This window comes from Meles meles, chromosome 4 (genome assembly GCF_922984935.1).
Source record: "Meles meles chromosome 4, mMelMel3.1 paternal haplotype, whole genome shotgun sequence".
NCBI lineage: Eukaryota > Metazoa > Chordata > Mammalia > Carnivora > Mustelidae > Meles > Meles meles.
Window position 1 is genome coordinate 21,204,846 of NC_060069.1, and position 72,089 is coordinate 21,276,934.

The window sequence follows — 72,089 nt, forward strand, 5'->3', positions numbered from 1 at the left end:
AGCAGGAGAAGGCGTCTGTGTGTCTCAGCCGTGAAGCAGCTACCTTTGGCTCAGGTCACGATCCCAGTGTCCTGGGATCAAGGCCCACACTGGGCTCCCAGCTCAGTGCAGTGTCTGCATCTCCCTCTCCCTCTCCTGCTCTCCCTGCTTGTGTTTCCTCTGTGTGTGTGTGTGTCTTTCTCTCTGCCAAATAAATAAATTAATTAATTAAGAAGAAGAAGAAGAAGAAGAAGAAGAAAAAGAAGGAGAAAGGAAAAGAAAAGAGGAGGAGAGGTCCAGGCATTAAATCCTTCCATGAAAGATTTCCTTGGGTTGGCTGTGCCCATCCACTGAAGGTTACTTCAAAGTCAGCTTTCTCTAGGTATTTAATTCTCCTCCATATCCTTCTGTCTTAGGGTGATAATGACTTGACTACTACTGATCCCAGTTACTGCATTATCCCCTGGTGTCACTCTACTCTTACACTTTGTCATAGACTCTTATAAATCCTCCACAACATATCTCATTCTATGTCTATTTCTGAGTGTGCCATTTGTCTTCTGTGGGGATGACTGATCTATGACCTATCTATGGGGTATGCATGATCTATGGGGTATGGATACTATTCCCCTTTTACCCCCCAAAACTTCATTTTTTGGCTATCTGTCATGATAAGGACATTCGGTGTGTGTGTATTTGTATATGTATATGTATGTATGTATATATATGTATATATATACACACACACACACATACCGTGGTGGGTGTTCTAGGGAAGAAGAGTAGGATCAACATTCTAGGTACCTAAGTCTGGGAATGGCTGGAGGAGTCTGAAACTTTAACAACCTACGTAGAATGTTAGAGAACAAGAGATGTCAGTATAGCTGGAGAAGAATGAGAATTCAAGACATTCTCCCAAAAAGCAGACATCAACCCACCCTAACTGTTTCTATCGCTAACCTGCAAACTGTTTATTCCGGGCTGTAAATTCCTGAGATCTAGGGTAGGTGGAGGGGGCAAAGCTCACTTGAGTAGGGTATGAAGAAGAGTTTACTGACTGAGTTGATTCAGTCAGAGTTCAGTTTTGTGAGTTAGGCTTGACACAGGGCATAACCTATCTGTTTTCTACTAGGTTCCATAAAATCAATTCAGTATTGAAAGATTTTATGAGCCAGACCAATTTTTATTTGCACTATGTTTCCATGGGCTTTTAGAAAGTAAGGAAGTGGGTACATGGTGCATTTTAACTTATTTTCTAAATAGACAAGAAAATCTTGGCTTATGGAGTTCCTATTTTGTAAATAACACTAGGGAATATATCGTATAATTTCCAGCAAGAGCCTGCTTCCTTGTGACAGAAATTGTTCAGAGAGCATTAGTCCTGGCTGAAATGAATAGCTAGCATTTGTTAAGCATCCTATTATTTAGGATTTTTTTTCCCTTCAAGTAATAGAGTAGTCAATTAAAGTAGCTAAACAATGGGACATTTAATTTTCTGATATACTAAATTGTCTACAGAGAGGTGGTTCCAGAGTTGTTAATACAGCAACTGAAATGAGTCAGATTCCTTGAGTTGGCGTCTCTGTAATTCTCCTAGCTTTCCCCTCATGGTAATGAGATGGAGGTCACAACTCATAAAACGATGTCCACAGAAAGAAAAGGGGATAGTCTTTTTCTTCCCGAGTCTGTTTTCATAAAAAACAAAAAGCCCAGGAAACTGCCAGCAGAATCCCCTTAAGTTGTGTGAAGTGGGACTACGTGTTAGGCCTACCCCTAAACCTGTCATGATCAAAAGAGTTTCCTTGTCTGAGTGTGAGGGATGGGTTTGCCTTCTCAACACATACCGCTGCCCCATAGTAGAGTAACAGCTAACATTTATTAATAAGAGGGATGGTTTGGGAGTAGGTAATCAGTCTTCTGCCACCAACTCCTTCTAAAGGCCAGGCATGCTGATAAACATTTTGCATAGTCGCTCTATTCCTGTCCACCATCAATAAGGTTTCTGTTATTAGCCTCCTATGAGGAAACTGAGGCACCAAGAGACTACATAACTCATCCAGGATCATGCGGTGCTTAGTGGAGAATCATTCATTCTACAGATATTTGTTACACCTGCTGTGTGCAAGAAGAATGTGAAGAGAAAGGACACTCCCTGTTCTCAGGTTGCTCCTGGCCGAGTGGGGGAGTTTAGACTAGCAAAGTAATCACGGTACTGCCAGTGGTGAGGGCAGCTCGTGCAGTTGTGTATCAAGTCCACCAATAGCACAGGAGAGAGGGTCAGCCCTCCCTGAATGGGTCTGCGGGGTTTTCCCAGGAAGCCAAGTGCTAGCAGGGTGGATTGACGGAAGCCCACACAGAGAGATGGATTAGGGCAGAGAGGTCGCTTCAGGCCAAGGAACAGCATTGGAAAGGTATTGCTCACCATGGGGAAGAATGTTCCTTTTCTATTTGTCAAGCTTTCCAGTGTTAATTGGAAATTGTGGCTCTCAGGGAATTAGAGGAGATAGAAGATGCAATGATCCTAAACCAATTTAGAAATGTACTCCTGCTCCTTCAGTGAAATGACTGCTTATAAATTGCATTAAAGGTAACCTTTCTCATATTCAGATCTTAAAAGAAATTCAAAGAAAAGGAAATTTTCTTTCCTAGATAGACTCTTTAGACAGCTCCAATCTGTTTTCAGAGAACAAAATAATTAGTTGTAAACTCCAAATGGCACAAAATTTTATCATTCCTCCTGGAGTCGATTTCCCCAAAGAGAAAATTTCTGATTTTTTTTCCAATTGATTTGAGAGGGATTAGGTGGAATTGTGGTTAGGGAGTATGAATAAAGGTAAAGGAGAGTAATTTAAGAAGAAGTAAGAATTTAAGAAGAATCAAGAAAACATGTTTAACTAGGATAGCTTCAAGAGCATTAAATAAACCTTTTCCAGTAGGGCTTAAAAGTTAATTATCTTTCTTTCTTATGAAGTAATACACCACAGTGATGAAAGACTAATAAAATATTTACTAAAACAGTGAAGATCACTACAAGGAGTTAATAGCATTTCCCCCCATTAAGCTTTATGTTCTGTAGAACATTCTGTGTAATAGCCTTTGTATTTTCCATACTAGGGTTAATGACTTCTAAATGACTGCCATATCACTCTGCCCCTCTTGCCAGTCCTTCTTATCATTTTCTTGTCCCAACCCATCCTGTGGATGGGCCAAGGCATCAAGTATATATTGGTTGGTAGTACACACTTGGAGAGTTTGATCTTCAAAAACAAAAAACTGAAAGAGTTTGCCTCTTAGCAGTGCATTTCAAAGAAAGGAGCAAGAGGTGTGTGGGGTGTGTGTGTGTGTGTGTGTGTGGAAAACAGATCAGGAAGTAGATCTCTGGCTGGCATTTCATGTTATAATAAACAAAATGCAATCCAGCTGGTAATTCATTGATACATAAGCTTCTTGTTTATTTTAAATGGTTGTTCTTTGTTTTTCGGGATAACAGATTTGGAGCTGGCTAGTAAGAATCGACCTTCCCCCCATCTTTCTTGACTCTATCCTTACTGGAGGCCTAAAGCCATCACCAAATGAGTGCTCAGCTGATTTCCTGTAACAAATCTGCGCCAGCACTGTCATAGATCTAGGTGAAATGGACATGCTTTAAATCCAACTGGAAAATGACTGGTCATGAAGGAGAGCTTGGAGATGGCATAGGAAGCTATAGTCTTAGTACATCCCAACTTCATAACAATGCAAATTATTTAAGGAAACATCCATTATTTAATACAAATATAGCTGGGGATCCTGAGAAAATAAATTCACTTTTCTTCATTGGAAATGACAATGACGTATAATCTTTTTTTAAAAATAATTTTTTAATCAGAGAGCTTTTCACTTGGAAATATGGGAACTATGAGATGTAGGCATATTTATACTAGTTTATCCTATTATGTGGATTGAATAAGGGTGATAGATCCTACTGCAAAACTTAATAACCATGACCTTCAGTAATGAATATTCCAATCTTTTCTCAATAAAGGGCTGATGATTTTAGAATGAACAGTCCCATCTCAGGGTTCTTGGGCAGATTTGGCCTTGGACCAATATATTCAAAGAGTTGGCATGGAAATGGTGTGGCACCCTGTTACTTATACTATATACCCCTGCAGAATTTAAGTCACTCTTAATTAACTAGAGTTTGGCGTTAATGATGTGGTGATAATGGACATTCCTCAGAAAGACTGCTTGTTCTATAATTCCAATCTGGATCCCTCTGTTTACCTCTGCTACACATCATAAGCAGTCAAGTAGTTTGAAGACAAGACAGCATCTTCACTTGCATTTAGATACCACAAGAGACCAGATAGCTAAAAACAAAACAAAACAAGCAAACAAAAAACAAAACAAAAAACCCACAAAAAGACACAGAATCACTGTCTTATGGAGCTGGGATCCCATGGTGCAAAAAGACCTAAGGTAAGAAACATGTAGAGAGCAAAATAGTACATCATAATTTTCCAAATGTAGATTCAGAGAAAGGAGAAATTCTTGTAGGCTGAAGCTGTTTCTTGAAGAGGGTGTTGGATTACACTTTTCAAGGTGATGGGAAATGGGAGTAGAAAGTAGAAACTTGGTGAGGGAAAAGGAAGGTAGTGTTGAGAAATGTGGTGAAAAGTCAGGTCTGCTGGATACTGAGCAAAGCCTCTAAATCCCAGGAGCAAAATCTCTGAACCCTCACAACACCTCAGAGCATCCCATTCCAGAGGCTGAATCACTCCGCTGGTATTCCATGTCTCTGAAGTTGTGGCTGTGCCCTCTCATCCTTCTGTTACAGAAGATAAACATCCCTGATCCTCTCAGAGGGCAACTCTTCCACTGTGTCTTGGGTTCCATTTCTGTCACATTCTTAGAGTCACTTTTTGAGCTCTACCTTCCTGTCCCCTTCATAACCAGTGTTTCCAGCTGTAATGAATTCTTGCTATCGGTATTCAAATCTCTCCCATCTCCAACTGGTATCAATGACAAAGACATCAGTTGACTATGGCGCTCCACCCCCTTTTTGTGCTTTTCACAGAAAAAATTATTGAGTCAGTATTGCCATTGTTCTCTTTTCGTCCCACCTCAGCCTCCTTACCTGACATCAGTTGAGTTCTTTTCTTCCCAGTCCTCTGAAGCTGCTTTTGTGAAGGTCATGATTACTTCTGTATTGCCAAATGTAGTGGGGACTTGCTATTTGGTTCTTTCTTGACCTCTCAGTGAATTTGGACATGGTTGGCTCTGCCTTTGTGACACACTTTGTTCTCTTGATTTCTGTGATACCATGCACTTGGTTATTTTTCTACTCCTCTGGCTTCCATATTGACTTTCCTTTTCCATCTCCATTTTCTTTACTTTTGGAATGTCTCACAGCAGTTATAGGTTCTGTATTCCTCTTGATCTCTATTCCCAGGTGGCATCCTCATCAACTCTTATTGCTTTAAATGTGTATATTCTTTACATCTAGCATAACTTTCCTCAAATTCCAGATTCATTTATGAACTACCTGTTGCCTACCTTTACTGACTAATATGCCCTTAAAATTCAACATGACTACGTCAGGACTTGTGATAGAGTTTCTCTTCTCTCAGCCCTCTGGTCCTGTGTCTCAGTATAGAGTATCAAGATCTCTTATGTTCTACAACCCATAGCCTAGGAGTCATTCCTCATTGTTTACTTTCTCTCACATCCATAAGCAATTCCACAAAGTTCCTTTTGCCTCTACCTCCAAAGCATATCTGAAAGCCATACACTCCCTTCTGCCTTTCCACAGCTACCACCCAATTTCAGTCTATCATTAGCTCTTTTTTCACCTGCTGCAGTGGCCTTCTGACTGGGTTTCATCAGACTGTTCTTTCTCCACAACAATTCTCTGTGCAACAGTGATCTTTTAAAATATAAAATAGATGATGCCAGTATCTCTTTTAAAATGCTCTGGGTGAGTTGCCAATTGTACTCAGAATAAAAGCTCCTGACCATGTCCTGAATGTCCCAGACCACTCTCCAACTCCCATGATTCTCCTTTTGCTTACCATGCTATAGCCACAGAAGCCTTCTTTCCGCATCTTTAACACTCCAAGCTATGCCTTCGAACTGGGCTGCTGAATATTCCAGACACATGGCTGGCTCCTTCTTATCATGTAGACATCAGCTCATAAGTTACCACCTTGCTGAGACCTTCCCAGATGACTGATTTTTAATTAGCTCTCCACTTTTTTCCATTTCCCAATTACCTAGTTACTGTCTCTCAAACCACTTAAAAATTTTCTTCAGACAATAAGACAAGAAAGAGGAAGAAGATTGACAATGGAATAAACAGAAAAGAGGAGATTAATGTACCACTTGATTTGGTTCAGTTAATTTGCATTATTTGTCAATAAATAGAGTGAGAATTTTGAGGCACAATCAGATTGGTGACCTCTGAGCTTGGAAGTTACCTTTTGGGGAAAAAAATAGTGTGCTCGGGAGTTCCATTCTCTGGTTTCACCAATAAAATTCATCTGAAGTTGTTTTTTAAATCTGCCTCCCTAGTTGGAAACAAAACATGGAGATATCATGGTGCCTTTTCAAATGGTCAGAAAATATCCACAACAATTTACTGGATTCTCCATAATTAAGGAGTGAGCCCGGTGAAGCATTGGGAATTCCCAACTGTTGCATTTTAGGGAAGATGGAAAAATAACGGTTGCAACATCACAAAAATGTTCTTCCACTTGCTTTCATAAGTGGATTCACAGTTCTTAATGGTTTTAGTGGTCCATTTGGTGAGCTCATAAAGCCTCACTAGCATGAAATGTCTGTGGTAGCATCTCTAGATACAGTCTTGCTTAGTAGTCGAGTAAGTTCTTACCTGGTTTGTGAACTTTTGGAGCTGAATACTATTTAAATTTGTGCCTTCTATAAATCTGGCGTAACCTCTTTCTTGAGTCCCTAAAGTTGAGTGTTATTCTTGATTGTCAGAAACTTAAGTTTGGTTTACAAATTCCTGGACGTATGTGCATGTATCTGGCAGGCTTATATGGAGCGTGGTCTGGGTTGGTGCCACTAGCCACGTAGAAAATGTAACTTAACAGATGCTCTCTCTCCACTTTCTGAATCATTAGGGAGGACTTCTTTTTGTTTTTTTACTTGATGAGGCTTAGGGTGGAAGAGACATCAAGCAGTTTGCTCAAGTATGATACCGAGGGGCGCCTGGGTGGCTCAGTGGTAAGCCTCTGCTTTTGGCTCAGGTCATGATCCCAGGGTCCTGGGATGGAGCCCTGCATCATCGGTTCTCTGCTCAGCGAGGAGCCTACTTCCTCCTCTCTCTCTGCCTGCCTCTCTACCTACTTGTGATCTCTGCCTCTCAAATAAATAAATAAAATCTTAAAAAAAAAAGAGTCTTGGGGCACCTGAGTGGCTCAGTGGGTTAAGCCTCTGCCTTCAGCATGATCTCAGGGTCCTGGGATCGAGCCCCACATCGGGCTCTCTGCTCAGCGGGGAGCCTGCTTCCTCCTCTCTCTCTGCCTGCCTCTCTGCTTACTCATGATCTCTCTCTGTCAAATAAATAAATCTTAAAAAAAAAGAGTCTCTTATTAAAAAAAAAGTATACTGAAACCATGCTCTTGTTAAAAGACATATGGTCACCAAGATATTATTATAAAATATATCACATTCAGATTTATTTTCAATTACCAAGTTTTGAAATATAGGAGTAAATTAAAAAGGGAAAAAAGAAATGTAAAAATCTACCAATAAGTAAATGATTAAATGAATCATGGAATATCCATTCAGAAGTTTCTAGAGTCATTAAAGTCTGTTATGAGAATATAGAAACATGGAAAAAGTACTATAAGTATAAAAAGCAAAGGAGTTCAGCAAACTATTTATTATAGGAGCATATCTTTATGAGAACTATGCATAGAAAAAATAAACTGGGATAAAATATATTCATATGTGTGGTAAAGGCAATTACGTATTAATTAGGGTAGTGTAGGCAGTGGTAAGAAATAAACTGCAAAGTGTATAGTAGCTTCAACATCATAGTCCAGAGCAGATAACTGTTAGAGGAAAGCATCACTCTGTATACTGATCCAGGTTCCTTTTATCTCATGGATCTGTCACTACATAGGACCCTTATTCCTCTCTTGCAAATGCAGATGGGGAAGACAGTATGAAGAAGGCAACCTGCATCTGAACATTCTTGTTCATGCCTGCTGCATGTCATTTGTGAGAACTAGTTAGATGGCCCCACTTAGAATGCAAGAGAGTCTGGGAAATGTAGTCCTTCACTGGGTAGCCACTTCCATGATGCCAAGGCAAAGCACAGATTTGTGCTAGGAGGTTAGCAATTTCTGTTAAACTTAGTAAGAACAATGGAACTAAATCAGAACCTAGGTCTCTGACTCTGAAGTTTTTGCTTTTACCTACCATGCTGTTTGGAGGCTAAAAATCTAGTAGTTTCCCTGAAGAGTACAAATGATTAATGGGTTTCAGCAAAGCAACTCTGAGCCATTAACTCTAATAACTTAGGAGGTTGTGTTGTCGGTTAGAAACTCCGTGTTGGTGTCAATATCTTCTGAAGTTCCCACTCCCCCCAGCTCCTAAGCAGTCTCCTGTTCCAGTGAAGCCCAGAAATCCTGCCTGGAGCCCCTCCATAGGTAGACTTAGGGAAGAAATTGCTGCCTTGCCAGTGAAATCAGCCCTGCTTCGAGGGTTCCAGGTCTCATGTGAAGGAGAAAGAAGCCATCTTTGAGGGTTGGAATTGATTGAGATGATGACTGAATCTGAGCTCTAAGACCTTGCCCAGTCTCATTAGTTGCACCTTCCACTTTTTCTGAGGGCCACCATGCAGATGTTCCTTCACTCCAGTGAGAGAGACCCACAAGTGTATTTGGTACATGATTCCCAAGCATAAGGGGGTTTCTTCTTCTTAGACTGAATATTGGGATGGGGGTTTCTTCTTCTTAGACTGAATATTGGGATTAAGGCTTTTGACTGGTTTATCATCCAAAGCATCCTCTAGAATGTTGCTATGGAAGTCATGAGTTTTAAAAGAACAATCTGACAATCAGGGAAGAGGTGATTCCAGCAGATATCATCCATGTCTTCTAGAGAATAATGCAGCTATTGCTGCTGATGGTCTATTGCTACTTTGTCATGGTTTATATGCTGAAGATTTTTGTACACATTATTTTATCTGCACTTTGGAAGAAATCCACAAAGCAGATGTTATGTTCATCATCATACTCATTATCGTCTTATAGATTTAAAGACTGTAATTTGAAGAGAAGACATAATTTGCTCAAGGTCACGCACTTAATAAGTAGAGTCTAAATTCAAAGCCCATGTTCTTTTGCTAGATCACTTGTCATTTTAATTTGTCCAGAATCCATTCCTACTTGTCTTAATATTCCAGTTCCTTTGAGAGTTTATCTGTCTTTCATTTTCTTGGAGTGAAGCTGCTCATTTCCCAGTATGAACATGAAGGGAGCCAATCTTTCCATTCCTTCTTGTTCTCTGCATTACTCAATGGTAGAATGTGACCCAAGCATGGGCAGCTAGATATTGAATCATGGGTAAGGGAAAGAAGAATGAGGGGGAGCCATCTGAGACTATAAAGTCTGTTATGGCACTCTTATGGCTTTCTAAATCATGGCCCTCTATTACCTCCTAGATTTATGCTAGTTTCTAAGCCTGTTCTCTCAGACTTTAATAAGTCCCATGATCTCTCAGGTATCTGTGCAATATACCTTCTCTTGGTTAAGTGACCCAGAGTTGGGTTCTGTTGCTTTTAATTAAGAGCACTATATTACATATTTGGATGCTATTTGTTACAAGTAGCAGGAATTCCATCCTTAAACTGGCTTAGACAACAAGGCAGTGTATTAATTCCCATAAAAAGGGCAGAGAAGGTGTCAGGGATTTCTCAGTCCTGGTAGAATGGGCCCATCCACTATCACCCAAACACTGATTATAAAATTCTTCTCCTTGGCTTTCTTACTTTCTTGTCCTAAAACTCTTGGGAATGATGAGTCATAGTTGGACTCAGTGTTGATAATTAGAAGTCATAATGTGGAACGTATATCAACTTAATGAGAAGCTGACTTATATTGCTTTTTCTAGTAACAATATGCCTAGTAAAACCTGAATTACACATTCTTACAGTTTTACTTCACAGGGGGAAATAGCATTAGGGTTTAGATTTGGGGATGTCTGAAAGAAGTTTTATATTACTGGTTTTGTAAAGCATTGAATTATGAAAATTTACTACAAAGGACATATATTCAAAATGCAGCAAAAGAAAAGAAATAGTACTATGGATTCAGTAACATACAACACTAGCTTCTTAATTAACCAAATATGTGTAAATGACCCTCATTTCCCAGATTCTCCCAGCAAGAGGTACATGGTGAGTGCCTGATCTTCCTCTCCCTCAAGTAACTAAATATGGCCGATTGCATTCCCTCCTGGAGAGGGAGCCTTTTAGGAGGGAGAGGAGTTTCTTTTCTATTCCTTTCTTCTTTCACCTCTTTTTCTTTTTAGTAAGGGCTTCTGGGAAAGAAATACCTTTCTAAATCATATACATGAATGTAACTACATTTTTCTTTCTTCTTTTTCTTTTTTTAAAGAGAGATATAAACCATTCTTTACTTTCCAGACTAAGAGCTAGAAACATAAATACAAAGGTAAGAAATATGATGTTCCCATTTGAAAGTCTGGTTCGTTACAGATAGAAGTTATAGAGGAAGACGAGAGGGAAAGTAACACCAAGAGGAAATGACTAAATAGAGAAACGTACAAGAGAGGACTTTCTTCTGATCATTTTTTTCCCCACAGAAACACAAACACACACTGACAATGCCAAGGAAGGCAGGTTGCAGAGTAGATGTACCCATTCCAAGGGGCACAACCACAGCAACCCCTAGGGATAGACAAGAGACGTTCTTTGGAGTAACCTTACTGTCTTGGTAATTTTCATGTTGTCTATATTTACTTGGAAAATTCTGCTTGCATATGCTTGCATATGCTTGGGAGCAGAGATACCAAATATCATGCTATCCCCTTTGTAGATATTTAGGTGAAATCTGGAGGAAATCATTCTAAAAATAATGCTTTTTCTTCATCAGCTTCTTTTTTGGGGGGGGGTACCAAATTACTTTATTTGAGGGAATGGTACAAATGAAAGAAGTTAAGTAGATGATTTGATACAACTTATAGAAAGGGTAAAGGTAACCCCAACATGCATGCACGGCCTCAGGGACCAGGTGGCTCTGGGAAGACAGCCTAAGTCTTTTCACTATCACTGTTTCCCAAGGTGTGCCTGTCAAAGAGATACTCTGCCATGCCAGATTTGGGGGTCCCCATCTTACACAGGGGTTGGTTATGTGGTCACCCAATTCTTTGATGATTTCACCTGCTCATTCAGATAATGAGTCTCAATAAAGTCACACAAATGGGGGTCATTTTTATCAGTGTCCAGTTTGTGCCATTCCAGTAGTGACTGATTTGATGAAGTTCTTGAACCTAGGTGAGGTTCGGTAGGGTGAGGTCTGGAGCCGATGACCAAGAAAGAATTCTTGAGACATCTTTGGTGCAAAATGGTGATTTATTAAAGCACGGGGACAGGACCCATGGGCAGAAAGGGCTGCTGCCCCGTTATCCTGAGGAGTGGCTGATTATATACACAGGAGTTGGGTAGGTGAGAACAAAGGGGGTGATGTTAGTCTGTAAGGAAGTTTGGAAACAAGGTCTCCAGGACCTTGAGGGGCTAGCTATTGTTGGGAGAAACGTTATTTATTACTAGTAAAAATCTTCTTGTGAGACCCTTTAGATGGATATCAGTGGGCCATATGCTTGGGAATGATTCTGGACACTATCTTGTAGATCTAGAGATAAAGTTTCACATTTCTCCTATCAAGTGTCCTTGTTAGTGAGATTTGGGTTTAGAAGAAATTTAACTTTATTTAGGGCTTGAGGAACTGAGTTATTTGCCTCTGGAAATGGTGCTATTGATAAGGTAACTTCTTTGTTTGTAGATCTCTAGGACATTTGTAAACCAAGGGAGACTCCTGTCTTGCAGGATTGTGATCTCTGCAAGTTAACATTTGTTTCTTGTTTATGGCAGTCAGGGATGGCTTGGGAATGTCACACATATTACCGAGGGGAGCAGGTGGAGAGGGGGTGCAAGGTGTCAGCTTTTGCTTTGTCCTCAGCCAGCCTCCTTCTCCCTCATCAGATTCATACTCTTTTCCAAGTGTAATGCACACTCCATTGCATTCAGCCCATTCTCCCAATCATCACCGTCTGGTTTCTTTTTTTTTTTTTTTCCATTTTATTTATTTTTTCAGCGTAACAGTATTCATTCTTTTTGCACAACACCCAGTGCTCCATGCAAAATGTGCCCTCCCCATTACCCACCACCTGTTCCCCCAACCTCCCACCCTTGACCCTTCAAAACCCTCAGGTTGCCCCAACCTCCCACCCCTGACCCTTCAAAACCCTCAGGTTGTTTTTCAGAGTCCATAGTCTCTTATGGTTCGCCTCCCCTCCCCAATGTCCATAGCCCGCTCCCCCTCTCCCAATCCCACCTCCCCCCAGGAACCCCCAGTTTGTTTTGTGAGATTAAGAGTCATTTATGGTTGGTCTCCCTCCCAATCCCATCTTGTTTCATTTACTCTTCTCCTATCCCCCTACCCCCCCATGTTGCTTCTCCATGTCCTCATATCAGGGAGATCATATGATAGTTGTCTTTCTCCGATTGACTTATTTCACTAAGCATGATACGCTCTAGTTCCATCCACGTCGTCGCAAATGGCAAGATTTCATTTCTTTTGATGGCTGCATAGTATTCCATTGTGTATATATACCACATCTTCTTGATCCATTCATCTGTTGATGGACATCTAGGTTCTTTCCATAGTCTGGCTATTGTAGACATTGCTGCTATAAACATTCGGGTACACGTGCCCCTTCGGATCACTATGTTTGTATCTTTAGGGTAAATACCCAGTAGTGCAATTGCTGGGTCATAGGGTAGTTCTATTTTCAACATTTTGAGGAACTTCCATGTTGTTTTCCAGAGTGGTTGCACCAGCTTGCATTCCCACCAACAGTGGAGGAGGGTTCCCCTTTCTCCACATCCTCTCCAGCATCTGTCATTTCCTGACTTGTTCATTTTAGCCATTCTGACTGGTGTGAGGTGATATCTCATTGTGGTTTTGATTTGTATTTCCCTGATGCCGAGTGACGTGGAGCACTTTTTCATGTGTCTGTTGGCCATCTGGATGTCTTCTTTGCAGAAATGTCTGTTCATGTCCTCTGCCCATTTCCTGATTGGATTGTTTGTTCTTTGGGTGTTGAGTTTGCTAAGTTCCTTATAGATTTTGGATACTAGCCCTTTATCTGATATGTTGTTTGCAAATATCTTCTCCCATTCTGCCAGTTGTCTTTTGGTTTTGTGAACTGTTTCCTTTGCTGTGCAAAAGCTTTTGATCTTGATGAAATCCCAATAGTTCATTTTTGCCCTTGCTTCCCTTGCCTTTGCCGTTGTTCCTAGGAAGATGTTGCTACGGCTGAGGTTGAAGAGGTTGCTGCCTGCATTCTCCTCAAGGATTTTGATGGATTCCTTTCTCACATTGAGGTCCTTCACCCATTTGAAGTCTATTTTCGTGTGTGGTGTAAGGAAGTGGTCCAATTTCATTTTTCTGCATGTGGCTGTCCAATTTTCCCAGCACCATTTATTGAAGAGGCTGTTTTTTTTTTTCCATTGGACATTCTTTCCTGCTTTGTCGAAGATTAGTTGGCCATAGAGTTGAGGGTCGATTTCTGGGCTCTCTATTCTGTTCCACTGATCTATGTGTCTGTTTTTGTGCCAGTACCATGCTGTCTTGATGATGACAGCTTTGTAATAGAGCTTGAAGTCTGGAATTGTGATGCCACCCACTTTGGCTTTGTTCTTCAATATTCCTTTGGCTATTCGAGGTCTTTTCTGGTTCCATATAAATTTTAGGATTATTTGTTCCATTTCTTTGAAAAAAATGGATGGTATTTTGATAGGGATTGCATTAAATGTGTAGATTGCTTTAGGTAGCATAGACATTTTCACAATATTTATTCTTCCAATCCAGGAGCATGGAACATTTTTCCATTTTTTTGTGTCTTCCTCAATTTCTTTCATGAGTACTTTATAATTTTCTGTGTATAGATTCTTAGTCTCTTTGGTTAGGTTTATTCCTAGGTATCTTATAGTTTGGGTACAATTGTGAATGGGATTGACTCCTTAATTTCTCTTTCTTCAGTCTTGTTGTTGGTGTACAGAAATGCAACTGATTTCTGTGCATTGATTTTATATCCTGACACTTTACTGAATTCCTGTACAAGTTCTAGCAGTTTTGGAGTGGAGTCTTTTGGGTTTTCCACATATAGTATCATATCATCTGCGAAGAGTGATAGTTTGACTTCTTCTTTACCAATTTGGATGCCTTTAATTTCTTTTTGTTGTCTGATTGCTGAGCCTAGGACTTCTAATACTATGTTGAATAGCAGTGGTGATAATGGACATCCCTGCCGTGTTCCTGACCTTAACGGAAAAGCTTTCAGTTTTTCTCCATTGAGAATGATATTTGCGGTGGGTTTTTCATAGATGGCTTTGATAATATTGAGGTATGTGCCCTCTATCCCCACATTTTGAAGAGTTTTGATCAGGAAGGGATGCTGTACTTTGTCAAATGCTTTTTCAGCATCTATTGAGAGTATCATATGGTTCTTGTTCTTTCTTTTATTAATGTGTTCTATCACATTGATTGATTTGCGGATGTTGAACCAACCCTGCAGCCCTGGAATAAATCCCACTTGATCGTGGTGAATAATCCTTTTAATGTACTGTTGAATCCTATTGGCTAGTATTTTGGCGAGAATTTTTGCATCTGTGTTCATCAAGGATATTGGTCTGTAGTTCTCTTTTTTGGTGGGATCCTTGTCTGGTTTTGGGATCAAGGTGATGCTGGCCTCATAAAATGAGTTTGGAAGTTTTCCTTCCATTTCTATTTTTTGGAACAGTTTCAGGAGAATAGGAATGAGTTCTTCTTTAAATGTTTGGTAGAATTCTCCTGAGAAGCCGTCTGGCCCTGGGCTTTTGTTTGTTTGGAGATTTTTGATGACTGTTTCAATCTCCTTACTGGTTATGGGCCTGTTCAGGTTTTCTATTTCTTCCTGGTTCAGTTGTGGTAGTTTATATGTCTCTAGGAATGCATCCATTTCTTCCAGATTGTCCAATTTGTTGGCGTAGAGTTGCTCATAGTATGTTCTTATAATTGTCTGTATTTCTTTGGTGTTAGTTGTGATCTCTCCTCTTTCATTCATGATTTTATTTATTTGGGTCCTTTCTCTTTTCTTTTTGATGAGTCTGGCCAGGGGTTTATCAATCTTATTGATTCTTTCAAAGAACCAGCTCCTAGTTTCATTGATTTTTTCTATTGTTTTTTTGGTTTCTATTTCATTGATTTCTGCTCTGATCTTTATGATTTCTCTTCTCCTGCTGGGTTTAGGGTTTCTTTCTTGTTCTTTCTCCAGCTCCTTTACGCGTAGGGTTAGGTTGTGTACTTGGGACCTTTCTTATTTCTTGAGAAAGGCTTGTACCGCTATATATTTTCCTCTCAGGACTGCCTTTGCTGTGTCCCACAGATTTTGAACTGTTGTGTTTTCATTATCATTTGTTTCCATGAATTTTTTCAATTCTTCTTTAATTTCCTGGTTAACCCATTCATTCTTTAGAAGGATGCTGTTTAGTCTCCATGTATTTGGGTTCTTTCCAGCTTTCCTCTTGTGATTGAGTTCTAGCTTCAGAGCATAGTGGTCTGAAAATATACAGGGAATAATCCCAATCTTTTGATACCAGTTGAGACCTGATTTGTGACCCAGGATGTGATCTATTGTGGAGAAGGTTCCATGTGCATAGAGAAGAATGTGTATTCTGTTGCTTTGGGATGAAATGTTCTGAATATATCTGTGATGTCCATCTGGTCCAGTGTGTCATTTAAGGCCTTTATTTCCTTGTTGATCTTTGGCTTGGATGATCTGTCCATTTCAGTGAGGGGAGTGTTCAAGTCCCCTACTATTATTGTATTATTATTGATGTGTTTCTTTGATTTTGTTATTAATTGGTTGATATAGTTGGCTGTTCCCACGTTAGGGGCATAGATATTGAAAATTGTTAGATCTTCTTGTTGGACAGACCCTTTGAGTAGGATATAGTGTCCTTCCTCATCTCTTATTATAGTCTTTGGCTTAAAATCTAATTGATCTGATATAAGGATTGCCACCCCAGCTTTCTTCTGATGCCCATTAGCATGGTAAATTGTTTTCCACCCCCTCACTTTAAATCTGGAGGTGTCTTCGCGTCTAAAATGAGTTTCTTGTAGGCAACATACTGATGGGTTTTGTTTTTTTATCCATTCTGATACCCTGTGTCTTTTGATTGGGGCATTTAGCCCATTAACATTCAGGGTAACTATTGAGAGATATGAATTTAGTGCCATTATTAGCCTGTAAGGTGACTGTTACTGTATATTGTCTCTGTACCTTTCTGATCTGCTACTTTTAGGGTCTCTCTTTGCTTAGAGGACCCCTTTCAATATTTCCTGTAGAGCTGGTTTGGTGTTTGCAAATTCTTTCAGTTTTTGTTTGTCCTGGAAGCTTTTGATCTCTCCTTCTATTTTCAAAGATAGCCTAGCTGGATAGAGTATTCTTGGCTGCATGTTTTTCTCGTTGAGCGCTCTGAATATATCATGCCAGCTCTTTCTGGCCTGCCAGGTCTCTGTGGATAAGTCTGCCGCCAATCTAATATTTTTACCATTGTATGTTACAGACTTCTTTTCTCGGGCTGCTTTCAGGATTTTCTCTTTGTCACTAAGACTTGTCAATTTTACTATTAGGTGACGGGGTGTGGACCTAGTCTTGTTGACTTTGAGGGGGGTTCTCTGCATCTCCTGGATTTTAATGCTTGTTCCCTTTGCCATATTAGGGAAATTCTCTCCAATGATTCTCTCCAATAGACCTTCTGCTCCCCTCTCTGTTTCTTCTTCTTCTGGAATCCCAATTATTCTAATGTTGTTTCGTCTTATGGTGTCACTTATCTCTCGAATTCTCCCCTCATGGTCCAGTAGCTGTTTGTCCCTCTTTTGCTCGGCTTCTTTATTCTCTGTCATTTGGTCTTCGATATCACTAATTCTTTCTTCTGCCTCATTTATCCTAGCAGTGAGAGCCTCCATTTTTGATTGCACCTCATTAATAGCTTTTTTGATTTCAACTTGGTTAGATTTTAGTTCTTTAATTTCTCCAGAAAAGGGCTTTAATATCTCCAGAGAGGGTTTCTCTAATATCTTCCATGCCTTTTTCGAGCCCGGCTAGAATGTTCAGAATCGTCATTCTGAACTCTTGATCTGACATATTACCAATGTCTGTGTTGATTAGGTCCCTAGCCTTTGGTACTGTGTCTTGTTCTTTTGTTTGTGGTGATTTTTTCCGCCTTGTCATTTTGTCCAGATAAGAGGGTATGAAGGAGCAAATAAACTACTAAAAGGGTGGCAAAGACCCCGGAAAAATGCGCTGTAACCAAATCAGCAGAGACCCCAAATTGTGGGGGGGAGAAAGGGGATAAAAACAGGTTCTGAAAAAAAAAAAAAAGAAAAAGAAAAAGAAAAAAATTTAAAAAATAAAACAAATAAAAAAATATAAAAAGAAAGAAAAAATATATATATTTAGATGAACTAGTCAAAAAACGTTAAAAAAGAAAAGGGTAAAAGTTTTAAAAAATTTAGCAGAAGAAGAAAAAAAAAGAAAAAAAATTGAAAAAAGAAAAAAAAATTGAAAAAAGAAAAAAAAATTGAAGTAGCCGCAAGACTAAAGAATCATGGGGAGAAAGCCATCAGTTCTGTGCTTTGCTTTCTCCTCCTCTGGAATTGCTCTGCTGTCTTAGGAATTGAATCTGCTTTCTCCTTGATAGATGAACTTCGTCCTGGCTGGATAGTTTGTTGATCTTCTGGGGGAGGGGCCTGTTGTAGTGACTCTCAAGTGTCTTTGCCCGAGGCGGGATTGCACCGCCCTTCCCGGTGGCCGGACTAAGTAATCGGCTCGGGTTCGCTTTTGGGAGCTTCTGTTCCCTGAACGCTTTCCGTAGAGTTCCGGAGGACGGGAATGAAAATGGCGGCCTCCCAGTCTCCAGCCCGGAGGAGCCGAGAGCCCGGGGCCCCACTCCTCAGTGCGCCCCCAGAGGACAGCACCCAATCACTCCCGTATCCCCAGCCTCTAGCCGCGCTCCGAGCTCACCCAGCCCACGACCAGTTCAAGGTAACCCCGAGCTGAGAGTTCAGTCCTCGGCTCTGTCTCTGCAGCCGGCTTCTCCGTTCTAATACCTGCGAGCTCTCCGACACTCCGACACCCCCGATCCTTCTGTGACCCTGCGGGGCCTGGGGCCACGTTGGCCCCGCGTGGGCTTCACCCCGGTTTAGCCTCTGGAGCAATGTCCCTCAGTGGAACAGACTTTTAAAAGTCCTGATTTTGGGCTCCGTTGCTCCACCGCTTGCCGGGAGCCGGCCCCTCCCCCCGCGGTCTATCTTCCCGTCGTTTTAGATTCACTTCTCCGCCAGTCCTACCTTTCAGAAAGTGGTTGATTTTCTGTTTCTAGAGTTGCTGTTCTTCTTCTCTTTGCTCTCCCATTGGATTTGTAGGTGTTTGCAATGTTTAGATAAGCTATCGAGCTGATCTCCTGTTACCTGATGTAGTCTCAGGCTGCTACTTCTCCGCCATCTTCCTGGGTGGATCCACCGTCTGGTTTCTTGATCCTGAATGAAGATTTAGCCACCTCGTCATAGCTGCAGCTTCATCAGTTTCTCAGCATGTTCCCTCTCCTCATGATATTGGTTAAGAAAATATTTGCCAAGTTCTTCAGCCACATCACCGCGGTCAAAGTAGTAAGATATGGACAGGTAGAGGTAGGAGGCGTAGAGCTCCAGGTTGATCTGGTGGTTGATGGTGGCCTCCGAGTCCTGGTGGTAGTTCTGGTGCACTTGTGAGGGGGACGAGGTCCTCATGGTGGCGACTGAGGAGAGGGGTTCGTGGGCGGTGACTGCGCGGCGCTAGAGTGGCAACGGGGTGGGGGGGGCTTAGAGCAGTCTGAGGGCACTGTGAGGAGATGGCCAGGGTGAGGGGGGGTTAGGGGACGAGCACCGGTTCCGCCCAAGCACCGTTGAAGCAGGAATCTGCAGCGACTCTCAGCAGGGACTCTCTTCATCAGTTTCTTGATATGAGAATTCATCAATGAAGAAGTGAATAATGCCTGCAGTTGACACGTTGACAAGAGTATTTATAAACAATTGAGGCTAAAATGAGTCCCCAAATCCTACAAAACAAAATTAAAATTGTGCTCTTTGAAGACCAGAAGTTCTAGCTAAACCCACAAAGAAGTAAGTTCGAGGCATCTGACAGTGATCCAGGCCAAAGGGGCAGGGAAATAAACGACAACCGAATATTGAGACTAGATAATCGCTTACATCTGATTTGCAAGATAAAGCAATTTAACCTTCTTCAATGTGTTTCAAAAACACATCGGAATAGGAATAAGATCTGATAGAGATAGGAATACAATCTGGTAGAGATGTGGCTGAGTGCTGAAAGGTATTCAGTGTCCCAGGAAACTAATGCTACCTTAAAAAAAATGCAGCCTAAGAAACAAAAGTAGGTAATTTTTACAATAACAGAAAACTGCAGACTATTCCCATCTGGGTCTTCCCTTTTATTTTTCTATTATTTATGCCAACAAAGACAATTTTCAGATAAGTGACAGTGGATGAATGCTTTTACTTTTTTTTTTTTTTTGTAAAGCAAGGATAAAGTGTGCTATTTCTTAAGCAACAGAATCACTATTTTATAATAAATACACAGCTCTCTTTGCAACAGAAGATGTCCATCTGCTACCAGTGGGTTTGCCTTGCACAAAGCTGCTTTGAAAACAACATTGTATTGTTAATTTAGACCTGCTGTGGATGTGAATACTTATGATCGGTTCTCCTCTAATCTACAGAGTGGAAAAATATCTTAATTAATGGAAAATACTCAAAGGAGTGACCAGGGCACTGTCAGCCACAGCACTCACAAGACAAATTGTAATGGGAGATGTTTTAATGGAAACTTTGAGTTGGCCCTGACATTTTCTCCAATTATTAGCATTACTTTTCCCTCTGTTCAGCTGTGTTTTTACTTTTATTCCATATTAACCTCTCCTATCCACTTAACCTGATCAAAGTAAAAGAATGTAGAAATCCGCACGTATTGCATGGAGCACTGCGTGTTGTGCAAAAACAATGAATACTGTTACGCTGAAAAAAATAAATAAATTAATTAAAAAAAAAAGAATGTAGAAATCCTAACTTTACAATGACATACCCCAAATGAACAGAGTCATTTTAAGAATATACTGTCTAGAAGGCACACAAGATGATTGCTCATTATCAGTGAAATGAATAAGGTACAACCTCATTTTGGGTGTCGCTGTTGCCTGGAATGCATCAGAGAGTCAGAAAAGGAAAAGCATAAAGAATTTGATTTACAGGTACCCCCTGCCCCTGAAAGTTCACATACTGTCACTTCATTTTTATGAAAAACCTATGTTAGTACCTTTTTCCAAGAGGTATACACCTTGCTTTAAGCTATTTCTACTTATGAAATGTTTCATAGGAGCGCTCTACTTTCTTGCTTTCTTTTTTTGAGAGGGAGAGATTGAGAGAGCATGCATGCATGTGTGGGAAGAAGGGGAAGGAGCAGAGAGAGAGAGAGAGGGAGAGAGAATGTCAAGCAGAATCCCCCAAGACCCAAGGGCCCCACATGGAACTCTACCTCATGACCTGAGATCATGACCTGAGCTGAAATCAGGAGTTGGATCTCAACCCACTGACCTGCCCAGGCACCCCAGGAACACTCTATTCTCAAATAGCAGGGGAGGGGGGGTGACCTATATTTAGGAAGGACTATGCTATAGAGGCTCTCCTATACCAAGGTATATTGGGAGAGCAAGACAAGCCTTGCAAGGGGGCACTAGTCTGATATTATTCCAAAAAAGGTTTGAAAAGGATAATTCATCCAAATATCTTTCTGTTGGCCAGGAATTTCTTTGGCTGTTCATCCTTTCGGATTTTGATGCTTTTTTATCATTTCTTCAGATGTATCCTATTGCTTATCGCTGCAGACATTCTCTGTCAGATCATCTTCCTCCTAAGATATTTTCTGTATGCAATATGTGCTTTTTTGAAAGTACTTCTTTGTAACTTATTTCTCCCAGAATCCTATAATTTAAGATTATTATGACCATTTTACAGTTGAGAAGATGGAAGCTCAGAGTGGTTGAGAATTGTTTCTTGTCCAAAGCCTGATATTAGAGTCCAGAGTTTCTGGCTTGTGGTGCAGGCTCCTCTCCCTCCATAATTTATGATCAAAACTTCCATGCAGGAGACTTGGGAGAGGCTCACAGGCTAGGAGAGGGCAAGAAGCAAAAATAGAAGAGCAGGGAATAAAAGAATAAGGGGAACAGAGGTGGGAGACTGAGGAAGATAACACTTTTTTTCCTGTATGAACCCTCAGCCATCTCTTTGCACTCTGGGTGACTGTTGTCCATTCAGGAAAAACTCTTGATCTTTTTTTTTCTTTTGTTCATAGCTGTTGATAATTATAGGTTGAACTCTAAGCTCCTTATTCCCTGTTGTGTGACCTTGAGCCAGTCACATAATCTCTTTAAACTCAGGTTTCCTCATCAATAAATGAGAACAATGCTAAAAACTCCATCCCAGAGTCAATTCAATGAGATAAGGTGTATAAGGCAACTCGGTAGCAGCAGGGCCTGGAACATAGTAATGGCTCAATAAACTTTAACTGTCATTAATACATAATAGATGTTTGTCAGTTTCTGACTGCCTAATGTCTGAGTCCCCTTTATATATTTGGCAACTCAGCATAAGTGTTGTCGATCAGGTATTTCTGATTCTTTTTCTGAGCACGTGGTAGAATTGTCTTTCCCTCTACCCTACTTCCTCTTGACTTTGGCTGTGGCCATGTTGCTTGCTTAGGCCACTAAAGTTTAAGCAGGGATGACACTGTCACTTCCTGTTAGAGGCTTTAAGCGCTGGTATATGTTTTACCACACTCTCTCTTTGCTATCGTGTCCTTTAGCTTTGCACACAGAGGCTGTCCTGTCAGCCTAGGTCCTTGAATGAGAATGAGAAGAGGTCCCAGGCAACTAGTTATAGATATGTAGTTTGACTGGGGAAAAGGAAAGGAAAAGAAAGGAAAGGAAAGGGAAAAGAAGAGAAGACAAGAGAAGAGAAGGGAAGAGAAAAAAAGAGAAGAGGAGAAAAGAAAAAAAAACAAATATTTTGTGTTGAAGCTACTGAAATTTTGGGGGTGTTTAGGAACATAATTTGGCCTCTCCTATCATCCAGCCCTCTGAGTCTTGGCAGAGCCCCATTCACATCCTAGAAGTACAAAAGGATAGACACTCTCTTACATCTTACATCTCTTATCATCTCTCTTACAGGCACTTGTTCCATAGTTGACCAATCAGTATACCCACCTAAGTATATAAATTAGAAGATAGAATTGCAAAGAAGTAGGGATAGTGGATAAATGATTTGCATTTATTCTCGCATTTATTCTGGTGGCAATAGCAATGTGGGAAATGTACATTTCTGGGAAAATCAGGGATAACAGGTATGGGAATAACATCTGGGATCTGGGGCCATTGGTGGAAATTTTTGTAAACTACTGTGCCTGGTTTTCAGGGACATCAAAAGCAGAGTCCCCACTGGGTAAGTCATGCTGTCTGGCCCTGGTTGGGGTGTGGTCTAATATCCCTGTTCTTGACCAATTTCCAACCTTCGTAGCAACTCAACTCTGCAAGCAGCTGATATAATTTCAATTCATTCATTTTCTGATTAAATCAGCCAGAATGTAATACTTGCAAATAAGATTCCCGAGTAACACAATGTATAAAATAATTTTAGAATTTTCTTTGTTTATGTGCAGAGTTATTTTAGTATATTTCTGGCAGTTTGAAATAGTTGCTCTGTGTGCCATTGCTTGTCCATGCCAACAGTATACTTATTTTAGAAATGCCCACACTTTATTTTAGCAATTTCTTTTCAACATATTAAGTTCATGTTTTTTTTAAAAGATTCTTAATGAATGAAATTCCACATTTAACTTACAGTATAAGTTATGTTAAAAATCTGATAGGCCATTTCTTTTACTCTTTCCTTCTGAAAAGTGTAAGGGAGTTAATTGTCCTGTTTTTATTTTTAAAGATTTTATTTATTTATCTGACAGAGAGAGATCACAAGTAGGCAGAGAGGCAGGCAGAGAGAGAGAGGAGGAAGCAGGCTTCCTGCTGAGCAGAGAGCCCGATGCGGGGCTCCATCCCAGGACCCCGAGATCATGACCTGAGCCCAAGGCAGCGGCTTAACCCACTGAGCCACCCAGGCGCCCCTTAATTGTCCTGTTTGTCCACTGATTGAAGCATTGTATGACTAGAAACGACTAAGGAATCTTTGTTTTAAGTGAAGTTCACACTGTTCTCTTTATTTTGAGCTTGGTTTTATCTACACATGAAAATGACCTAGAACAACTCAGAAGTTTCCTCCCAGCTCCATGATTCCTAAGACCCTGATTTAGTTACAGGAGTCAGAATTCCCACTGAGCGAGATCTCTTTAGTCCATTGGGCAAGATGATTACGCTTCTAAATGGTTATTAATCTTGCCACGACTTGACAACTAAATGGAACTGGAACCCGTGTGCTGGGAGACGGGAGGAGAGAGAATCCAAGTGCCAGCAGAGATGTCATTTTTACATATCCTGGGTTCACTTTTTGAACTCAGGGAAAAAAATCAGAAGGGCAAATTTATTCCCAGTGGCTGCACCAACACTGTTGTTTCCTCGCTGAGTTCAAATGCCAGAGTAACTCTGATGGCCTCTCTGCCACCCCCTTTTGTCTGAGGTTCACCAAGTCTAAAAAAGAAAATTAAAAACAACGAAGCCTGGAAATATAAGCAGCCGGAGAGCTAGTCGGCATGACTCAAAGTAGAGGAGACATCAACAAGGATTTCCCCTATTCTGCAGTATGTGTTTCTGGAAAGGTGGAGAAGAAAACAGTGATATGGGGGAGAGGGGGTTATCCCAGGATCAGGTCCCTTCTATTGAAGGCTTAAAGGAGAAAAAGCAAACTCTTGTGACATGATGAGACTTGGAGCCATAATGTGAGCAGGTTAGATCCCAAAGTGTGGGTTAAGGTGACTGCTATATGTGAAATCAAAGGCTTTTCATTTCCAGAATTGCCAGTGAATGTATTTTACAATATTCTGACTCATGGGAAGTGAAGCTAAAGGAAGGAAAAAACCCACAGTAAGCAATACATGGAATGTGAATGTAGAAACTTTAGGTTGATAGAAGGCTCACATGTTAGAGAACACACGTTTCGGAAGCCAACATTTAGGATCTGATGACTTGTCTAACTTGACTATCATATTTGTTCTGCACATATAAAGGAGCTGGGTTGAGAGTCAGCAGTTCTCCCAGAGCATCCAGGTGATATGAAAATGGTCAAAGATTTTTTTCTCCCCCTTAGAAAAGACTCTCCCCTTAATTTATAGATAGACTAAAGTCTGGAGGCGTCAAATGACTTTCCAGAGGTCCCACAGCTTTTCCAGAATAGAATCTGGAGTAGTGCTCAGGCTCTGAGGATGAGACCCTGATGTCTTCAGCTGATCTTCATTTCGTTCACTCGGATCCCTTGTTGGGTACAATGGATGCTCTTCAGATAGGCGCCTGTCTGTTGAGATTCAGCGTCAACGCCCACTGCTCTGCCTCAGGGTATGTGCAACAGCCTGTCAGGGTCACTTTAACAAACAGATAAACCTTTGACAGGTGTCTTAAAGTCCATTTTTATCCCAAAGTCACAGTTTATAAGGGAAATCTGAGAGATGCGCATCCTAGAGGGTTTCATACTGGCTCTGGACCCAGCTTTTCCAGGATGTAAATTCCAACTCTACCCCTTACTCTGTGTGTCATCTTGGGAGTGATAATGTCCCTCAACCTCAGTTTGCTGATGGTAAGATGGACATAAGGATGGTTCTGTTTCCTCACATTGTTGGGAGCATTTATCCATCTAAGGGAAGGATGTGCACAGTCTAAAATCAGAGTTTGATGAACAGCAGGGGAAAGGAGAACGAGCTGTAAAAAGAATAAGGAGTATGATACATATTAAGAGAAAGGAGAGAGAATATTGGTCCTCATACTTATTAAACTTTATTTTTGTCTTAATATTTATTGACATCTATTGCTTTTCCTTCCTCTACTGCTGAAGTGCTTTTATCCCCCAAATATGCTTACGTTTGGTTGTTCTCTTTGTAGGCATCAAATTCAAAACCAACTCAAAAACAGAGACTTTGGGAAATAATTCTTCTTCTTCTTCTTTTGTTTATTATTATTATTATTATTATTATTAAATCTATAGAAGTTTGCCCTTGGGAATATCAGCAGAAAAATGTAGCCAGAGATTAAGTAGTGATGATTGGAACCATGGTGACCCAGCATAGCTAGGAGAAGAAAGGCACCAACTGTGGTGAGAGATTTATAATTGGAGAGCTGGAATTTGTCCTGAAGGTCATCTTGTTGACTCATTCATTTTAAAGAAGGGAGAAGGGAAGTCCAGAGAGGTTGTTCATGTCCCTGAGGTCTCAGATCACTTTCACTCAGAGCACATCACTCTTGACTTTTCAGTTTTCTATTTATCTTCCTTATTTCCATTTTATTACATTCTTTGTAATGTTTCCCATGCTAGATTGGTATAAGCATTTAGAGCTTCTACATCCATTGGTTCCTACCTTATAAAACTCAACACCCCAAAAATGAATAATCCAATAAAATCCAATAAATAATCCAAATAAAAAACAGGCAAAAGACATGAATAGGCAATTTCTCCAAAGACAGATGACCAACACACACACATGAAAAGATGCTCAACATCACTCATCATCAGGGAAATTCAAATAAAAACTATAGTAAGATATTACCTCACACCTGTCAAAATGACTAAAAGCAAAAACACAAGAACAATAGGTGTGGTGAGGATGTGGAGAAAGGGAACTCTGTTACACTGTTGTTGGGAATGCAAACTGGTATAGCCACTCTGGAGAACAGTATGGAGGTTTCTCAAAATGTTACAATAAAACTATCCTCCAATCCAGTATTGTACTACTAGGTATTTACCCAGAGGATACAAAAATACTAATTCCAAGGGACACATGCACACTGATGTTTATAGAAGCCAATGCAGTAGCCACATTATGGAAAGAGCCTGTGTCCATTGACTGATGAATGGATAAGGAAGATGTGGTGCACACTGGAATATTACTCAGCCATCAAAATGAATGAAATCTTGCCATTTGCAATGATATGGATGGAGCTAGAGTATAATGCTAAGTGAGATAAGTCAGAGAAAGACAAATGCCATACAATCTCACTCATACGTCAAATTTCAGAAACAAAACAAATGAGCTAAGGGGGAAAAAGAGAGAGAAGCAAACCACGAAATAGACTCTTTTTTTTTTTTTTAAAATATTTTATTTATTTGACAGAGAGAAATCACAACTAGGCAGAGAGGCAGGCAGAGAGAGAGGAGGAAGCAGACTCCCCGCGGAGCAGAGACCCCGATGCGGGGCCCGATCCCAGGACCCTGAGATCATGACCTGAGCCGAAGGCAGAGGCTTTAACCCACTGAGCCACCCAGGCGCCCCACGAAATAGACTCTTAACTCTAGAGAACAAACTGCTGGTGAGCAGAGGGGAAGGGGATGGGGGCATGGGTGTGAGAGGTGATGAGGATTCAGGAAGGCCCTTGTTTTGATGAGCACCAGGTGTTGTATGACAGTATTGAATCACCGCACCATACACCTGAAACTAATAGTGTATGTTAACTAACCGGAATTTAAGTAAACTTAGAATAAGCAGCAGCCTGAAAAGAACGGTTCAGTGAAAATTTCTGTGGCATTCTAGGCACCAGCTGACTTGTCCTGGGGCCTGGGCAAGTGGGGTCGGCCTTTCATATGCTGAAACCTGTTAGGCATTGGTTCAGGGCTCTTTAAGGGGGCACCTGATTTTTCTTTTTCTTTTTTTAAAGAATTTATTTATTTATTTGTTAGAGTGAGAGACAAAGAGATCACAGGCCGGCAGAGTGGCAGGCAAAGGCAGAGGGAGAAGCAAGCTCCCTGCGGAGCAAGGAGCCCGATGTGGGACTTGATCACAGGACACTGGGATCAGGACCTGAGCCGAAGGTAGTCGCTTAACTGACTGAGCCACCCAGGCGTCCCTGGGGGGCACCTGAATTTTGAGGTGCTTCAGGCCCTTCCTTCTAGGAGCCTGAGAACAGTCCTAGACATACTTGCTGGTCCTTGGGTATGTAGAACACACCAAGGGGAGGACAGGTGACAAGGTCAAAAGTCATCCCAGGGAATCTGGGTGGAGCCATGACCTTGGCTAATACAACACTGAAACCATTAGCAAGAGCAAGCCTGTTGGCAAGGGGGTGCCTGAGAATCCTTGAAGATGTATATTTACTTGTTTTTTTGTTTTTTTTTTTTTTTTAGGTTTTATTTATTTGTCAGAGAGAGAGAGAGCGCACAAGCAGGCAGAGAGACAGAGAGAGAAGCAGGTTCCCTGCCAAGCAAGGAGCTCGATGCAGGCGGGACTCGATCCTCGGATACTGGGATCATGACCTGAGCCGAAGGCAGCAGCTTAACCTACTGAGCCCCCCAGGCATTCCTATTTCCTTCTGATGACAATTCATCCTACTTGCCGGGGAAACTGTTTTCATGCATCTCTGAGGTAGAGAGGGTTGTCTGGCTTAGACTCTCCTCCTATGAAGCTCTTTTTCTGTTAGTGGTATGGGATGCGTGGCTTGCTTGCTAAGCCCGAGAATCTTCGTGAAGACTGCCAACACAAGGGTCTCCAGGCTGAGGTTAGCAGCTAAACGTGTAAATCATCTCGCTGTGCTGTAGGGTTCTTTCTTAGGCAGGGCGCCCAAGGGTGGCATATTTTCTGGGACGGCCTCCCAGCTTCTTCTCATGCTTCCCTCCCCTTACCCAGGGTGGCCAAGTGCCCCCCTTAGAGCTGTGGGCTGGGAATCAGACACATCCACAGTCATGAATTGTGCAGCATCATTTGCATGTTTAACCTTCCGCTGCTTCTCTTATTCTCAGACAGATGCAGGCAAAGCCATTTCTGTAGGAGTTTCCGTGCTTCTGAACAAGGTTGGGATGGGGATGAAATAATCATTAGGACTGTCCGAGTCTTCCTCCCCAGGTCTCCTCTAAGAAGGGCATATTGAAATGAAAAAAATAGAAATAAAAAATAAAAAAGGTCATGTTGAGCCACAGTGTTGCAAAGATACTTTATCAGTAAATATATCATGGATTTTTATTTCACCCCTGACTTCAAGACCATACTATGGTTTATCTTCCGCCTCCATACAGAAGCACTAACGTTGTGCATTTCTGTTCTGTGGATACAGTACTGATAATGGAATCAGATCTGGTCTTCAGTTGTGGCCTCCCACTTACAAACCCGGTGAGCTCCCCTGTGACATGTGCTAAGATTGGTTTTGCTTAGTACGGTCATCGTGAGGGTCAAATGCAGATAAACCTACTTGTGAGACTGTTAGGGGCCATGCAAAATAAATGATTTAGAGGATAGAAAACAGCACGTAATTGTTGATTATATCAGGCCATTTTGATCTCTATCAGCCCATCCAACTAAAAGAGATCACTTTCTACTCTCTAGGTGATTTTTGTATCTAGATAGACCTGGGATCAAATCCAGATAATTCTCCTTCCAAGCTACTTAATTCTATGAAATGTATTGCAGCCCTCTGGATCTTGGTTTTGATAAATTTGCCTTTTCAGATGTGGTGAGGATTATAGCTAGCATATACATGGAAGGGTTCCTGCCACCCAATCAACGATTATTTATTTATTTATTTATTTATTTTATTTATTTTTTTAACTGTTTTTTTTTTTTTAAATTTTATTTATTTATTTGACAGAGAGAGAGATCACAAGTAGACAGAGAGGCAGGCAGAGAGAGAGGAGGAAGCAGGCTCCCTGCGGAGCAGAGAGCCCGATGTGGGGCTCGATCCCAGGACCCTGAGATCATGACCTGAGCCGAAGGCAGTGGCTTAATCCACTGAGCCACCCAGGCACCCCTCAATGATTTTTTATAATCATTTAATTTTTGACTATTGCCAACTACAAAGGAAATCTTTGGTGCCGTATGGAACAAACTCTTCTGGCAGGAAGTACTATCACTAAGACATGAAATTCAGTTATGAATTTCTGTCACTGTTTTCATTTATTTTTGTTTGTTTTTTTTGTTTTTCTTTTTTTGTGTGTGAATAGGGTCCTACTGTTAGGTTGCCTGTTGTTTTGCCCACCCAGGCTTAGTGTTTTTCTCCCTCCAGAGCTACCTGCTCCTACCTTAGTGACATTAATAACACAACCTTTGTAGCCATATCTACAATAAAGAGGACACAACATCATCTCTCCTGTGAGCCCTTCCCTTGGTAACAGCCGGGCCCATGGCTCCTTCTTCCATAATTCACTTTGCAGTTACTGCCTATTACTCAAGAAATTCTAATTTGTAACTCAATTAGTACCTTATCATTCTTTTCTCGAATTGTCTAGAGCACACAACACAGTACTATAGACATACACACAGAGCTTGAATTTTCTTTCTTTTGTGTTTTAACTTCCGAAGATACATTCTGAGTACTTTCTGGAGGGGCCATGACTTTCCTAACTCACATAGTTAATGCAGAGTGGGTAGCCCCATCAGGGGCACATAGTAGGCGTTTGGTATGAGTTTTTTGTGCAGTGGGAAGGGAACAATGGTTTCTATGGTGAATAGCTGTCCATTTCATGCTATAGGGATGCTGTTAGATTTGAATTTTCTCAGGAGGTAGATAAATTGCTTTGCTCTATCAAATACTTTCTAAGGGTCCTTACAGATGTTTGTTTGATAAATGAAAAAAGGAGTACCAGCTGGGCATTGATGTATTAAATTCTTGTTTTGAAGGATGCCAGACACAAAGGAGCACATACAGTATTACTTCATTTAGGAGCACCTGGGTGACTCAGTCGGTTAACCATCCACCGTTAGCTCAAGTCATGATCCCAGGGTGCTGGGATCAAGCCGCACATTGGGCCTCCTGCTCAGGAGAAGTCTACTTCTCCATCTCCCTCTGCCCTCTCCCCCCACCCTGCTCATGCTCTCTCTCTCACTTTCCCAAATAAATAAATAAAATCTTCAAAAAAAAAATACTTCATTTAATAAGGGCCCCAAATAAATGAAACCACATCTTTGCCTGTATCCCGAGAGGTGTAGTGACTGGCAGAATATGGGAGGAGGTTTGTGGGATACTGTGATATACTGTATCTAGGTCTGAAGGACGGTTTAGAGAGGTGTGTTCAACTTTGTGAAAGTTTATGTAGCTGAGTGCTTACAATCTATGTGCATTTGTTCCTGTATATTATTCATTGATAGAAGAAAAACAATCTCATTTGTGTTCTCTCATTTATTTTGGTAGCACAAGAGTAAAAGCAATGTCAATTTGGGTTCAAATAGAGATGACGCTGTCATGACCTCTATTAAATGCTGTCTGCTCCACATATCTTGGGAAAGAGAACTTTTGCTTGCGTGGGATGTCTCTAGGACTTAAAAACACGGTTGACAGAGAAATGGAATGAATGTCAGTGGTGGACGACCCACAGTTTGTCTTGCCTGGACACCACAGCAGAAGTGGCAAGGGGACTCTTCTCGATCATCGATTATGAAAACAGCCATCAATGGGTCAGACAGCTAGGTCCCCGCTTAGGTCTGCAAGGGCTCGGCTGTCTCTCTGAGCTCACAAATGGACAGCTTTTGTGGAGAATGTTGGCAAGGTATTCACTTACACATGCAAACCTCATGGTGTATTAAGGGAGACAAAATGACTTGAGGCCTAATTTTTCTTTGAGAAAAGAAACCTTAATTTATACAGAAACTAAAGCTTAACAGTCTAACAGCATATTTTTGCTAAACATATTTTTTTGGGGTGAATAACAAGTCATTTAAAATGTTTCTTCTTTCTGGAAGGGTTTGCACACAAGCTTTGGTAACAGTATTTTCTATTGCTTAAGTGACAATTCTTTCCTAGGGGAAAAAAGTATTGAATGCCATGATGAAACATGTTTTGCACCCACATGATCAGGCTTTGGTATCGTGGTTTTCCCAGTTTTACCCTAGGTTACCTGGGATGGTGTTTTTCAACCATGCATCAGAACCATCTGGGCTATTTATGAAAGAAGTATGTATTTCTGGGTCCCAGTCCACAGAATGAATCTCCAGTGGGCAGGCTGAGGTTACTACATTTGAAATAAGCTCTCCTGTTGATTCTTTCAATTTTTTTACTTTGGGATCATGACTTGCCTGAGCCAAAGGCAGATGCTTAATGGACTGAGCCACTGAGGTGCCCGTCTCTTGTTGATTCTTAAACACACTGAAATTTGAAAAACATTGGCCCAGTAGCTACTGGCATTAGTCAAATATACTCTACTGGGGTGGGGGGATGTTGACCCAGGAAGCTTCCCAAGAATCTCTTGGAAAGAACTTGTGCTGGGAACACAAATTCTAATTTTTCTCAGAGAGCCTTTAACCTTAGGTGAGAAAGATGTGCAAAATGTCCATAGCGTGTCTTCTGGGGCAAGATGAGACAAGAAGTTCTTTGTGCGTAAAGAGGCTGGCAGCCTTACCTTTCCAGTGTTTGCACTTCTGTCCTGTATTGGCAGGAATTCTGACTTTTGCATTCTTTTGAATCCGAAAATTGTCCTTTTATGTTCATTTCTTTCTGCCACAGCAGGCTCTTTCTAAAAGAACAGTGCTGCCTTTCTTTTTGTGTATTGTTTTCTTTTTTCCCAAAGACATTTGAAAGTCTCCTCCCCTCTGAGTTTTGCTCAGTTGACTTTATTACAAGGACACATCACTAAAAGTACATTTAGTTGAGGGCGGGGGGAACTTTGTTGGAAAGAAATTGCTAGAATTAAACTGTGAGGGAAAAAGATTACCTCTGGTATAAATAAACATTTCTTGGAAAGGGCTGCAAAGAATAGCCCAAAGCAAACTCGTTGGTTTCTTCCATTCCCAGAATCAGCATGTGTATTGGGATTAGAAGCATCAAGAACATCAGACTATTTTCTCATGATTTCACTATTTTCAATCTGAAACTTGCAATCTGAGAAGCTCTGAGGAAAGAAGGTGTACAACTTTTCTTTGGTGAATTAAAAACTGGCTGATTTGCAAATGAAATAAGGAAGATGTCAGATCTGAGAAATAATTTCTAGAAGCTATAGGTTTGGGAGTTTCGGTCCTCCATGGAAGTTTCGTGGTAAGACCACATATAATCCAACTGCTTGAAAGTATTAATAGAAAATGTAAGTGTGAACCAGTCTAGAGATGCCAACAGGCACTTGTCAAGGAAGGTTATTAATTATAATCTAAAAATATTGATATATGATTTTGAAAATTTCCCAAAACTAGGATGTCAGCTGGGGCAGTATCTGAAGATACTTTCAAATTAGGGGGTAGGAGGTGCTGCTACTGGCATCTTGTGGACAGAGGCCAGGGATGCTGCTGAACATCCTACATGTACAGGACATGCCCTCTACCCTCTAATAAAGAACTCTCTGTCCTCAAATGTCAAATGGTCAAGGCTGACTGTGAAAGCAAGCTACAGTACAGTGAAGATTATGTTGGGAAGGGCATTCTCGAATTACAGTGGCTCAGAAGGCTGTTTCAGTGATCTTTATAATAAGTCCCTACCTTGGGGGAAGTAACTGGAAAAAAAAAGACTTGTGTGTTAACATTATGAAAAGAATAGAGAACTCAAAATTTCTATTTGTTTCCATTGTCTCAAAATGGAAAGCATTTCCCAACTGAAAGGAAGAAAACTAAAAACAAAGTAAAGCATATTGTGGCCTAAGAAATCTGACAAGTAGAAGAAGATTCAGTTGATTTAAAAGAATTCAGGTATCTGAGAATGAAAAGAACTGTATCTCTACAATGCTAACAAAACTTAGAAATGTGGTTTCTGAATGTCAGCATCATTGTTGTAACCTCTGAGGGCTCATAAATACGTTCCAAAAAAAAAAATGGAGACAGTCAAATAATGCCATTATTCTCACAAAGGCTAGCTTCTGGTTGATATAAACTGGCAATCTTGACATTTATAACCATACAACATTTTGAAATAGATCATGAAATTGTTCATGTATCTTCAGAAAAGGCAAGGATCCATAGCCTCCTGTGTGTTTTCATTAAGAGGAAAATATCTCAAGCTGACTTCAGTTCCTTTACAGATACCTTTATGAGGATGGTAGATCCAAGGAGCTCTCCAGTTACAATTTTTTTTGAGGTCAGCAGAGCTAGTTGTAGTTGGTTTTGTGGATCTATGCCCACCCCATTGGGAGGTCTCTAGTGGGCTTCCACAGGATCCAAACTTTGGTACTGCCTTTTCTTTTAAAAAAAATTATTTTTTTAATTTTTTAAGCCAAAGGCTGAATGAGATGATGCAAAGCAAGAAAGAATAACACATATATTGTTTAAAATAAAAAATTCTACTTATCTCCCCCAACAAATTGGAATGATGATTCCAAAATCTCCAAACGGAACTTCAGGAGTTGTGAATATATGGTCTTTAATTTTCCTAAAAACATTATACGTAGATGCAAAAATAAGGAAGAGTTGGTTTTCTAGCAGTTTCTGAAGAACATTGATGGTGGAAATGGACCACAACCTGAACAATATGAGATCTTTCTGTTGAAAGATAGAAACTAATAAAATGCTGGACTGCTTAGTGGGAGATCATTAAAGTGATTGTTTATGCTAATCAGGCCACATGGAATATTGTAGTATGTAGAATGTAGTATGTAGAATATAATATGTAGAATGTTATAGTATGAATTTTGAAGAGGAGTATTATGATTGAGCTAGTGTTTAAGATGAGGAGCAAGATGATGTTGAGTTGGTTTGGAAATGCAGAGTGGGTGAAGGTCTTCTTTAAGATTTCAGGAAAATTATGGCATAAGAAAAGTTGTTCCCTGCTAAGAGGTAAGATGGGGGTGTAGAAATTATAGGACTTTTAGGCCTCATAGAAAATGCTGTCCAATAATTGAAACACCAGAGAAGATCCTATCTACTTGAGAGCACTGCAGGGCCCTTAAAAGGTTGGAAAATGGATTTTGAAGAAGAGATTCCTTCATTTGTTGGAAAGTTAGAGTACATCAGAAGGTCCCACACATGGTTGCTTACCAGAATCTCCTAGGAGCTATTTTTAAATATACTAATGTCAGGAATCCATCCCAGAGAATCAAATAGAGGGATGTAGGGAGGGGCTTAAAATTCTAGATTTTAAAACAGTTGTGCAGATGGTTCAGACGTAGAGTCAAATTTGAGAACCACAAGGCCTCTTCAGTTTTGTGATTCTAAGTGAAGACAAGACCATATGGAGAAGATCAAGGTCCCAGCAACACCTCTGTGAACTTATATTTGCTTTCCGTCTATCTCAGTTTTCAGTAGAGGGTTTATCAAACTCAGGCACCTTGATGAAATGTTTACACAGATTATCTCACTTAATCCTCACAATAAACAAATGAGCAAGGTCTTATCTTTAGAATCACACTAGACTTGTGGAAGCTGAGGTTCAGAGCAGTTAAATAATGACTTGATAGCTGAACTGGGATTCAAGCCCAGATTGTCTAATGGTGAAGTTGGTCCTCGCCACTGATATTTGGTCTTCTGCCTGCCCTTATGCCACTCTGAAAACTAAGGAGTGTTAGATATGGATCCTGGAAAATGATAAATATCAGAGATACTCTTGTTTTTCCTTCCTCATCACCCTCTTTCTCAGACTTACATCAGTTCTACAGGTTCCTCATGCTTCTTTTGACACATTAGTGAAGCCAATGTTTCCTTCATTTTTAAGATAGGAGACTATATTTCTTAAAATGTCAAAATCTTCCTGGACCTTTGATTTTGTTTTCAGATCAACACTAGCAATATTTTTGTGGCTTATCGAGAGTGTCATTTCTCTGTGCAGAATTTACCTGACTGGATTGGAAGGAAAGAAACTGTTTCAAGAAATAATGCCAACAGACATAACCACCATGCCTTTGTCCTCACAAGCTTCCTGCTGTAGGCAACAATGCATAAGAAGTTCCATGTCATATACGTGATGGAGTATTATGCCTCCATCAGAAAGGATGAATACCCAAATTTTGTAGCAACATGGACAGGACTGGAAGAGATTATGCTGAGCAAAATAAGTCAAGCAGAGAGAGTCAAGTATCATATGGTTTCACTTATTTGTGGAGCATAACAAAGAACATGGAGGACATGGGGAGATGGAGAGGAGAAGGGAGTTGAAGGAAACTGGAAGGGGAGATGAACCATGAGAGACTATGGACTCTGAAAAACAACCAGAGGGTTTTGAAGGGGCAGGGGGTGGGAGGTTGAGGAACCAGGTGGTGGGTAATAGGGAGGGCACGTACTGCATGGAGTACTAGGTGTGGTGCAAAAACAACGAATACTGTTACCCTGAAAATAAATAAAAAAAAAAAAAATAAAAAAAATAAAAAATAAATTAAAAAAAAAAGAAGTTCCATGTCAAACAAATGCACTTAGGAATATATAGGAAGAAACACCTAGTCAACCACCAATATAATATGAACATTCTTTGTAAATATTCCCCCACCAATTAAGCACAGCATGTGTGTTGGTATAACCTTTCTCTGAATCTTAGGATAATACATGATCCACATCATTAAGCAATGGCTTAGAGTCATGCTTTTTCAGCTATATCAACTATCTTTCTATCTATCTATTTATCTATCAATCATCTACTTATCTGCCTATCTGTCCTTTTATCTATATCTATCTATCCTCTATCACCTACTTACCTACCTACCTATTTCTACAGACTTGAATTGATTCATTAAGACACTTGAACTGGGATTCTAATTTCCCCAAACACAACTGCTAGAAGAGTGGATATTCTGGAAGTATGTCAAGCAATATGTCTTTGAACAAGGTTTCATGAACAAAGAGGGAAAATTGTCCCACTATTTGTCAGCTCTCAACTGCTCTCCTCCCAGGCTCTGAACAACTTTCATATAGCTGATGACCTTTGAAACACAAATCAAATGGCTTCTTCCTTCCAAGCCCAGGCTGAATTTCTTTTTAAGCCTTTTAAAAAATACAGTAGATTTAAATAAAATCTCCAGGCAGGCTGTGCAGTCGTGTCTGACCTTTTTGTAAATACGATGAATTGAATTTTAGTGTAAACACTGTGCCCTGGTAAAGTTCTGCACTGTGGAATGGCAGGTCTCAGGCAGAGGCAGATTGGTTTTACTGAGCTGTTTCAAAAGGAAGAGAAAGGTGCAGGCCAACTGTCAATCCAGGGCAGGCTTGCCAGGGCTTTTTAATAAACCATTATTAGGCTATAGAATTTTTTCCAGGCTTTCGACTCTGCTCACGTTTAACTGGTCACGCTCAGTCTTCACAGCTGCTTCTCACATAACATCCTCGAGCACTTGCTGGAGATAGAGTGGGGTTTGAATTTCATCCAAGCATTGGATTTCCATTAAATTAAACAAAGAGCAAAAGGCGGGAAGGGAAAGGTGTATTTAATGGAGATTAGGCATGCTGTCTGATTTATAGGTTCTCTGAGAAATCCTGCTTCTTTCCAGTCACTTACCAAACGTCTGTTGAGCTGTGACTTGGGGAAGAGCACAGCACAGTCCAGAGGGTTTGGGAGCAGTCCTAATGCTGCTGGGAAATGGGAGTGGCTGGTCCTTTTCCTTCTTTGGGCATTGTTTTTGTTTTTGTTGTTGTTTTAAATCTTTATAATCAGGATGCTAAATAAGACATTTTTTTGGGTGCTTTGGGCTCCATAATTCAAGTGCAGGTGTTGATAGATTTTTCTCTATAAAGATAGCAAATATATTTGGCTTTGTGGATCAAGAAACAAAATAGAGATCTTGTATCAGCGTTTACATAACAAGAGAGAAAAGAAATGTCCATAAACTTTTACTGAGATATTTCAAAATTCATTAATAATAATTAAGTAAAATTTTTTTGAATTGCAGATCTTTTAATGAGGAGAATGGAATTTTTTTATCATTTTATTTTGTTTTCTTTTGTTGAGGTTGGATAGCATTTCAATTGGGATTCAAAGTCAGTGTTCCCTATCATTAGATGGATTATAAATGTTCATCTGTCGAAATCATTCTTAGATCATGGGCCATGCAGAAACAAGATTTGGCCCATGGGATATAGTGTGTCAATCCCTGCCTAGTGGTGTAGAAAGAACCTTAAAAGAGGTAACATGGGAATTGAGTTAGAAGAAGGCATAAGACCACCTGAAAAGGAAGGATGTGTCAGGAAAGTGGGAAAGCATGAACAAAAGCATGGTAAAAATTCATGGTAAATAGCATAGGTCATAGGGCAGTGAGAACTCGGGAAGGTGAAGGGGATTGATTCTAGGTGAATAAGTTCTCAAGCAAATGTCACAGAAGACACAAAAATTCATCCTAAATTCAACCAGTTAAAAATCAGTTTTGCCTAATTTGATTGGAATTTTTCCACCCGTGTCACATTTCCTCTGACTATAATCATTTTTTTGATTTTTTGACTATTAGTCAGTATCTATGGCAAATTTACTTTTTTAGATTTCTATAGCTTCCAAAATTCTACATACCTGCTGTCAAAATTCAGTCACTGAGTTCTGATGGCTGATATTAACAAGTACCCCTAGGGGCTCAGAGTGTTTCTGAATCCTGATAGGATGAAGTCAGGTACTTTGATTTGTTTAAATGTCAGCAAGTCAGCTAGTGATACATATGCAGGAAGATTTTGATGTGGTCTCTGCAGTGAAGTATTGTTATATATTTTGTTGATTTTCATATCATAAAATAGTTTTACATTTTTGTTGGTAAATATCTATATCCAGTTTAATGATTTATGCTGTTGAGATGTCCCCAAACAAATCTTCCCCAAACAAACAGATCTTCCCCAAGTGGTCTGAAAATATGTACCCATTTCTATGGTATACTTTATGCAAGCTTCACTAATGGAGCTAAAGCAATAATGTTCTACACTAAATGGAAAAAAAAATGACTGGTGGTCCAGAAGGGCATGTATCCCATCCTCTCTGCGATGCCTATCATAGCTTGTGTTCTAGAAGGCAGAGCCTGAGGCAAGGGTTAAAATGCTTTATTAGGGAGATAGAGTCTAGGGTGGGAGGGTGAGGTAGAGAGAAAAGGGAAAAAAAGATATGAAGGAATGTGAAGTACTACATTACCAAGCTGGCTTTGGTCTTACAGTGAGGTATACAAAGAGACACTCTGGAAAGCTTGGCTAGTGCATCTACTGAGCCTAAATGGTATCCCAGACAGTTAGTTTGGAAAGAGTCAGGCTCAGAAAAGTCTATGAGAGAGATAAAGGAGAGGAAGGTATTGTTTTGTTTTGTTTTTTATCACCCTGCTCTTTCCTAACTCCTGTTTCTCATTGATTCAAATTCATCTCATGGGAAATTAATTTCCCCATACCTCTAGATTATATAATGTGGCTCCTTTGGTGTCCTCTTGGAATGCCAGCTCTTTGCACCTCCAGTGTGGGGTTTCACATAAGTCCAGAAATAGTGGAGAGCCTGAAACTCCAGAAGTGTTGCCACTGAGGTCAAATGAATGGCCATAACCCATGGGGAGGGTTAAAATTCCCAGAATGAGTGACTGGTCAGCTCCTGGTGGTGGTAGTGTAGTCTGAGAGATAGGCAGTCAGTGGGGTTTGTATCACATACAAATTCTTTAGTCAGATGTCAAGTTAGCCTTACATGAGAGCTCCTACTAGAAAGAGAGAGAGATCAATAAGCTAGAGGTTGAACTGAAACTAAAATATCTGGTAAAATTCAGATTTCTAGAGAAGTAGCAAATGGCCATTCCTTCCAAAGTAATTAATAATAACATGATACAAAGATAAAAGTCTGGCAGGCAAATGCTTAGGACCCTTAGTAAGCTTGGCTGGCTGGAGTCATCTTGGACTTGTCTTCCCAATGTTATTTATTTACCCCTGTTGGTTGCTTGCCCCCTTTTCCTTTTGCAACAGAAGCAGAGTCACATAAAAGGACATTTTTAAAAACATCCCTATGTTCTATCCTTTCTTATTCCCAACTTTTCTTTTCTTACCATAGGCAGAAATAAGAGATCTATTGGAAAGATGCAATGAGGTATTGTGTATAAAGCCCTCAGGACAAAGAAGACAATGAATGTCTTCTTTCCCTTACAGCAGGCTTATTGACATTTCTTACACTGATAAAAAAGAACTTTTTCTACCATGGCAGAGATTTTGACTTTTTCTAAATGATCACATGTGAGGGTCTATAAGAAAGATGCTAACTTTACCTGGCTTTGACCACACTCAACAAGCAATAAGAACTTTCTAATCATGAGAGTCTGTGATTTTTTTTTTAATCTTAAGCTTAATATAGGCAGTGTTTATTTATCTGAGATCTTTTCTTTTTTATGTTATAGAATTTTAGCCACAGAGAAAGGTTAATATCCCGTGTATGAATAAGACATTTTGGTGGTGTGTGTACTCATATGATCTGGCTCATTTCTAAAAGCAGAGAACTTTACATATGCTAATATCATAGAGTTTACAATTAGTTATATTTTTTCCATCAAAATTTAATTTTAAGACTTGTACCAGACTATGTTGACATGGCATAAATAATTTATGTGAAACATACTTGGTACTTGTTGGATTTTAAGGTTCCCTTTGATTAATCAACCTGGCTGGACTTAGTCCATATTGGATACGACTTTATAGTAAGGCTCCATAAATTGACTCCTCAACCTAGACTTCATTATCGTCCCTGAGAATCCACCATTACCATTTTCTCGTATGTTCTCCACTCCAATGGAAGAGCCACATTTGGTTAGCTTACTCACTCATCTTTCCACAGATCCTGCCTCTATGTAGGCTAGAACAGAGTGGCAATCAGCTGAAGGCTGAGGCTAGTCTCAGAAAATATTGTGGATGATAATGAGCAACCAGTAATGTGCATTTGAAAATAACCTTTAGTACAGAAGTATTAAGTTCATTATAGGTCTTCCAGAAAAAATAAATAAAACAAAACAAAACAAAGAACCACCACCACAAGACGCCCCACTTGGAGACAGATATTCTATTATTTTTAAAAAATTTTTTTAAAGATTTATTTATTTGAAAGGAAGAGAAAGAAAGGCAGAGGGAGAGAAAGCAGCAGAAAGAAAGGGAGACGCAGACTCCTTGCTGAGCAGGGAACCTGATATGGGACTGGATCCCAGGACCCTGGAATCATGACCTGAACCCAGGGCAGACACTTAGCCAACTGAGCCACCCAGGAGTCTCTGGAGACAGATATTTTAAACATTTTATTGTCTTCCTAACTTCCTTCCTTCCTTTCTTCCTACCTTCTTTCCTTCCTTCCATCCTTCCTCTCTTCCTTCCTTCCTTTCTCTGTCCATTCCTTTCTGTACCCAAAAATATATACACAAAGAATTCTTTTGTAAGAATGAGGAAATTATATTAAAATATGTATGCTATCTTATATTCTTCTTTTTCCTTTTAATATGTGGATTTCTTTCTAGATATGTTTCCTTTTGAAGGTTGCATGCACTCTATCATCATTATGCGTTACAACTTATTTATTTCTTATTTCTCTATTGATGGAGATTCATATTATTTTCTACTTTTCTTCCATTACAAACAATATTGAAATGAAAATACTGGTACACATATTGCACATTGTCTTATGATTATCTCCCTGGCAAAGCTAGGGGAATGTATTGAAAAGCTATTAGAAAAAATAAAAGCTCTGAGCAAGGTGGTCAGTTACAAAATGAATGTATCAAAATCAATAGCTTTCTTAATATACCAACAGGAACTGGTTAGAAATTTTAATGGAAAAGGAGATACCATTTACAATAGCAACAAAAGCATAAACTACCTAGGAATAAATAATAAGTTTCTAAGACTTATGTGAACAGAATAACCTTCTGTATAGAAAATAAATAGAGAAAGAAATGTCTGTTCATGTATTGGGGAAATTAGTATTATTAGGATGTAAATTATCCTTAATTAAATCTATTCTGCCAACCTAATCCTCATGGAAATCCCAACTGTATTTTTGCGTACGTGGGTGCAAGAGAGGATTGGACGCAGTATTTCCACAATCCATCTGCCAAGATTGGATTATGAGACTGAGCTGAGCACACACACCTGTCTCCCATTCCCCCTCCAAATTCCTAGAAATAACATGAAGCACAGTATTTAAATACACATCCATAACAAGAATGGAAACCAGAAGGGATTCTTTAGATAGACATTTATCACAAGAAATCCCTGAAATTGTTCAGATTGGATTGAAATGGGAAATCCACAGCATACAATGTCAACAGAATGTGGGATCCATTTCAGCTGAGGTTCAAAGTCAGGAGAGGCAGAGAGAAGAGGAGGAAGAGGCCCGGGAAAAACCCTCAGAGTAACTGTGTGAGGTGTCACAGAAGGAGAAGCCCCAAGGCTCAGTGTTATCCCCTCCTCCGAATCGTGTCAAACAGTATACAGCAGAAATATCTAGCGTTCACTCTACTTCCAGCAGAAACGATGATTAGGGTCACTTGGACCTGAGGGAAAGGACAGTCTCCAGGGTGGCTGCTGACATCTCATGGAGGGGAGGGTCCCAAAGGTAGTAAGACAGTGAGCCTGCCCTGCCAAGCAGCACATTCTTCTCTCTTCACAATGAACCATGACAAATGCAGTACTCACAGACAGGCTAACAAAGAATCACAAGGTCAAGGATGAGCGTACTCCCTGGAATCACTCAATAGTTTGGGAAAGCTAACATCATGAAAGAAAGCTGCCATAATCAATAAATTGAAGAATGAACACAAACAACCAGAATTAACAGAGCAAACAGAAAAAGAAACATATGTCTTACAATTTTCTTAAGAGTCAATTTATCTCTAAGTTGCTCTTTTAAATATGTGTGTAGTATTCTAAAATGTGCCACACATTAGCTAACCATTATCTTGTTGAAGGCATTGGAATGGTACCTCCAGTTTTCCATTATTATATGTAGTTATGTAGTATGCAAAAATGATCCTTGCATAAGCCTCTTTGAATGTATATGTGAAGATAATATCTTCAGAGAAATGTGAGAAGACAGTGTCACACTAAAACATCAACTAGCTAAATATGTTTCTTAAAGAGACATAACAACTGTTCTAAGATGACTGACATTTTGTGATAACATGCCTTAAATTGTGATTATTTATTACATATTAATACCATAGAGCAGTGACCTAATTAAATAGCTTTAGGAAGAAGTATTTGGAAATAGGTATATTTTTTCCATTGTAGAAATTAATGTCATTCTAAGCTAAGAATTCTTATTTTATTTTTGAATCTTATTTTGATAAAGGCAAGATTCCTGTTATACATACCTCAACATTTTTCAAGCAATGAGTATTATATTCATATTCCATAAACTAATTCAACATGGAGCAGAATTTGGGGCCTCACTCATTTGGTCAGCTATGACATAGAATTGACTCAAAACTGTTTTCTGAGGAAAAGCTTGACTGGCCTTGCCTTTGGGTTAATGGGAAAAAAGGAAACTGTAAGTTACACAATTCTTTCTGAGCAGTTGATTTGCTTCCTTTCTTATGAACACTGTGAATTGTGTAGCTGACCTGGTTTTCCTTTTCCCATTGGCTGCCAGCCACATTGTGGGTCACAGGCTTACACTGTGATGTGCATTTTAAACTCCATTTCTATTCCTTGTTTATGTCTCTGATGTGTTTTTCTTTTTAATTCTCTTTTCACTTCACTTTTAATTTTGTTATCTCTCAGATTTTAATTTCTTCTCATAAACCCCTTTAAATTATTCTGAAGCAAAGTGTGATAAAAATGAATCACTAGTATAGGCCTTGACTAAGTAAAAAATAATAAACATGCAACATACAGGCTACAAGTTATACTTCTTAATGATATTGACACCTTCAAAATATTTATCTTGAGAGAACATAAATTAGTTGCAATTGATGCTATCACTGATGAAAACATCATTGAAACTTCTCTTTTAGAATTTCATCCAAAGATGTTGGCACAGAGTATAAGCCTTTCCTATGGTTCATAAGATTTTGTGGGTCATTTCAGTTTTTGGAAAAAGCCCAAAGTGTTTTTCATGGTGAAACCTGCTAACCTAGATGGCTCATTAAGCTGGGAAATCATTGGCTCTTTTTGTGTGTTTTTTTCCTTGTTTTGTTTTGTTTACAGATAGGAGATACAATATAAACTGATGAGCCTTTTTTTTTTTAAATGTAGTTAATAAACTGGCATTAAAAGTGTATCCCAAAGAATTGCTTTATGTGAGTTTGCATTGTTGGAAGGTCATGCCCTTTTAGGAAGTGCATTAATTTGAGTGTATTTTTTCTTAACTGTTTCTCAAAAGCACTCATCACCTCCCAATCCCAAACCCAACCTCATACCCACCAACTGAAGTAAAAAGAAAAGGTTCAGTAAAGTATAATTCATGGTGATGAGTGCATCACAAAGAAAGTCTATATGGATGGATTCCCTTCTTATTCTATATGAATACAGAATACCGCTTAGGACCCTGGGCATTTTTCTCATTCTCTAATTTATCTTGATGCCACAGGAGACATAAGAGTTTTGTCATATATACTGGGGACACAGGTCTCCATGTTTTTCTTTTGACTGCTACTAGTGGAATCATGTAGTTATTTGAGAGTGGGAAAGCTGAAACCATTTTGTCCCTAATGAAGGACTGTTTATGAAGTTCTGCTCATGTCCTGTAACTGCTGCTCCTGGCCATAAGCCACTTCTGACATGCGCTCCATGCTTGCTGTCACTGCTGTAGTGTCCATGACATTATAGAATATTGCAACTAGAAGGGGTCTTAGGGATAAACCAGTCTGTTGGGCTCCAGGTTGGTATAAAAAAACTATTGGGTGCACTGAGGTGTATTGTTGGAAGGTCCTATGCTTTGCATTAAATTTGATCCTTGTATTGAAGTTGATTCAAGAGCTGTGGGGTGAAAAGAGAACTATGAAACATACTCAAAATGAGTAACATTGGAGAAGATTGTTTAAGAGAAGGGGATCCCAATTTCAACATAAATAAGTTTAGGGTGCCAGTGGAAGAGGGAACAGGGACTGGAAGGACCAGGAACTGACAAAGTGGCAAGAAAGTGATGTGTGCAATATGGCCCAAGGTGATCTCCATGTGTAGTCTGAAGGATAAGATACAGCTATTTAAGCATGAGGTTTAAAGTAGGGTCATGTAATACCAACTTTCATTTGAAAAACAGGGTAAAATATCAAAGGGGGGGATGATGAGATATAGAGTAGAGTTCTGCTGATATAAAACCTCTTCTAGGCAGATGGAATGATGAATTGTATGTAGAGTTTTGTCTGAGCAGATTTAATTAGAGTTGCCCCCCCCCCCAAAAAAAAGTGCTCAGCATCTCTTTGGATTAGACTAAGTAGGATTAAGAGGTGTCCTTTGGCACCAATACCACAGACTCAACACTGGACTGTAGAATGTACAGGGAAAAGTGATTCTGTGTGTAACATAACCCACAATTTTAGACCTGAGGACCCTAAAACCAAGAAGATGACTGATGAAACTGAATCAGATTGTCAGAGCAGAGTTTGAGTCACCAGCTTGCCTCTCCCTGCTCGCATTTCTGCTCAGGGCTGCCTGTCCAAAATAGGGAAATCCCCTTTGTAACAATTCTGAGGTTCAAAACATCCTGTCCATGGGCTCATTGATGTTGATGAGTTCTCTTCGTCTCTGCTTTGTTTAGAAATCCCTGTAACACTCTGGAACATGTAGGATCTGCAACTACTATTTCTAATTTCTGAAGAGAATTTTGCCTGTCATAATGCTGATCCCTCTGGATATTATATATCAGAGCAATTATCTAGGGCACCCCTTTGTCCTCTTGCTTCATAAACATCAATTGAAATGGGCTGTAATTGAATAAGAATGAATGCTGGTTAACCCTGCCCTCCCCTTTGCAGTGTTTAGGTTTTGAGCTAATTGATTGTCTGTACTTATTAGCAATTTACTTTTGAAAAATGTCTCAGTGACTTCTTCTGTATTCCTTAACTAAGGATATGGCAGAGGGGGAGGAGCCGACTGCAGGTGATAAGGAGATAGCAACTAGAGAAAAGGGAAAAGAAGAATCACGTTTATGTCTATTGTTCTTTCCATGGTTCTTCAATTTTGAGTCCTACAAAGCCATTTGTAGCATTTGTGGATAAGCACATCAATTTTAATATTGAGCAGACAGAGTTTGAAATCCCAGCATGTCACTTAACATCTCCAAGACTTTTTCCTTCAGTAAGATAGAGATAGCTGGGTGCCTCAGTCAGTCGAGCACTCGACTCTTGGTGTCAGCTTGGGTCATGATCTCAAAGTTATGCCATAGGGCTCTGTGCTCAGCAGGGGTCTGCTTCAGCTTCTCTCCCTCTCCCTCTGCTCCTCCCTGGCTCATGCATGCTCTCTCTCTAAAATGAATAATTTTTTTTTTAAGATAGGGATAGTAATAATGCCTACTTTATAGGGCCATTGTGAACACTAAATGAGATGAATGAAACATGGGTATTATATCCCAAGACTGTAATATTTGAGAGTGATGTTCCTGGGACCACGCCCTTCACGATCTGGAGAAGTCAGTTGAGAGAGGAGAAAAGGAGCCTTGACTTTGTTCAAGTCCTTCATTCCAGTCTGCCTAAAAGGCAGTCCCAATTCCTTCCTCTTAGGCTTTGTTTATGGGGTTTAAGAAATTCTCCTATTTTGTTTAAACTAGTTCAAGTTGGACTTCTGTCACTTGTAACCTAACAGTTCTCATACATTGGATACATGTACTGAGTTCAAGTCTGCATCCAGTTAAGTGAGGATAATACAGTCAAATTTGAGTCTCTCTTCTTGTGGCAGCATGCCATCGATTAGCTCTTACCCTTGGACTAATCAATCTCTCCAACCTTCAGCTTCCCTCTTGAAAGTGGGCAGAGTAATATCATGGGTCACGGATACTGAGATACTTTATCTAATGTGCAGACAGTGATGCATAGAATACAGTGAGTGCCTATTAAATGTATGGTCTCTCCCTTTGCATCATTTACTAAGGAATAACGCATTTTAAAGGAAATACTTTGGAGCATTTCTTGGATGCTTGTTTTAGGATAATCTTGAAATTTGGGATTTGGGATACTAGTCTTGAGGTTTAGAAAGAAGTCTGCCTTGAGCTGTCAGAAGTTGAGATAAAAGATGCAGAAAATTTTGAAAGTGTAAAATATTTGAAATGGTCAGAATACAGAAGTCTACAAAACTTGTGTCCACTCACACCCAAACAAATATGATGAGTTTTTCTTCTGAAGAAAGGAGAGAGACAGATTTGGGTAGTAACTCCTAATATTTAATGTGTTGATAGAAGCTTCTACTTTCCATGAGGCGCATAATTTTTAGAGTGTATAAGACAGGCAGTTTGATTCATTTTTTGGTTTTTGAGTTTATTTTGCAAACAGTATTCCTATGGGGTTCATATTTAACAGATTACTACATTTTCTTTTTGATGGAACAATGTCTCTTCCCTGGTACTTCTTTATGATCCGACGAGAAAATAAGATCAGGTAAGGCCAAATGGCTTCCTAGAAGGGATTCTTAAGTTTTGTCACACTGGAATAAAAAATGAATTTAAATATTCCGGGAAAGACGAATTTAGATGTTCTTTCCTAGAGTTCCATTCACTTTGGAGATCTTAAAATTGTAGCCCTAAAATGTGAATTCGTAGCAAGAAGTATCTTGATATAGTACAGTAATTTCAGGATTTTTTTGTTTTGTTTTTAATGCCACCAAAGAGTTGTATTTTGAAAGATTTTTTTTTCCCTAAACTGCATTCTTTTTAATTCGTTCCATCTGTGTTATTACCGGTTTTCCATTTAAACATGAATCCAGATTTAGGCCAATCATCCAAGTTTATCATAATATTATGAAATTGCATAAATCATTCCTTCCATTATAATGCTACTACATAAGAAGTTAAGTAAAAATACAGCAGTAAACACCATTCATTGCTAGGGGTAACTTTATTTTAGCTGTCTCTCTGCATTTGGGTTTGACTGAGTAGGTTCTACTTAGATAGAGGTATCTTCTGGACTTGGGTCAGAGTCAGGTCCATGTCCAGAAAATCCTATGATGAGGTGGTTTGTTATACAGGAATGGTTTCTAGAATCTTTTAAAGAATCTTTTCAGAGTTTCCGGATAGCATGAGGGCATCCATGTTACTATCCTGACCTTATATAAAGCAAAGAAAGTCGATTTTTACATTTTTCTTCCATAAGCTTATGATGAAATCCTCAAATTCCAGATGTCTGGAAATACTGAAACTAACTTATAAGCTTGTGCTTTTTCTCTTTCACTAACCTGCAATCCTCAGCTGAAAATCACTGGTTTAGCATAAAAAGAAAAACAAAAAGAAATCATTGAAAAGTATAGTTTCATTCCAGCCCAGTTATTAGTAAAGCAGGTGGTCTATGACACCACTTTCTACCTCTGATCAACTTTAGTGATCCACTGCTGTAACCATGAGGTTACATGAGGGCCTGGAACTGGGTAATATTATTGGGTCACTCCCAGCAGTGAGGAAGTCTCCTTCCTATAAGAACCTTTGCTACTTGCTAAGCATCTTGCGAGTTGCTTGATATACATTACATCCATTTAGCTCTCTCGGCAGCACTAAGGGACATTTATTATTAACGTCTCCATTTGACAGATGAGGAGACTAAGGCTAATCAAAGTGATTTGTAGGAATCCTCACAGCGAGTGAAATAGTGGGGACTAAGACTGGTTCCCATAATAGCATCCACACTTGAGTTCAGATTCTATTTTGCTATGTAACTTGTACTTTATTCTACCTGTCCGTGGTGGGAAGACAAATGCTCGTTTTTTCTTCCTACAAAGTCTCCTGGTAGAGTTTCCATTGATCATGAGTCAACAGCTCCCACCTTCAGAATCCCCCCACTATGGGCTGATTAGCCTCAAACACACCACCCTGCTCTTGATCTGTCTGTTTCTCTTGTCATTCCCATTCTGACTGATATGGGTTTTATATTTCCTATGACCCCAGCACATATCTCCGCCAATTCTGCTTCCCTTACCAAAATTTGGGGGGGCTGGTCATTTGTTCTTTGAATAATCCTCTCACAAACCCTTTCTTCCTGAGCATTGGTACTAGATGGATTAGATAGAGGATTAGAAAGGGTGGAATTTTGGAAATGTGGGCAACATAAGTATGATTTTATTTCTGGTCCACAGTAAATTCAGTGGTCCTGATAAAATCTGAAAGTCTGCTTGTAGTATGACTTCAAAGATTGGAGAAAATGATGTTTTGCTTATCTGTCCTTGGTAAAGCCTTCTATTTATATACAACAAGTTTGTGTTCAAGTCTATACCTTTCAAATTAAGGCCTGGTTGGAGTTTCATTGGCATCAGTGATGCCCAGGCTAATTTGCCTGGATGAGAGAGCTGTTATTTAATATTTAATGAAAAACTTACAGCATTAATCCTCATCTCAAGCTAAAGACATGAACTTGATTCAGATGAGGTGTTCACTTTGCACTCATTACCCATAAATGCAATGTCCTGGTGCTTTTCTCTTCATAACAAACCTTTCTGGTATTTTGTTGACTTTACTTTAGGAAGTACATGTTTTTTTAAACCTAATACTCCTCCATCTGCTTCCATTTATAGTAGATTCAGTTATTGGTCCCATTTTTCCCCCTTTGCCAGTAACTTTACAATTCCTTTTCCTTGACTTTGGACTTGATCCTGTGGGTTGTTTTGGCCAATAGGAAATTACCACATGCAACATAGGGAGGGGCTTTAAATGTACCTATGCACTGGGCACCTGGGTGGCTTAGTCAGGTGAACATCTGCCTTTGGCTCAGGTCATGGTCCCAGGGTCCTGGATCGAGCCCCACTTTAGGCTCTCTGCTCCTCAGCAGGGAGCTTTCTTCTCCCTCTCCTTCTGCCTGCTGCTCTGCCTGCTTGTGCTCTGTCTATTTCTCAAATAAATAAATAAATAAATAAAAAGTCTTTATAAACAAAGAAAGAAACAAACAAACCTATGCACTGGGGTGATTGATCTCTTTTGTACCCCTGCCCTCTCCACAAGAAGAACATTCTGTGATGAGCCTGTGATCAAAGGAAGGGGAGAGACAAGTGGAGCAGCTCTTCACATCTGCAGCCTGAAGTAGAGGCAGCCCAGCAAACCCACAGATTTATAAGTACAAATAAGTATCTTAAGAAATTGAATTTTTGAGTGATTCATTACACAGCAATAGTTAACTGACACAGTATTTTTCTTTTTCTTTTCCTGGTGTACTCAGGAGAGTACGGGTAAAGAAAGCAGATTTTTGAGCTTTTGTCATTGTACTGCTACTATCTTAGTGGTTTGACGCAAGTTGCTCTCCCCTTTGAATGTTAATGTACTCCCTTCCGTGAAGCAATTGCAGGGAGGTAGGAGCAGAAAGCATAGCTCTATTCAGTTCAGAATACTTCTAATGTGGGGACATCACCAAAGTGGTATTGTAGTGAAATTTTTGGAAATAATGAACTGACACACATAAGTCAGTGGACCTGGCCTCCTGGTAATATGGAATTTGTATATCCTTTCAGCAGGGAAACAGAGGTGTTTGGAAGGTTTTACTGGTATAAAGGAGGGATTTGATGTGTAGCTACCATTTTATCAGTCATCACTTTGGCAAGTCCCAGTCATTGAATGACGTCATGATGGAAATCACCAGAGACTAGATGGTATCTCTCTGCATGTCTTATTCCTTTGATTGTTTATGATTTATTCACTTTTAGAAGAGTCTAACTAAAAAGGATTATCAATTTCCCAGTGATGGATAAATGAGCCCTCATCACTGTCCTTTATTACTTCAGTTTAGCTAATTCCATATTTCTGTTTTTAAAATCTGAATACTAAAATACATTCAATTCACACTAACACAAATTAGATTTATGGTTTGCTAATTTAAAATTCCAGTGTGGAGCAGCCTTTGGGAGTAGTTAAACTGAGGTCTTGAATCTGTTTCTCAGCAATCCTCTTTGCTTTACTCTTGCTATGCGTTGAGTTCATCCTCAGGCTGGCTTCCTTAGGGTCACAAGACTGCCGCCAGCAGGAACTCAGAATATGTGCTTCTATGTTTATATCAGGGATGGGGAGAGAATAGCTTCCCACAATCATTTGGACAAAAGTTTTCATCCCCTCTCTTAACCTCTCCTAATTCAGCCACTTTGGCAAGAGGTATGAGATTCTCTTAAGTGACTTGGAGCCATTGGGATACATTCTGAAGCGAGGGGATGGGTCAGTCTTATGCAAAAATCATATTGCTACTGCACAATGGGGACAGCATAGAACGAATGCTTGGAGAGGTAACCATACCATCCTCTGAAGAGCAAAATATGTGTACCTAACTTATTTCAATGTGTGAAATAGCTAAACATATGTGTTGTAAACATTGATTGAGTTAGTTAATTGAGCTAAGCCTTCTGACATTAACATTTTGGAATATAAGGGCTGCCAGAGTCCAAATCTGCTGGATATCCTAGGACTTTATAAAGTTGAACCTTGTCACTGATATGCTACAATGGACTTGAAAATTCAGGAGGTCATGAAAAATTGCTAACTTTCAACAAAGTGCAGAATAGAAGCTGTCCTCATTTTTCTTTGGCAAATTGTTCTCAGGGCAAATAAATAGCAGAATTTTGAAGAGTTGAATAGCAATTTGTTGAAAAAGCAGTCATTGTTTCCAAAGAGATTTATTTATTTAACAAACACTTACATAGCATTTACTATTTGCCAACCACATTTATAAGCACTTTACAAATATTAACTCACAGATTTCTGTTTCTGTAGCTGCTTTAGGCTAAATTATTAAGCCTCTAAATTTAAAAGCACCTGAGCCAATCATGCCATGCTCACAGAATAAATGCAATGTCCCCGGAGTTTTAGAAATGAGAATTTTGAATTTCAGAATTCATATAAATGTTTTGACAAGGTAGACAAATTTTTAGCCATGTTTGAGCCTACTTAACACTGTGGAAGTACACTCTTTGTCATAACATCCCTGAGATGGATAAGAAGAGTCAGCGTCAGTGACATGACCATTGAATTAGGACTGAGATGGGTCCAAGGAATAAATTTCAAGTTTTTTAAGAGTAATTTATTTTGCCAAATACTATTATTCTTTACAACTACATACCTTTATACATATACCTTATGTATATTCCTTTTTTACAAAGATTTTATTTATTTATTTGAGAGAGAGAGAGCATAGGCAGAGGGTGGGGCAGAAAGTGAGGGAGAAGCAAACTTCCCACTGAGCAAGGAGTCCAAGGTGGAGCTTGGTCTCAAGACCCTGAGATCAGATGCTTAACCAACTGAGCCACCCAGTTGCCCCTCTATAATTCTTTATATATTCTTTAAAATATATTAAATTATATTGATCTAATCTTGTATTTTTTCATTCTAATTGTAATATTTTGGACCTGAAACATTGGATGAATAAAGTACTTAACTGATTACCCACTATCAACATTTAAATATATATAGTGCTATTTATTTACATATTTGTTTAATAAGATAATAAGAATCTACAAGACTGATACTGAACCCAAAACTAATTCCATAACAACTTACATCTATCTATGTTTTCCTTTTCCATAAAACTTGAATTACATAAACATTTGAATAAATATATGTGTATAGAAGGTAACTCCAGGGTACCTGGGTGGCTCAGTGGGTTAAGCCTCTGCCTTCGGCTCAGGTCATGATCTCAGGGTCCTGGGATTGAGTCCTGCATTGGGCTCCCTACTGAGCAGGGAGCCTGCTTCTCTCTCTCTCTCTGCCTGCCTCTCTGCCTACTTGTGACCTCTCTCTCTCTGTCAAAAAATAAAGAAAAATCTTAAAAAAAAAAAAAAAAAAAAAAAAGGTAACTCCAAAGGGAGGCCAAAATAGGAGTTTGGCTAATTCACAGTCTGTGTTGGGCCACTGGCCCCTGTTGGGTTTTGTGATAACAATCAGCATCAACATTATTACCATCATTGTAGCAACTCATTTTTATGGGCACCACGGAAGTCCCAAGGTCTGTTTTAAAATGACTTACTTGCATTTTTTTTACTTGATTCTCCTATCTTATCTTATCTTATCAGGAAAGAACTGTTTTTATTCTGGTTTTAAAGATAGCAAAAGTATGACTCAGCAATGGTACATAACTTTCCCAAAGCCATGCAACTAGCAAATGGAGGATCTAGGATTCAAGTCTAGGTGGTCTGAACAAGACATGGTTCTCAGGATAGATCAACATACAACAGACTGCAAGCAAGAGCTCACTTTGAGGCACTTCTTATCCATGAATGACAATGATTTGCTAGGGAAACTGTCCCCCTGAAGGCCTGTCATTTGGCTTGGAAAAAGCAGTGTAGCCCCAAGTCCTAAATCCTGGATTCCAGTCCCACGTCACTAATCAGCCTTAAGAATTTGGGCAAGTGATTTAACCATTTGAAACACAATTCCATTATCTCTAAAATGGGGTTGAAGACATCTGTCCTGCCCATGTTTAGTGGGTAGGTATAAGGATCAATTGATGTAATGTGTGTGAAAATATGTTAGGCAATATCAGACTTTCTACAAGTTTCAGGGGAGATGGGCTTAGGGGATAAATTATTTATGTCGAGAGAACTGAACTCTTTAGGACAAAGAAAGATCTTCTGTGACCTTCCCAATACATCTTCTTTTCCATCTATTCTAGCTTTCACTTTCTTACCTTATGATTTTTTTGTCTTTTATTTCTACCAACAAATAGTTATGGGATTTTTTTTTTTTTTTTTTTTTTTTTTGGTGAAGGGAGAGTTCTGAAAACTGTAACAGAGGAAGCAAAGAACTCAGGACTTCGCTAGGATAAAAAAATTCAGATCAGAATGTATGCCGAAAGAGTGTGTAGTCATTCCTGTCTGTATCTTCAGCAATTTTAGCAAAAAGTAAAGACACCTGAAATTCAGAGTGCCTTTTTAGATCCTCAAATGCCTATGGAGGTTTCCAGCTGTCTTCAAATCATATCATGTGGTGGTTGGAATTTCAAGTGCTTTTCCAGAACCTCCTACCTGGAAAACTCTGGGCAGCCTCCTCTTGGCACCACATCAGTGTAATTTGTATATGCTGATCTCCTGGCGCCTGGGGAGTGAATGATGAAATATTCATGCTGGTGACCATTCATTTTCCCTCCACTAAAAGCCTCTGCTATCATCCTCTTGAAAGGGAGTTGGGGAGTTTGCCTGCTGCTAAATATGCTTGTACTTTTGTAAAAAAAAATCCCAGATAGAGTTCACAAAATCAGGTTTTCAGTTTGAATCAGATGCTTGGAGCTAACCCTAGATGAAGCTCTGGGAGGCTTTCCTATAACACTTTTAGTTTTTTCTAACTACCCCTCCCCCCCATCCGCCAACCGCCAGATGAAGACATGGTTGACTTTCTGTTTCTGGAGCTTCCCTATGGTTGGTTGGAGATGTGTTAATGTGCCTCTCAGGTTAATAAGTTTGCCATCTCAATGCAATGCAGATAGTTTGTATTTCATTTTCTAACATCATAACATCCAGGTCTGACATCATTTTGAATGTCTTTGAGGGATGATGGGGTTTTGAACTTCTGGATTATGCTGGGAGGGGGGCTGTCATTTAAAACTGCAAAACCAAAGTGGCAAAAATCAAGAGTCAGTGTTAAGTAAGTAAATTTGTTATTCGAATTGAATATAGCCTATTATGTCTTTAGTGATGTAAATACCTCTGTGGTCTCAGGGGGAACTGTCTATCTAATCTGTCTTCTGCAAATCCATTTTTGCTGCAGACCATTGCTTTTGAAATTACACCATCCCGTCAGACAAGCATTGGAGAACAGCATAGTTAAGACTGTGCTCTATGGGGGCACCTGGGTGGCTCAGAGGGTTAAAGCCTCTGCCTTCGGTTCAGGTCATGATCCCAGGGTCCTGGGATCGAGCCCCGCATCGGGCTCTCTCCTTGGTGGGGAGCCTGCTTCCTCCTCTCTCTGCCTGCCTCTCTGCCTACTTGTGATCTCTCTCTGTCGAATAAAGAGATAAAATCTAAAAAAAAAAAAAAAAAAAAAAAAAGACTGCACTCTATGTTTGCCGTGATGGGAAGGTATCAGTTTGGGTTTCTGAAACAAAGATCCAAATGCAGATAGTTTATGTGGGATGTGATCCCAGGAAAGAGAGTTGAGGTAGAGGTAGAGTGAGAGAGGGGAGGATAAGCCAAGAACAATGATAACTAAGGAAGGTTGTGTTACTGACATGGTTTTCATTGTGGCATGTAGGTTTAATTCCATGGCAGACCTTCGGAAGAATCCATCTCCAAAGGACAAGATGCTGGGTAAAGCACCCACTGAATCCTCTCCCCTACTGTTTAATAATGGCCGCCAAGACTATAAACTGGATTACCCTTCTGGCTGCCACTGCATATACGATGACACAGTTTCTGCGCTTTGGAAGCCCCAAGATAGAAAGGTAGAAGCTATAGAACATGACTGATGTGGGTCTTAGTCGTGTGCATGGAACCTGGTACTACAGCTGCCCAGAAATAAGAAGTGGGCTAAGTGGGTGGATGGTGCCCCCCCAAACAGCTGCCATAGTTCCAGAAGCTCTTCAGATAAGGGATATTCAGATTTTCTAAGGAGGGAAGAAGAGTGAGGGTAGAGAAGGAAGAAATAAGTAATCAAAGGAGAAATAGATGTTTTCTAGGAAGTAGAGGAAGGAGAATCAGTACAAATCAGCTTCTGGTGGTAAGGCAAGGCTCAAGTAGAGGCTTATGAAATGTCATACATATCCACCTGCTTACCCTCCCCACCAGGCGCAGTTCCATTCTCTCCTCTGTGCCTTTGCCATGCTATCCTCTTAGCTTGGAAACTCCTCCAGTCAAACATTTCTCTATATAAATCCTATTTGACCTTTAAGGCGCAATGCCACTAGGTCCTTGCTTGATCCTTCTTCAAATGGCAAAGCCTGTCACCGGAATAAATTCCCGCATTCTCTGTCCAGACATACTGTATCCATTCCATATTTTCATTCATTTATTTATTCATCAACTCAACAACTACTTATTGAGCACTTATTACTATCAGGTACACAAATGGTCTTATCTCCAGATTAACTGTATTTTTTTTTTAAAGATTTTATTTATTTATTTGACAGAGAGAGAGATCACAAGTAGGCAGAGAGGCAGGCAGAGAGAGAGGAGGAAGCAGGCTCCCCGCGGAGCAGAGAGCCCGGCGCGGGGCTCGATCCCAGGACCCCGGGATCACGACCCGAGCCGAAGGCAGCGGCCTAATCCACTGAGCCACCCAGGCACCTAAGCTTTTTGAAGCAAGAGTTAGGTTTTCACCTTCTATCATAGTGGATCTCAAACTGGTTCCTAGACCAGCAGCATTAGCATTCACTGGAAACTTATTAAAAATGCCATTTCTGGGTTTCGTTACAAACCTACAGAATCAGAAACTCTGGGAGTAGAACCCAGCAACTTTGTGTTTTGACAAAACTTCCAAGTGATTTCTGAAGCACACAGTATTTTGAAAATCAGAATATTCCCAGTATCTGGCCAGAGTAAGAAATCAATACATTTTTTGTGGAATTGGATTAAGTTGAATACATTAGGAGGGGCGTCCTGGCCTAAACAGGCCAGGCTCTTAAGAGTAATGAATGTTTTTAATGTTCAAAGGCTCAAATGAAAAAAGGGCCCTTCCATGTACCAAAAGAATGGCATATTCACCCACGAAGAAGTTGGCTGCTTGGGCCCTTCTTAGTTAATATGCTACAGAGGCATATAAACAGAGTGCAGCACTCTTGGTCAAAGCAACATGAACCTTCTCCTCTTACCCCTCTCCCCACCCAGAGGACTCTAGGACCTCATGTTTGTCTAACTTGACTGACAAGGTCTATACAGGGCAGTGCCTTTGCTGAGCTCTTTGGGCCCTGTCAATCGTCAGGAGGGAATATCCAGTTCATGCAGTGGAAGGTGTGCCCTCTGGAGGGAAAGAAGCCCTCAGGGTGACTCTTAAATTTGCAGTCTAAGTCATTGTCTGGTTGGTGGAGAAGCTCTCTGGGCAACAGTCTCAAAACCGGTGGGTTTTATGCCAATGCTTGTCAAAGTAGTGAGTCCTAAGTCTGTACCTGGGCTCCTTGAAAATAAGGACTTTAATTAGTGTCTCCTCTTGCCCCTCTGGCTTCTCTATCCCTTTGCACCGGGAACTGAGAAACCACATACCCTTTCTGAATCATTTGCAAAGTATTTCAAAGATGCTTTAAAGATAAGATGTAAATGGAGAAATTCCAAGTGACCTTTGTAGTTTAATGGAGCAAAGGTCAGGGAAGGAGGGGAACTTTCTCCGGAGCTACCCCCAGGGAGGCAATTTGCTGTAGCAGAATCTGCCTTGGATTCAGCATTTGTGGCTGCTCTGGAGACATAATGATGCATTTTGGAAATTATACGTGAGCACAGCGGGTAGGATCCCCTGTGGCTAAGAATGTTGCTTTTGGTCACGATTCTTGGCATCTGCCTTTGGGATGGAATCATAGCTATCTGTAATCATTTGCAGAGGCCATTTCCATCTCCTGCTTTCCAAGGGGGTTTTCTATCAAGTGGCGGAAGCCGTTTACCAATAAACACAGGTGGCTCAATCTTGCCTTCTCAAAGAAATGCTGGAGGGGACAGGGGAATGAATAGACAAAATCACTAAGAGGCAAAGCTTGTTTTGCTTTGCTGTCCCACATAAACAAAATGGAACACTTGGGCCTCCTCCTCAAATTCTAATCTCTGGGCTCCTTCTATCTGTCAATTCAACCCATTTGTGTTTTACATCTTCAGAATTGTGATTTTCCTTCTTTTTTCTTTTTTGTTTAAAGATTTTATTTATTTGACAGAGAGAGACCACAGTGAGAGAGGGAACACAAGCAGGGGGAGAGGGAGAGGGAGAAGCAGGCTTCCCACCAAGCAGGGAACCCGATGCGGGGGTCCATCCCAGGACCCTGGGATCCTGTGAGCTGAAAGCCGGTGCCCTACCACTGAGCCACCAGGTGCCCCAGAATTGTGATTTTCCTAATAAGATAAATGATCTTTCCTAATAGAGGCACCCAAATGTAGTACTCTTTCAAGCCTGTTTGATGAGAATTTAGTTCTGCTAAGTCAATGATTTTCAAACTTCAGTGTACAAAAGAAAACTTAGCAGATGGAAGTTTATTAAAACTGTGAGTGACCAGCATCTCCTTCAACCTTCTGAAACTAAATTTTGATAGGAGGTGGTGGTAGGATTTGGGGAAGAGAGAAACTTGAAGGCCCGGCAGCCTCAACTGTAATCCAGGTGATCCCAATGTAGTCTTTCTATCACACTGTGGGAAACACTGTATTAAGTCATCATCATTTTAATAGTGGTCTTCTGTACCCAAGAGGAAGACTCTACTTAGCATATTCAAACATTGCACCAGGAGAGTAGAAGTATATTATGAGTTTATCCAATTGAGATTCTGTTTATCTGTAAATATTTAGTAAGGGAGACAGACTAGTGTACTCCTGAGGAGAATAGCCTGTTGCCAGTCTTGCTCTGACATTTGCTAGTTGTGTGTCCTTGGACAAATTGCTTCATCTTTTTGAGATTCCATTTCTGCGTCTGTACAATGAAATAATACACGTGAAATGATTGGCACATTCCCTACTTAGAAGCTATTATTAGTGTAAACTAGAGAAGAATGAGAGGGGATTTAGAGTCATCCTGGTGTGTGGCTGGTAAAAAAAATCACCTCTCATCGCTCATCGCACAGAGAAGTCTCAGGGTCAACAGAAGACAAGTGAAAGATTGAAGAAAACTGCAAAGCTCCAAATAGAACTGGGCTGAGTTCTTACAGGGGAATTCTAACAGAGATGAAGTAGGACTTCATTCCTTCCATTTTGTTGTTGTTGTTGTTGACCCATCCAAAGCTGTCAGGGATAGGCTGGGGACTTGCTTCACATTATTCTTAGGATTTTAAATCCAGCCATATAGAGGAAGAAATGGAAACCATCCCAGCTAGCACATCATGGTTAATCATTTAAACTCTTTCCTTGCTCTCATGTTAAAGTTCCCTGTCTTCTGTCTTTATGTAGTATCAGTCTGGCAAAACCCTATCCCAAGAAGAATCTTCCTTCATCTTACCAAGCAATCGGGCGCTGCTGGGTGAAGCCAGGGCAGGTTGGTGTCACTAACAATTCCTGATCATCAACATTGCATGTGCTTTCAAACTGTCTGGCATTTTCCAAACCAGCTTAGTCCACATGTTTCAAAAACTTCCAACCTATCCTCAGATCTCCACCTCCACCAGCTCTACCTGCCATGCTCAGTGACCAAGTTCATTTCCTCCTGCCCTAGAAATTTGAAGCCATGTTATGGGCACCCTTATCTTCTGGCCATCACATCTGCAAAACAAACTGCTTATAATTCTGCCCCTTTTGTCCTAATTCACACCTGCTACATTAGAGAAAGGGCCTTAATCTTACATGAACCCAATCTCTCCACCTGTGCCATAGAGTCTGCCCTCTTCCCCTTCCCCTCCCCCTTCTCAGGAGCCACAAACTATCCATGATTCCTTTCCTCTTTTGTATATTCACTCGTTCCTCTTCCAACCAGACACTTTTCATTGGTACTTTGCTTACCGAGGACTTTAACATCCTCAAAACCAAACCCCACCATAAATGTCACTTCTCTTCCATAACTCTGTGTCTCCTCCTTTCAAAGCCATATCACTTCTCACTTATTTCTTAACATCCAGCCTGACCCTTAGCCCACAGCTTCGCAGAACAGGTGACTCCTGAAAGTCGTTGATAATTTCCAGGCTGCTTTATCCAGTGAACATTTTTGTCAGTCATCATGTTTTTGGCCTGGTAGCTGTTTTTGGCTTGGTAGACTTCTTTTTCAAAACTGTTTTGTTCTGCATTTGTCTAGACACTAGCTCATCTGGTTTTCTGCCCCTGTCACTGGTCGCTCCTTCCTTTAGCTCATCATCGTCGTCTGGGCTTCTGAATATTGGGTTTCCTTAAAGCTGAGTTTTAGGTCCTTTCCTCTGCCTGTATGTAATGCTTCTCCTGGCAGTGTTATCAGTCCTCTTTACATCCATTATCACTAATAATCTGACCTTTAAATAGTTATGTCCAGTACAGAATTCTCTCCTGAAGCCCAGACTCATACATATATCCCAATTGCCTGCTTATTTTCTTTGCCTGGATTGCTCTAAGGTATTTAACAAGCCTAAAACTAAACTCAGGGGCACCACTTCTCAAACCTGGTCATTGTCCAAAATTTCCTCTGCTAAGGGAATTAGCTGACTATGTCAGAAAACTGGCCATCCTCCTTGACTTCTTCCTCTTCCTCTTCTTCCCTGATCTCCCCTACCTAACACAACCAATCTTCTCCCATATCCTGCAGATTGTTACCTTCAGAACAATTCTTGTATATGTCGGCATCACTCAAGTCCACTGCCATTATCCCTGGGAAAAATAGTATCATCTTTTACTTAGCTTACAGTCATAGCCTACAATCTGGGCTTTCTTCATCATCTCGGGGCTCTCTCCTTCAAAGCTTTCCCAATCTTCAAAGCATTGCTACTTTCATCCTTCCTCTGAAAATAAGGACCAAAATCTTTAACATGACCTCCGAAACCTTCTGTGCTTTCTGTGAATTCTGGGTGGTAGTCACTTCTTTCTATCTTTCAGCCTCCTGCCTGAATGATCCTACTTGTACAGATCTCAGCACAAGTTACTTTTTCAGGAAAGTGCTTCCTAATTCTCTTCTGATCATGATCAGAGTCCTTTACTATATACTCTAATAGAACTGAACTCCATTATTTCATTGAATTTGTCTCAGTTTCTGTATCCATTAATGTGATTGCTTGATTATCATTTTTCTCTACTAAACTGTAATCTATACAAGAACAAGGACCATGTCTACTTTTTGTTCACCATTATTTTTCTGGTACCAAGCACATAAGGGGCCCATAATAATAATTTTTTAAAATTTATTTATTTATTTTGGGAGAGAACAGAGGGAGAGTCTTAAGCAGACTCTGCGCTGAGTGCAGAGCCTGACTTGGGGCTCAATCCGCAAGATCACAAAGTGAACTGAACCAGAGTTAGATGCTTAACTGACTGTGCCCCCCAGAAGTCCCCATAATAATCATTTATTGGATAAATGTATGAACATTTGCCTATTAGCCCACTTGTGTGTCAGGGCACTGACCCTACCTAATTTTCATTCTAGTCTCTGTGTTGCTATAATTCCATGATTATTCTGTGGCTACAAATATAGTGGGAAGATATAACCTTCTGACTCATAGTCATATCTTTGGTGCACGGGAATTTAGGGCGTTTATTAAGAAAATTGCTGGGCAAAGTGAATAGCACTATTTGGGGAGGGAGAAATAAATAAAGGAAGAAAGATTAAAAATAGTCACCCTTGGAAAATCCGTCAAGTCCCTGACACCCTGGAGGAGTGTTCAGAGAAAAGCATGTTTTAATATAACTGATAGAAACCCAAATTAAATGTAAAATTTTATATCCTATGAAAAATAAAATGGACGATTACCTGTGTTTTAAATTTTCTCTTTGCTTTTGAGGGAAAACCAGTATTCTAACTAGAGGAGATTTGTATGTTTTTTTGACCCATGGCAGGGGAAGTAAAAGTTCCCATTTACTGAGCACCTACTATTTTTAAGGCAATGTGCTAGCTATGTTCTTTTGATGAGAGATGGTCCTTGGTTTTGCCTTAGAGAGCACTTCTGCCTGGCCCAAAGTTTCCTTTGCATTCTCAGTAGGGTAAGTGGGCTCAAGGGAAGTAACTGGCTGGGGAAAGGTGTGGCTTGACATTTGGGAAATGCCGCAGTTCTGCTGGGTTGAAAGAATTACCCTGCGGATTGGCCCTCTGCTTCAACACCAGTTTAATGCCCAGCATTCAAGAGTGTTAGTACAAACTGGAAGGTTTTTATTGCCAGCTCAGGTTTGATTTTTGACATCTGAGTTCGGTGACCTGGAGGGTGGTTTTCAATGGAAAAGGAGCGATGCAGGAAGAACTCCATTAAAGGCCAAATTCAATGACTTAGTTTGGGTTCCTGCTTCTCCAGACACAAGGCAGTATCCGGTGACCTCTGCTAATTGCTGTATCAGACACCTCTCTGTCAGACGCCCTTTATCACTTGCTACATGATGTGTGTGTGGTCTCAGGGATAACGTTAAGAAAGAAGCTTCCATCAGAGCTTTACAAAAGCACGGGTAACTATTAATGATTTCAATTTTCAGGGGAGCTTTGAATGAAACCACTAATGCTGCATGAAAAACCATAGGTGTCTAGGGGAATCGCTTATGGGTTGGGAGGTACCAAATGGATTTAAAAAAATACATGAGGTGCAATGTAACCCTTGGGTCTTTTTTTTTTTTTTTCTTTTCTTTTAGTCTGACCCTTGCAGTGTCTTTACATTGAGCCATGAATAATTCCCAGGGCATTTTGCACTGATGTTAACAGCTTATGCTTTTAGACAATATTTTTAGTATGAATTATGCTTTCTCTCACAGATTCAGAAAATATTCCTAAGGCTCTAAGAGATCCCAAATTTCACTTCATTCATTTCTCCACCTTTTGAAGGGAAATACTACCATCCTGAACGAGTAGGGAATCTGATATTTAAAATCTATCTGCTGAGTATTGGACTAGGTACTTTAATAATATACAGGTGTTTCTTTATAATGTGACTATACAAATTTAAAAAAAAAACACATTTTGTTAAATTGTGCTTTAGAAATAACAAAATAATGGGAGAACACACTTTGGGAAGACCACTCACAACCTATTCAACTTTGTAATGAAAGCATTAACAATCTAATAAAAACAAAATACTAGCCTAATTAAAATAATGAAGACTTCAAGTTTTTAAAAAAGGTAAAGATAGGGCTATGGGAAGGGATATGAAAAAGAACTGCAACTGCTAAGTTTAGGTCAAAAATTAGAGAGAATTACTCAATAAATACCTTCAAAGCAGAGAACTTGGATAAACTAAGCTAAGAGGCAGAAGATAGGGGTAAATGAGCATAATGTATACTACTGTATTCCTTGAGGCTTGCTGTATTTAGCTGTGTGGGTGGACTTGGCATATAACCATAGTTACTTGGTGCAAAACGGCATGGGACCAGGAAAAAAAGGTCTATAAAAGAACCTGATTTCTGAATTATACTGGCATAATTCCTCGATTTAATAATCACATATCAGCTAATTCCCATTATAAAAATAAGCATTGTAGCAGAATAGACTATAATTTTTAGAATAAATCTTTTTGTTAGGTGGTATACACACACACACACACACACACACACACACACAAGTAAGAGAACTGATGTTCAGAGGGCTTACATAACTTCCCCAAGGTCATCCACTTCGTAAAGATGCATCTGGGTTTAGAACGGGGTTTATGCTTTCCTTCCTCTGAGGGCTGTGGGGCATTTCAATGTTGAAATTCCATGACGCTTCCTAGGGAGAAGGTAGAAAACCAATATACAGGGACTGCCTAATGTGTGCTAGCCCTGAGTTGCACACACACATTCAGATGCACGAATTTCATTAGTTCTTTTGAGGTGAATTACTGTCTATACAAGAGCTTATGTAACTACCCACCCACACTCATAGTAAATAGTCGATCTGGAACATGACAGTTTGTTGACCTCTTTCTTTGATCATTGTATCATTTGGTTCTCCCTGGCAGTCTAAGACAAGAGAGAGGAGGAGGAGTGCCTATTCAGTTGTAATTCTAGGAAAGCATATCATTTCACTTCGAGGATCTGCTCGCTTATGTGTCTACTACCATGTCGTCAGGAGGGAAAAATGCATTACTAGTATTAAAAAAAACAAACAAACAAACCCCAAATCCTTACTTTAATGTCAAAGTTTGACATTGATAGCCAATTCTACACACTCCTCCTTCAAAATGACCTCAAAGAGTAAAATATGGGTTACATCCTATTCCTTTTTTTACCCCTGGTTTTTATTAAGAAACAATGGACACATCGCCATATAAGTTTAAAGCATACAGTTTGATGATTCTATTTACATATATTATGAAATGGTCACCACGATACACTCAGCTAACATCCATCCTCTCAGACAGCTACAATAAAAAGGAGGGAGAAAAGCAGGGTAGGAGGAGTGGGGATCTTCCCCGAGAGCTTTTAGGATTTACTCTTAACAACTTTCCTGTATATTATTACAGTGCTGTTAGTAATGTCATTGAATGTTGTACATTTCATCCCTACCATTTATTTTTTCTTATAATCGGAAGTTTGTACATTTTGACCGCCTTCCTCCAGTTCCCCATTCCTCACCTCCACTTCTGGCAACCACAAGTCTGCTCTTTTTTTTTTTTTCTATGAGTTTGGAACACCCTGCTTCTTGAACCAAATGGTTGGTTCTGGACGTACAACTTGCAAGCTGTGCAGTCTTAGGGAACTAAGAAACGACACTGATATGATAAGGAAGGAAGCTCTTTGTAAATTGCACAGCCTGATTCAAATCTAAAATAGTCATTATCACAATTACTCACCAGACTGCTACCCTTTTTCTCAGTTTTATCAGTTAAGAGGGATGGTGTTGATGGGTCTTTTACAGGATCAGTACTAAAATGTAAATTATTTTAGCTTAAAGGGATTTTTAAGTGTTGTCACAGAAAATCGGGGCTGGAAGGGATGATAGGAATTACAGAGTCCAGAGGCTTATTCTGCAGACTCTGAAAAGAAAGCTCAGCAATGCGAAGTTTCTTCCCAAAGGCCACCCAGCTGCTTCATGATTACTAGATCAGCGTTCATTCCCTGATCTAAATTATCTTTGATTTTTAGCTGACGGAGATTCCATTCTTACACTTGTCAGAGTTATTCTCCATCAAACATACTAACGAAAATCAAACAGAACCCAATAGACATGTCTCTATTCTTGGGCCTCACCTTTTGGAATTGGAAATTTAGCCATAAAATAGATCTAGTTCCAGCTAATTGTCTTTGTTTTAACTTGACATTATCTTCAGAGACTTGAGACTTGCTAAAGTATCTTGTGAAGCTGAAGTCAGACAGATTGTGTAATTTGCTTTCTACAAAATGATTGGTTTCTAATTTTCAGTAGCAATAAGGTTCATTCATTCATTTGAGAGCATTTGGAATCCTAGTATTTGAAACTGTATTACGTGATATTACACCTTTGTACAAAAATAAGATATGGAGAATTACCTAAATGCCAAAAATGATTAAAAAATAGGATGTTAGTTTAACGTTGGCTTATTTCAGTAACATGTCTGCACTTCTGGCTGAAGCTGAGATAAAGGTGTAGGAACTTCGTTTTGAGCTCTAATTACTTACTTTTGCCTCACTTCGTCGTTCCTATCATTTTTGAGAGTCAAGGTGACACCAGTGTTTCCTGAATTGTGTCAATGGAAGGACCTCTTTCCCCAGAAAACTCTAATTAGGAAAACTCTTCAGGGAAATAAAAAATAGCCCTGCACAAATTAGTTTAAAATACTCAAACTGAGAATAAAATGACTAGTATACGCTTGTACCCTTGTGTTCTAACATGCATTTTTCCTCAGGCTTTGGTAATGTCTTGAAGTGACTTTTTCCTGTCATACACAGAACAAAACAATACGGATTAGAGAGAGAAAAAGAAGTTTCTTGAAAGTCTAGAACTTAAGTGTGAATGCCCTTCTAATACCCAACAGAGAGACAAGATTTGAAACGCTAGTGGCTCGTTGAAAAGAATTGGGGCATTCTTTTAAAAGAAAAAAAATAAAATAAAAGAACCATCGCTAGATATATTTTGACCTCTTCAGTGGGCAAGCAAGTGTTCTTTAAATTTCTCAAAACCACTCTTTACTGTGCTTCTAGAAGGATAGACACTACATATAAACCTAGCAAAGGCCTTACGGATCTTCCTTGTCCTTGGTCAGTTGTTTCAGGGTATTTCTATCTTATTCATCTCCACACTCTTACTTATAATCCTCTCAACAGAATGTGTGGTTTCATTATTTGTTATATTAGTTTTAGTTAACTTGGGATCTTAAAGTATTAGATTTGAGAACACTTGGGAGTCTGGATTGCTGAGAAATTAAGATCTAGAATATTAAAATTAAGAAATGTACCACCCACTTTGAAACAAAACAAACAAAACAAAATCAAAGCCTTGAGACTTTGTACCACTCACTGACATGGTGTTTTTCAAGCATTAGGAAGTCAAGAACATTTTTAAAAAAATTTTTTAAAGATTTTTATTTATTTATCTGACAGAGAGAGATCACAAGTAGGCAGAGAGGCAGGCAGAGAGAGAGAGGAAGGGAAGCAGGCTCCCTGCCGAGCAGAAAGTCTGATGTGGGGCTCGATCCCAGACCCTGAGATCATGACCTGAGCCGAAGGCAGAGGCTTAACCCTCTGAGCCACCCAGGTGCCCCTCAAGAACATTTTCTAATGAGAAATTTATTTGTCTCCCATAACAGCAAGAGGAAAATACCAATAAAATCAATAAAATAGTTATGGATTGCATTTTTGGTGGGTTTTAAATTGCTTGTTTCTGTTTATTTTATTGGGCTTTCTGAGGAAAAGAAATTCTTTCTTCTGGAAATTCCCAGAGTTCAAGTCTTCTTGTAGGAGATTTGGGCACTTCATAAATTAGAGGAGGTAGATGATTGATTATGGAAGGGATGTTGTTAATGGACACTTTTGGAGAATCTGAGTCCCAAGTCTTCCCCAATGAAATAACCAGTTACAACAATAGAAAAACAGGAAATGATTTGAACAGGTTGTTGACAAAAGTTAACAATGGCCAATAAACACATGTGAAGTTGCTCAATTTCATTAGGCCCTAGGGGCATGAAAATTAAAACCATAATGTGAAGCTACTATATACCCACAATTGTATTTTATGAATGAAAAAAAGAATCTTTGTAAGGATGTAGAATAAGTGAAATTCTCATAAACTGTTAGTGAGAGTATATAATAGGCATAACTAATTTGGAAACCATTTGGGATGTTTGGTATGCAAAACCTGGTTTTGAGCAAGTTACTTAATTAACCTGATGAGTCTCTGCTTCTTGTGTATAAATGGGGATAATAATAGTACATTATAGAGTTGCAGTAAGAATTAAGGTGGTGTGTGCAAAATCAGGAGGGAAGGCAGGCCATGTGGACGCAAGTATAGGTAGGAGATGGATTAGTAATGAGAATTATAAATAGAAATTTATTTAATAAAATTTTATCCTATGGTAACTTATGCAAATATTATGTTTTCTGGGAAATGTTAAAACTTCTGAGAAAAGTTAGTCTTGTATATTCGTCAAAGTGTTTTCAAAGTCTTTTTTGGAAGGAAATAACCAATAACTGATTTCAAGTCATTCTGAAATTGCCAAAGGTTTTATAGTGAAATGTCTTTCAAGAATTTTAATTTTTATGTGTAAAGATGCTAAAGGATCTTTCCCATTAGAAAACCCAGACAATATCCCAAAAAAGGGTGATAATTCAATAGAATGTATTCTTCACACTAAATATAAAGGTCAGTTCCAGAGAAAAATATTATTTTCTACAGATGTTTTAGTGAGAAATACAGAATAACTCATTAGGTTTATGAAAGAACTCTCCCTCAGGTTATTTTCTTTTATTTATTATATTTGCTAATAAAAATGAAATAATGCACAAATACACACGCACACTTAATATTTCCCTATACCTTGATCTGCTGCTCCAGCTTCCTCTGCAGAGATAACGACTTTAAAAGATTTTGTGTATATTCTTCTGGTTATTTGCCTGTGTGCTTGCCCCACATATGTATATGGTGTACATAACTGCACCTATAGAAATACGGACTTTTTTGGTATATGTGTTTTCTTTAAAAACAAGAAATTATATCTTAAATATTATTGTTCAGTTGGTGATATGTCTTGGAAATCTTCCTGTGCGAATCTACATATAACCACTTATTCTTTTTAACAGATATTTTAGTATTTCAGAGTATAGAAATAACATATTTTGTCTTAAACGTTATTTTTTTTCGGGATGTCACTTAGATTGTGCCCATGTTTTCCTGTTGTTACCAATGCTGTAGTAGCCTCATGCAACAAACCTTATGTGACTCTCCTTGGGCATGCGTGCAAGGGTTTCCCTGGATACCTACTGAGGCATGCAATAGCTTAGTCATAGGGCATACCCATTGTTCATCTAATTAGCTAATGCCAGAACGCTCTTCAAAATGAATGAGCAAGGGCTCTTCACTTTCATCAGCAATGTAAATGAAAGGTTCAGTTTCCCCATAGCTTTACCAATATTTAATATCATTCTCCTGAATTTTTTTCAGTGATGATAAGCAGTAATATTTCAATATTGCTGTGAATACTGCGGGCTGAGCACTTGGGTGTATATCGTTCTTCTGACTTCCTGATTACCATTGCCCACATTATTGCTTCTGATTTTTCTGTCCCTCTTAGTAGGCTCTTCATGGTAGTCAAAGTCTACAAGGAGCTTCTGAGTTGGCAGTTTGAGCCTAAGAATAAGTCTCCGTACCAGGAGAATAAGCTTTCCTTTCTTCTTGTCCTAGATTTCCTTTCATGACGCAGGGGAGCAGGGCTCTTTGGTCTTAAATTTTGGTGTGCATAGGTATCACTCGGGGATCTTGGTAAAACGCAAATCTTGATTCAGCAGATATTGCATGGAGCCTGAGAGTCTGCATTTCTAACTAGCTTCCTGGTGGTCCTAAAGCTACAGGTCCATGTAATGGGGAATTACATGACGGCTACATAGAGAGCATTTAATTTATTTACATAGAATGACCAAGTTATCTGGAGATGTTGCAGATCAGGTGGTAGCCAGGTCAAGCCCCAAAATGCAGGCTCAGTATACTTTCTTTTATTTACAAACTCAAGATGACCTCTCTGATAACTCACTCTGCATTAGAGATTTACCCACTGTTTATCTCAGCTAAGATATTATTATAATTATGGTAACCAGGAATAGGAAATAAATCACTTAATCTTTGTGCATATATTTGGCTCACCTGGCCCAGATAGAACATTGACTACATTTGTGGTCAAAGTACTGAAATTATTCTGTAGCCCCCTTTCTTCATTATTTTTCTGAATAAGGAATTTCCATGAATTATGTAAATTCCTATAGTGTTTCTGTGGACAGGATTGCCTCCTTACTCTTGACAAGACCTCTTGCCAAAGTTTAAAGTGATCTATCTTCTATCCATCCATCCATCCATCCATCCTTCCATCCATATTTTACTTTTCCTTGTTATACTCCTTATTCTATCATTTTAATGCATTGAACAGATTTTATTATTTTTCATCAGATTATTTTAATTTCATTTAATCTTCACATTTAATAGTTTCTAATATTCCAAGGTAGTGGGTGGCAGTCAATTTTTCGGGTGATACAAGTGAGATCACTCTCCTGCTGGCTGATGGCAAAGATAGCATGTAGAAGTGGATGTGTTTGGATCCAGGTTCTTCTCATCACATTATGTTAGGCAATGTAATCGTATCTCCCTCTCCCTCTCTCTCTCTCTCTCTCTCTCTCTCTAACACACACACACACACACAAACACACACACTGTATAATTTATGACTATTTTAAATAATAAAGTTTTCATCTGCTACCTCCTTGATTACTAACACTGACCCAGTGCTTTAATGAACCCCTCTTACCTGTTTTTTAATTAACTTATTGAAGCATAATTTAAATAAGCTAAATGTCCTCATTTTGAGTGTATGGTTCATGATGAGTTTTTGCATATATTTATAACCATGTAACCAATTAAGATATAGAATATTTTTATCTTTCCGTATGTTTTCTCATGTCCCCTTGAGGTTAACCCTTCACTCTTGATCCAGGTAACCAGAGATCTGTTTTCTGTCACTCTATTGCCTATTCTAGTATTTCATTTAAAGGGAATCATAATGATATGTTGTGTTTTTGGCATGTTTCTTTGTCTAAGAATAATGTTTTTGATATTCATCCATGTTAGTAGATCATTCTCTTCTTTATTATAGAGTAATATTTCATTGTATGGATATATCACAACTTATTTATCCATGGATCTCTTGTTCCACAAATAAAGCTGCTATAAGCATTCTTCTGACAGTCTTTTTTGTGAATATATTATTTTATTGCTCTTGAGTAACTCCTAGGAGTAGAACTATTGGGATATAGAGCAAGTATATTTTACCATTCACTTCAATAAATTCTCATACTTCTTATAATCTGAATTCTCCAATATAGCATAGAACTTTATATTGTTTTATATTCTCTAACTTCACATTTATTTTAAGTCTTGACTCTCTGCTAGGTCATAAACTCTCAGATGGTAGGAGTCAGAAATTATCATTTATTTATTTTTTAACTTAAAAAACTTTAACATTGGCCCATCGGGGTTTATAGTAACTGCTTATTGGATTATTATTATGTACATTATTAATAATACTCCACTAAACACAATGACCCTATATTTTGAGATGAATTTGTAAAGTTAAGTTTCATTGGGTTGTGTTTCAAGTGGATGTAAATAGCAGTAGATTCCCTCTTTTCTTTCTGGGTAGATGTGTGAGCTACTGGGACCACCTGGATTATCCTGAGACTCTTGCTGGAACCATCAGAAAGAGGTTCTATTGTGCCGTTGGGCTTGCTAAGTTAAGAGAAAGCAAGGGTAGGTCTGCTATTTCTGTCTTTGCCACTTAGAGAGATTTGACCTGAAAATAAAGCCATCACAAACAATCCTGCCTTGTGTACCTGAAAGTTGATAAAACAGTGAACCTTTTAAGTTTTTATTACACACACATAAGATAGGGAATTTTGTGAGGTGGCAGATGTGTTATCTAATCTTATTGTGGTGATTACTTTGCAATATATGCGTATATCAAATTGTCCCATTGAATAACTTTAAACTTATACAATATTATATGTCAATTACCTCCTAACAAAAATGGGGAAAAATAAAATTATCACAGAGGAAGGAAACAAATTTGTGATGACATGTTGAAGCACGGCTCAAAACATGTCATTAGCATCCAGCAGTACCTACCTCTAAGATTTTCATGGTGTATGCCAGTTTGAAATGAATTTTATAACTTGTTATTGCAATAACCGTGTTAAATACATTTTGCCTTAGTAACAGCAGCTCCACACTAACCATCCACTATAGTAACAGTGAGACAGAATTGAAAGATATTTTCCTTTGAACATATTGCCTTGGCCTCAACATCAAGGGTAATATCTCGCCAATTTTCTTTAGATTCCACTAGAAGTTTAAAAATATCTAAATGATAATGGCACTAGATTTCCATCTTTGTATACCTAAAAATCATCCCTAAAACTGCATTTGAAGTGGCTACTCAATGTTAGAAACTATCAGAAAGCGAGTATTCTCATAAATACCTAAAGTTAAGATGGGTGGGGAAAAATGGTTAAGCATTGTTGTTACAGGGACACATAATTACGGTTATCTTACTTGAGAGCACCATTAGTGTTGAACAGTGTTATTACTCTAGTATGCTTTTTGGGTTGAATTTGCCAAATAATTGCCTCAATTATCTGCTTCACATTGGCCGTGGAATCTTGGCCAAGACAATTACTCCTGTTTCCTGCTGGATCACAGCTTAGTGATCTCATAGACAAAACTTCATCTCAATGTCAAAGTGTTGGTAAGACTCACATAATTACCTTTCATCATTATTGTGGCTGAAACATAATTCTTCTGTCAGTCTATGCTGAGCAGTCCTGTTGAAAATGAATGGTTTTGAAGTAGCATAACTATATTGTATTGGTAGAGAGAGGCATTCTCATTTGGGGCAGTTACAATTACATGTTGCCATAGTGACAGTGGATGGGCAGAGATTTTTCCAGGTGCATATTGCTTTCCCAGAAAATTTCCATTGGAGTTGGTGGTTATCAATGTCAAGCATCTTTCCCAGGATGAAGGAAAACCTGTAACATTATCAGTTATCACGTTCTGATAGAAGGAGAGCCAGTCTCTCTTACATGCAGTAGTAATCTCAGGAACATATCAACAAATCTGATAAAGGCAACAAAATTAGAAGTAGGCCATCCAATGGGAAATGACATTTTATCCCCTACTCCTTGTACCTGGGAGAGAAAGATGGAAATTTTAGGCCCCCAAATGCCCTCAGTTGACTTTCAGATTTCAAAGCATGGAAGTATATACTTTTCCATATATCTCATTTGCTCATCAACATTTCAACACAATCCTACTCACACATACAACAACATGCATGAATCTCAGGACCATTATGTTGAGTGAAACGTGTCAGAGTCAAAGGTGACCAATGGATTAATTCCATCTACATAAAGTTTAACAACCAGCAACAATAATTTATGGTGATGCAAGTCCCATGTATATACCTTTCCATATTATACCTTAACTTACAGAAAAGGGTACTATGAAAGATTCACTATCCTAGAATCAATTTACAGATCTACCACCCACTAGCTATGAGACCTCAAGTAAATTTCAGTTCTTTTGACTTTAAAATGTTTCCCTCCAGCTCTAATTTCCTGAGTATCATCTTGAAAACTCTCACTATGTGTCCATTTTATTTTTTTTTTATTTTTATTTTTTAAAGATTTTATTTATTTATTTGACAGAGAGAGAGATCACAAGTAGGCAGAGAGGCAGGCAGAGAGAGAGGAGGAAGCAGGCTCCCTGCGGAGCAGAGAGCCCGATGCGGGGCTCGATCCCAGGA

General features: G+C 39.5%; 1 pseudogene; it reads right to left on the reverse strand.

Moving 5' to 3' along the window:
- Positions 1-11,265: 11,265 nt before the first annotated feature.
- On the reverse strand, positions 11,266-19,070 carry LOC123940060 (annotated as a pseudogene).
- Positions 19,071-72,089: the final 53,019 nt, after the last annotated feature.